Source organism: Tetrao urogallus (genome assembly GCF_951394365.1).
Source record: "Tetrao urogallus genome assembly, chromosome: 1".
Classification (NCBI taxonomy): Eukaryota; Metazoa; Chordata; class Aves; order Galliformes; family Phasianidae; genus Tetrao; species Tetrao urogallus.
In genome coordinates, this window is record NC_136813.1 from 104,376,539 (window position 1) to 104,448,627 (window position 72,089).

Consider the following 72,089-nt stretch of genomic DNA (forward strand, 5'->3'; position numbering starts at 1 on the left):
AGTCTCCTCACTTCCCTCTTTCAACCTCTGAGGGTCTTCAGATCTGTATCTCCTCTGTCCTATGAAATACTTCCAGAAAGACATTGTTCTATTGTTCTGAGAAGGATCTCTCAGGTCCCAGGATGTTGAGGTTATTATTTTTTAAGTTTGGAAAGTTTTTTTTTTTTTTTTTTTTTTTTTTACAATTACCTGTATTTTTTTCCTTTTGGTGATGGCAGTTAACCCAGCTGTGTCCACAGTATGTAGCTGATGCAGATGAGATTGCATTCTGTATTTTATTTGAGGGCACCTGACAGGGTGAAGGTAAGCAAGATGCTGCTCTTTGGGTCAATGTGGTGTCTCTGGAGTACCAGGCCTCGTGGCATACCCTCAACCCAAACCTCTTCCCTGCCTGGGCAGTGCCAGAATGCCACTGTCTTTCTGGGTTGCTTTCCAAACTTTTTACTGCATGCAAAAATTGCAGTAACAAAGGAGCCTGAAAGGGTACTAATTTTTCAGCTAGCGTATTTTTCCTGTTCCCTGTTCCTTTTTGCCTTACAGGAAAGTACATTAGAATCCCAAAGTGATGGAACATTAAAAAACCATCTGGAGATCTAAAGCAATTTTAATATAAATAGTTAAGATAGCATTGATACATGACCACAAAGACAGATATGATCCATTGTAAGTCTGGCAGCTAACCTGCAGTAGTAGGAACTGTAGTAGTAGTAGTAGTAACTTAGAACTCTGATTTTAAAAAGAAATCTCTAGATAGCTAAATAAATACAGGCTAAAAATGAGATAAACTAAAGTTTAGCTGCATAGAGTAAGACTATTTAGAAAATACTTGTGTTCTATTTGAATTATCCACAAATAAACTTACCTGCATGTGCTAAATAAACGGAATGAATGTGATGGATATGATGTATGTATAGGTATGTGTACAAATATATAATATTAAGCCTATTCATGTTTTTATGTTTCTTTCCAAACCATAAACACTTCCTAGTTGTTATTTTAATAATTAACTATGTGGTAAATTTTTGGCTTTTAATACCTTAAAAATGCTACTATAAGATATAAAATGTGATATAAAGATATAAAACATCATCTCCCACAGAAACATGATGGAATTGTACAGACGCTTTCCTTTCTGTTTCTTCACAGAAGAGCAGTTGTCTGTTTAAATGGAGTTAGAAATTTTCACTCCTTTTCACGCCCAATTACTTTCTGGACTATTCAGTGTTTGGCACATGGCAGTGTGTGCTGTGCACCTGGCTTCTCTCATTCTCTGGTCCTTGTGCAAAGGGACCTTAGGAAGAGACATGGACTCTGACACCGTTCTTGTGTTCAGCCAAGCCATGAACATGGGAGACCAGACTGCACACAACTGCTGCAACTGGATTATGCTGCAAATGCAGCCAACCTCAAATCTTTGTGTGATCATTGTGTCTGCCACAGTGATGCTCTTCTGGCTTTATTCCACTAGATTACTGTGATGAGTGTTATAACAAGCAGATTTAAAATCAATAAGAAATTCTCCCACAGAGCACTTGAGGCTCCATTCCTTGGATTAAGAAGACAGTTGTACAGCATCCTTCACGATCAAGCTCTATGTGAGGACAATTCCTGCCAAAGTCAATGGAATTGACTTAGCAGAATTTTCAGCTCTGCAGTTTCCAGCATGACACCCATACAACACACCTTTTCATCACTCTGTGAACAGCTGACACAAAATGTTATTAGAGAATCTCAATTTCCCCCAGTCCTTGTATATGAGCACTCCTCTGTATCTCTACAAAAAGTCTCACATCGCACTACATCGCACTATAGAAGTTACAGTGTTTTTTTTTGTTTCATATTATACTTCAGTATTTTTACTCATGTGATTTCACTTTTATGAAAAAGTTATTTAGGCTGTACATAAACAGATATATTTATTTGGCTTCAGTATCTTTTAACAATACACTTCTCTATAGCTGTTGTGAAATGAACTAAATAATTCACCCAGAATTCATAAATCATTGAGAGTGGCAAAACTTCCTTGCTTAGCTGTATAGCAAATTTTTATTTTGGCTACTTTATTAATGTAGCTGCTATTCCAATCAGTAAGAAAAGCGAGAACCCTTTGGGACATCTAGGAGATCAGAAAGTTATAAAACTATTCATAGTAGGTGTGTGACTGCAGCATAGTTTTGCCTTCTACTCAGTCTAGTGATTATTGGACACAAGGAGTAGAACCTTGATGGAGAAAAAGACAATTAAAGTAAGGGTAGAGTTGTTCAGTTATCTACCATACAGTGAGATGGGGAAAATACTGCCATATACATATAACATATTTATGTATATGACGTTAATTATTGATGAGCAATTTAAATGTCTTTCATCTCTCCTGAAAACAAGATAAAACTGCATTCTAAAATTAAACTAATCCAATTTAAAATGTTGATAATGTTTTCTACTCAAGGTTTGTGTTTGTTAAACACACTTTTAAGATCTCTTAATGTTTAATTCTCTTTCTGAGTTACTCAGAATAAAAAAAAAAAGTTTTACAAAAAGATGGTACAACAATGTTTGTCAAAGTACTGTGTCAACATTCTTATATGTTACAAAATAGCTCTTACCAAACAGAAATTTTCTTAGAAAACAACAAAATCCAGAAATCGGGGATCTCTATTCCTTTTTTCCTTTAAATAAAAACAACAACAACAACAACAAAATATATATACATATAATATAATATAATATAATATAATATAATATAATATAATATAATATAATATAATATAATATAATATATTTATATATATATATATAATCTTTTTAAAAATGAACAAACTGAAATGTTGTGTATCAAGCCCTTGAAAATTCTTATAACTTCTGTTCCATGAATTTGTTTGTTTGCATTTTCCTTACATTTAACAGTTAAAATGAACACCTGGGCTTGCGTAATATATTTCAGGGCCAGGGGCAGTTACTTACTAAGCTGTTAGGTGGAAGGCAAGCTAGTGCAGTTGCTTACTAATAGAACAAGAAGACTTTGGGGAAGTGATGTTTTCCGTGATTACCAGGAACTTTTCTTCCTGCATTCCACCAGGATACCTTCTGAAACATTTAGAAATATTGCATAGACGTTTGTGTAAATTCAGTGCCTATTAGATTTTGAGCTCTGCAGACTAGCTCTGCAGCTCTGGTAGCCTAGAAGAGTACTGCCCAGAAAATGTTCTCTGTACAACTCCACTGACATAGTTTGTTCATGATCAGGAAGAAATGAGCCTTGGTAGCAAGTCAGTCAATCACTGAAATGTCTCTTATTTGCTGGAGTTACCTATGAATGTACCAGTTGCAGTCATATTGACTTGGGAAGACACCCAAATATATATATATTTATAAAGTTTCTGGATGACTGTAACAAGAGTGTTTATTTTGCTTCATATGCATCCTTAAGCATGCATTATATGTCAGCAACAATCTGATGCCAGTAATATATTCAGATCTTTAACCAAGGAGTGTTATTTGTTTTGTACAATGTACTGCTGGCAAACATCCCAGCCTACATAAAATATTTCTTTGGAAAATCTTGCAATAAAAATATTCCTACCTCTTTTGTTTCACCAGGAATACAGAGACAGAACTCATAAAAGTGGAGGCAAGAGAGCAGTACCTTTGGAGTTGGATTCTTTGAGGCAGATTAAATAAATGCTCAGAAGTGAGATAGAAAGAAACCAAAGGGAATGTATCCCTTTCTAAACTTTTTCAAATGGCTTCACAGTGATGGTAAGAGAAGAATTTGTTTATCTATTGCCAGTTTAAAGTACTAAACTATGCAGAAATTAAGACACAAAACTCAGAGATAAGGCTGTAATTATGTCTTTTGTCCACTTTTGTCTTTTGTGCAGAGTATGGTATATGAAATCACTTGCTGTTTGGAGACTTCTGGATCCTCACTTGTTATGTTAAGCTACAAAATAAATTTTTAACATGACCTCTGAATTTTTCAAGCCCTAGTTTGTATAGTTTGTATAAAGAAAATGCAGAGTGATTACTTCTATTGTTCCAGTGTTTCTAAATAAAAATATATGTGCACAGAGAGGGGAGAGCAAAAATGGGAAGATGTGCAAAATTATTGATAGATTTTAGAGTGCTCTTCTAGTCAATTGCTCTAAATTGGTGTGATTGAATGGAGTGGCCCATATCTAAGTGAGGTAGTCTTGATTTCAGGCTTATTTGTCCCCAGATCAGAAGAGAACTTTGAGATTATCACCATGAGTAATAGCTAAAACTTTTGCTGCCAAGGATTATTGCAGAGCCATAGGCAGAAAGCCTGGATAAGTCCAAATTTATCACATTTGGCTCTGGAAGGAAGGACAATCTGCAGAACATATCCTAGAAAGGATCTGACTAGGAAGATGACTGCCTGAAGATGTGCCCTCCAGAAACTCACAGATCATGGAAGTGTGGGAGAATGATAAGAGGAAACATGACTATGAAATGTGTTAAACATTTTAAATAAACGAGACCTAGACCTTCTTCTTCCTTGAAGAAAAGAATCAAAAGTAGAATGGGTGGGAGGTATGGGAGAATTTGTCAAACAATTTAACAAAGCTTTAAATATTTTGAAGTTCTGTTCTAAAGAAAAGCAAAATAAAAGCTATAATAAAATAACTGTAATTTCAAATGCAATAAAGTATATATTGAAAACTGGCAATACCTTATCACTTTGTACTGTGAGATTAACAAACAGAATTTGTAGACAGCTAATATCATTCCAGCAAGGTGCCACTTTAGACACTTCAAACCTTCCATCAGTTTTAAATGTGGTGGGAAAATAGACCTGCTGAAGAGATGGAATCTGGAGGAAAAGTTTTTGAAGAAAGCAAGATGTATCTTAAGCTTTTATGAGTATTTTCAAGGGCAGAAGGAGAATACTTTAAAACTCAGGCTTCAAAAAGAGAGTAAAATTAGGGGCAGCAAGATTCAAATATTACTCAAGGTTAGTCAAGATTAGCTGTATGATGAATGTTCCAGAGAATGCTTCATAAATCAAGATAACTAAGATAAATGAAAGCCTAATTTAAGGAGTTTGCTGTCTCTGGATCAGAACTGGAAGGAACCAAATGCCTGACTGCCAATTTATGAGGTACAAGAGCAATACCAGGATCAGGGGCAGATCTGTACAAAACCAAGATTCCAGTTTGGGATACTGTGAGTGAAGTGCTACCCTTCTCCAAAGAGCATAGAAAATCATCAGCTGGGAACTGAAGCTGGACAGCATCATTCGTTTTTAAAGACATCCCCTTCTGCAGAGAGGAGCTTTGGGCTTTTTAGACTAGTACTTTGCTCCCCTGTCTGTTTGCTACAACCCTGCTCATAACTGTACTTTAGTTACTAAACTTTCTTCTCATTGCACATTCATTCCTCTTTTTATGTTTTTTTCCTTTCCTCTCCTAATTATCTGTTTGAATATCAAGAGGATATGATCAGAAAGGTCTGGACTCCTTTGCCTACATGTTATGCAAAAATTGAGGAGTTCTGTTAAAGAAAGCTAAAAAAAATGACTGAAAAAAATTGCATTTTTAAAGTCCTGTGAGAGAGTTTCATGAGAACAGGGAGGGGAAAAAAATCCTGTATTCTGTGGGTAAAGTGAAAGTTCTCAGTGAAGAAAATCTGTAATGCATTGACTTTGTTCAACAGATCCAAAATTCTGCTGGAGTAGTTGAAAGTCCAATGAAAAATGGTAATACTGGCAGCGTTTGACAAATCACTCGGGTAAAGATCTTCAGACCAAGGACACTAGGTGCATGAAACTTGAGGAAGAATTTGAACCGTGGTCCAGGTACAGCAGGGGGAATAAACTCCATGTGCCTTAAAAATGGTAAACTGGAGTGCTTAAAATCTGGGGTTCCTGGGTATGGACTGCATATTGTGATTAGATGACAACTGCTGGGAGAAGGTGACAGCTAAGTGACTCTTGAGCTTCTCTCGAGTGGGGTAAGACTGATTTGGAATTATATTCAATGTAATGAAGCCCCGGGAAAATTAGTCCCCACAGTCTAACTACCTAGATTTTACAAATCAGTATTTTACTCCTTTTTTTTTCTACCTTCTCCACTGCTTTTCCACTTTCTTGTCCTGCACATTTCTATTTGTTTAAAATCACTGCCAATGAGTAGGAAAGTGTCATTCACTGAACACTTTGTAGTGTAATTTAGTTCCTCAGATTTCTTGTTAGGTGCTTCAGTCAGGATTACTTAATTTTTTCACACTTTTTATGCAGGAATCACTTGAAACTAAACTCATTCTTTTTCACTACCCAGAATGCCCAGCAATAAGATGTCATGTTAACCTAATGGAGTTAAGGCCTAGGTATGGATGCCCAGTGACATTCAAGCCATTATTCCTTCTTGCCCATTATTCACAAACATTTATAGTAAAACATTTCATTGCACTTATTAATTTGTAATAAGTAATGATAAGGTGAGTGTTGCCTTACTCAAGGTGAATATGAAGGGGAAGAAACATTGAGTAACAATTGTCATTACAATGATATTGCCTTGAATAACAAACAGAAGCTATCAGAATTCACCAAATAACTGATAGCGCACCAGGCTGCATAATTTCCTATGGCTGCTTGCTTTGTCCATAGGAGTCTTAGAAAAATGAGAATTCTCAGAGAGCAGAAATTCAGAACACACCTGTCTCCTCCAGGACATTTCCCCTTTCTTTCCTTCACCTCACCCACCATCATGTATCTCCTTCTCTAATGAATGTTAATTACAAAATCAGGAAATATTCCGACATCATCAGAACAGCATGATTAGGCATATAAATAATTTAGTTTAATTAAAATATTAATCAGAAATAAAGCTTGTTTGCAGGATGTTTTAGGGCCTATTGCCATGATATACCTTTTCTTCAGCTTAAGAATTACATTCCCTATGCATTCCTTCCATGCATTTTTTCCCCTCCTTCAGCTTCCTGACATTCCTGTTTCTCCTCCTAGAGTCTGTGGGACTGCAAGCTGAGTTAGACTGCATAAATGACTGTCATTGAAAATGAGCAAAAAGAAGACAAAGAACATTTTAAATTTCTTCTTTGACATCTGGATTTTTCCTGGGGTCCAACTTTCAGCATGAATCAATGAAAAGTTCCAACATTACAGAGAAGTTCAATGATACAAAATAGCACAGAGAATAGGAATCAAGAAAAGATGAAGAATTTTACAGGCTTGTCTTCAAGAAAACAGATTGTGGTAGTAGATTATTAAACATCAGGCACAGCTAATGCACTCTAAAAGGAACTATTTGAAAACAACATCCCAAGTTATTTTTATGTGATAACAGCTGAGGAGAGAATTCAGTAGGATGAACAATGAAAGTTATCTCAGGTATAGACAGACTTTGGCCATTTAGTGTACAGGCAAGTTATTTCAGACTACAAAATAATTAAAGTCTTCTCTTCCCCAATCCTCAAGGTTATGTCAGTGGGCAGTTCGTCCTTTATGAAAAATTAATACCTGCCTTTCTAGGATCTGAACCTGTAACACTGAATATGTCATTTGATTGCTATGACTTGGTACAGCAATTGCTATGTGCATGCTAGTTGGCAATTTGGGGATTGATTTTTATTTTGAGCTTGAAGTAGAAGAGACAAGGGGACTTACATGTCATGTAATGCACATACACTCATCCACCCATCCCCATCTCATATCCCTGTTGGATTATTCAATGGTTAATGCATTACAATTGAACTGTTTGTGTTTATTAGCTATGGAATATTGCAGATTACATTACAAAATTGCTGTACCATTTAGAAATGATTCCTTTATTTTGTTAATTTAGCTAAAAATTTGCAATTTTACATTTTACAGATGTATAAACACATTTTATTACATAAATGAAATACAGAATGTTTATCAAATTTCAGATTATCATGAAAAAGTGTAAAAATTTGATTCTGCCAGCCCGCTGGCATATCTTCCACATTTATGTTTTCTGCCTCAAGTAGTGTAATGAAAGACAACGTTAACGGGAGGAAACAGGTGAAAATACAGTACAGATTATACAAGTAGTAGAAACAGCAGATGTTGCTAAGATGAGGAAGCCTCTCTGACACTGCAGGGAACCTCCCACAAAAAATGTTATTTAAAAATTAATAACCTAAAAATGATTAAGTGCTGTTCGAGTTGCCCTTTCAGAGGGAGGCAGTGTCTGAAGTACATCATAATCTCTGCTGGATCGGGAAAATACAATAGCTTTCTTGTTTGAATACACACTTTAAGGTAGAGGATTAACCAACAATCATGCAACATATTTAAAACTGAACAACTCTGCTAAATATATTTTGTATAAGTTATAAATATCAACTGCCTGCACGTGGTACTAATGTTCCACTTTGCAAAACCTCTGCCAACAGTGTCACTCTGAAGAGAAAATAGCTGTGAAGCATACAAAAAATAAGCAGTACTGCCAGATCCTGTTACCTGGGCATTTACAGAGATCAGAATTCTAGTGACTTTTTTTGCTTACTTTTGTTGAATCATATGATTTTAACTGAAGGCTAACAACATCTGTACTATTACTCCTTCCTAGGAAAGGGTCCTGTTTGGTCACTAGCTAGGCTCCCACCAGCTACTGAAACTGCAAAGCAGGAGCAGCTACTGGGATGAAAGACTACAGGTACTGAATATCCTCATTTCCTCAGAAAAAGTAGAGAAATTAAATTTTTTGCACCTACGCTGTGGTGGCTTCTCTTAAAAAGTTTTCTTTTACACAGGTGACAGAGGAGTGACTGTATAAATTTTATCAAATTACAAAGTGATATTCTTGATGAAGACTATGAGTTCTGTGAAAAGATGTAAAAGTTCTCTATGGTACAGTAGCAGAGAATGATAGAAATGAAAGCTAAACACGTTTCCACACTTTTTTAGATCATGCAAAAGATTCAAACTCATAAGGAAGACATTTGTAGTCTATTCAGGTTGGCTATGTAGCCTTTTCCTACTCCACTAGATGCATTCTCTTCATTCTGGTGTCATCTGTAAGATGAAAGAGAAGCAAGAGCTAAGAAATTGAATGTTGTAATTATTAATTGATTATGTTTTATAGCTGTTCTTCTAAGAAAGGAACTTCCAGGGAATGGAATGGGGAGGGACAGTATGGTTCCATACAAGTTTATGCCGTCTGTACACAGCTGTGAATATAGCAGTCTGAAGTATTCATTTTGGAATGTTTATAATGTTGCTCAGCACCAACATGAATACTGAGTCATGGAAAAGACCTTGGCAGTTGATTCAGTTGAAAATGCAAAGGAGGAGAGGTGACTATCCCACAAAGTAGAAAAACCTCATAATTTCTGGTGAGAACATTAGTACATCATGGTCCAATATGCATTCATATTGAGACTTTTCTTCCATCTGTAGTCCACACAAACATTTACAAAGTGAGATCATAAGAAATGATGCAGGCTTCTGTTATGCCACGGGCCAGAATTTAACTGAGATTTATGTGAGAAAATTTTGTTACTTCTTAACCAGAAAACTGCTGCTCTCTGAGGTTGTTTGCCAGGTGACATCAGGTCTAGATCAAATTCAGAAGTATTTATAGCAGATTTTATCAGCCACAACTGCTGTGTGGGTAAGCAGTTAAGAGAAATCGGATGTGTAAAATGAGATTACTAATTTTTTTAATAGTGGAAATAACGGCAAGAAAAATGTTCTGAGAACACACAACTCACTAAAAATGTCAAATTTCCAGTTTCATTTTTTTTTTTCATATGTTAGTTGACATTAGCACAGAAATATCTATGAAAAATGAAAAGAAAGGAATTTTGCTACCTTTATCTGAAATATGTATGTCCTGAGTGAGACTGCTTTATAGGTTATGGTGTACTAAGGCTATATCTCAGTCTGTACTAAGGCTATATCTCAGTCTCGTGAAACACATCTCTGTCAAAACATCTTATGATTAGTTGGGTAAGGAATTGAGAGTATTTTGTATACATCGCAGCTGGAGTAAACTCTTCATTAGGAGAAAGACCATAATTTTAGCAAATGTGTCTACTGCCAGAATGTAGCATCAAAATATAATGAGCATCATATTCAAATTCTAACAAACACATACATTTAAAATATGTATAATCACAGATTGGAGTCTATGATTATTAGAATGGGAGTAATATTTGAAAAAAATGTTGCATTAATAAAGTTTTCCTTTTTCTTCTTTTTTTTTTTTCCCTATTTTCTCTAAAAGCCTTTAGAAAAATAGCAACTACAGCATTATAGCTTAATCTTGCAGATCAGGAAGTTCCTAGTAGCTGACAGTGAAAACAATGCAATCTTCTTTACCACCATCTCAGGAAATAAATATATTTATGTATTATACAGAGGAATTCAAAACTGATGTTCATGGCTTTATTTCACTTTAAAATGTTAGATAAAGGGAATCAAGGACAGAATTTACAAATACAGAAGTGAGTGGTGTTGACAGCAGTTTATTCATGTCCCACATGAGTCAGTTCTGTGCTCTTTTTCAGTAAAATGCAAGTAGACACCTACTTTTAGCTTCATTTCTCTGCTGCTGTGGCAGTACAGCTAGCTGTTAGAGTAGGAACTGTCAGGCAGAAAGTCCAGGTTCAGCTCCTGGATCTGGAACAGTTTTAGAATGCAGCCTTGAAGGACTTATTATAATTTCAGGGGTAGAGGCAATCTGGAGATAATATTTTATTTTCTATCCTGCAAAAGTAATGCAAAAATTAATTAGAGTTTGCAAAACAGTGGGAGATCCTGAGGCTGAATATCCTACAGAACTGCTAATTTATCTTTTATTTCCTTATTCTGCTCTGAAAAATTGAAAGCCCAGAAAGTTCAGTTGACACAAGACATTAAGAAAAACTGCAGAATTATATTGTGGACACTTCTGTTCTCCTGCCATCTAAGCTCTCCGGTAGCAACATCTTCCTTCTATTCACTTCTGCTTCCTGTCACTGGGGAGGTGTCTGGTATGTGGATGGGGAATCGTGTCATTTGAAGCTCTGCTCCCAATAAACACTGCAGCTGCATTTCTGAACCAAAACATGGCCATTTCTGATTTCTCACTGCAACAGAGTCTACGGGTTTATGCTTTCCACTGTGGATGATGGAAAAGTACACTGTTTTCTTGAAATTTTGTCACCAAAAAATGGTTTAACAGTTCTTATTACATAGATTACTTCTGTTTTATTTTTATATATAAAAAGGTAGAAAGCAGGCTTGATGATTCTTCCAATGGATTTTGAAGTTGCTGTGTGACAGATAGCAGTAGAGGGACACACTGACACAATGGTGAGTGATAAGGAAGTGTGCATGAAGCAAAGGTGTGTCACTGAATTCTTCCATGCAGAAAAAACTGACATTCACTGATGCTTGAATGTTTATTGGTACCAAAGAGTGGATGTAAGCACAGTGATGCAGTGGGTGGTGTATTTCAGCAGTGGTGACAGCGATGTTAAAGACAAGCCACTTTCCAGATGGCCATGCAGATTTTTATGAGCATGGTATACAGGCTTTTGTTCATTATGGGTGAAAATGCATAGCTAGTGGTGGGGTGTATGTTGAAAAATAGTGCTGCATAGCTGAGAATTTTCTCTATCAAATTCTGTTATTTTGCTCTTTGTATCTGTTGTAGTTTCATAGAAATAAATAGGAGGCATTACTTTTGCAACAATCTACTTATATCTAAAGCAAAATACAGTTTAAAACAGTCAGCTTCTGGATGTACATTTACCTTATACAGACGAATGGAAAAATATTTTTACATAAAGTAGTATTGCCAGCTTTGTGGACTCAGTAATTAATTAAGAAGAGTGTGATTTAGCAGAGACCTAGGAGGTGAAACTATACGTGCAGAAAGAGCTGTTCCTCATACAACCTTCCTTTTCTGGATTTACCATTTTAAATAATAGCGAGTTACAATGCCTGGGAAAGAGAATACTCAATACTTTAAAAGTTGCTCACTTCTACCATAATAGCTTTTTCTGAGATCACACACTAAGTGGGTAGATCCTGCATTTGGTTATGTAGCTCTGTCATATTATCAATGATAGAGTGAGAAAGAGAAATGCAGGTGACTGATAGTGGTAGTAATAAGGCCTGTATGCATTTAGCCATTACTTAGATATGTGTCATTTTCTGAAACAATTTTTTGCTCACTGGAGACCAGCTACTATAATTCCAGCTATTGTGTCAGAAGCTTCCAGTAAGAAATGGACTCTAGAAGTTCATATGGGTGTAGGTGACCAGACGTTCATTTGCAACACCCATACTTAAGAGAGGCTTCAAAGGAGTAGAAGCACTTTTGCTAGGAGTGACCTAGTATTCTTCAAGTGTTCTGGAACTGAATTGATCTTTCTTTCTGTAAACAGATGCATGAAAAATAAAACCAGAATGTTTTTGCCATTTCATTTCTCTGACTGATTTCCTTTTTGGCTGGCAAATCTAGCAGTTTCTCAGAAAAAAAAATCCTCTGTACTCTACCTTACTGTTCTTGGCTGGGAGATTGCAAAACTGATCTCTAAAATTGAATTATCATCAGAAGTGATCAGAGTCCTTGCTAATGCCTAGAATGTTTTCTGAAATTCTAGAACTGTTCAGATTTGATTTAAAAAGCCTGTCATATTACAGACAGATCAAGCCAATGAATGGGCTTTTAGGCCTTTTTTCCAATCATATAAACTCAGGGTGGCAGGGACTCTCGTTACTTGTTTTGTGCGTATTCCATTCTCAAGGCTCTTATAGTAGGACAGCCACGTCAAAGATACATGTTAGAGAATAGAAAAAAAATACCATCAGGGAATTAGGAAATAAATAACGTTCTTGCTAATCTAAGATGACAGTGTTTTACAAAAGAATCTGGCATCAAAAGGAGGGAACAAGCACTGCTGGGAGCTCACTGTTTTTAGAACTCATAGATTACAGCCCAGAATAGCACACAAGAAACTTGTGAGTAATACCCACTGTATGCTTACTGACATCTGGAAGGCTGCCAACATCTTCATTTCAATAATTGCATGCTCTCAGTGATTGTGGTACTACACAAGAAACAGATCCTCAGAACAGTGAATGGTTTTATTTATTTATGTATTTATTTGAGGGGGAAGGGATTGGGTGAGGGAGGGGTAGATATAAATGACTAAGTATTATAGCAAAAAAGATAACACAATTGAAAACGTAATTCCAGGAATCCTAGTGGGATCTGGACTACTATTAAAAAAAAAAACAAAAAACAATAATTAGCTGTAAATGTAAGCAATCTGAACTGCTTACTCAAATATTTAAATTTGCTTGCTTAAATTTTTTATTAATTTATGGCTTTTTTGAACATTCAGAAAATAAGAATTTACTGGAAAACTCTGCCTCCAGAATATGGTAATGTATGTTGGTTTTGGTGTTATTAAGTTTCTGTAGTAAACTTTTGCTTAGGTAAATTACTGATGTGCAAGGCACCCCTTCTCTCATTTATCACATCCTTTATTTTTCTTCTCACTGGATATATATTTGTATGCAACAAAGCCTGTTACCCTTGGAAATCAATTTTTAAATACCTGTGAATGTCTGTTCTAAGAAGTAGGTTGTGTTTGTTCATACAGTTAAGAAACAAAAAACCACTGCATTATCTTTATTTTAACACAGCTCAGCAAATGTCTGAATTATTTGCTGCTGAGCTCTACATCAGGAAAAGCTGAAAAGAGATTTGGGTATGTTTAAATAATGCAATTTCACTCAGAGTATTCTATGAACATGATGAAAAGAGAGAGGCTAAGTTTGTCAAACATATTATTCCTGACAAATTATTCATTCAAATTTAACAAGCATGCAACAGATGGTTTATTTTGCATGCCTCTGAACCAGTTCTTCAGCCACTTCTAAGAAATGACATGTACTGGGGAGTCTCCATCCCTACTCGTCATGCGAGTTAGATCACTGGGAATGTTTTCCCATAGCTGCAGGCTATATCACCATTCCCTATCTCAGTTCAATTAAGATGTTACACTTTTCTTCCTCCCTGCTTTCCTTTTATCTCTCCTTCCTCTTATGTTTCTACAGTACTGTTTTTCTCCACTGCACTATAATGGTCTTGAATACGAATAAGGTTAAAGTTGAGGTAAATTACTGGAGGAATAGGCTCACTCTGCAGTGTCTGGTGTCATGTGAACATCAACATTTTTGTGTTCTGTTGGTTCCAAGAATTAGCTATGTTTTCAGTGTTTACTATTGCTGAAGTTTAAATCCACATGCTTTTCATTTGCAAAGTGAAGACCCAATATAAAAATGAAATGAAATCATATTAGTACTCACAAGGCCTCTATTGACATTAAAGATTAGAAACATCTAGAAATTAGGCTCGCCCAATACAAAAGTTCCTGTTTTATTGTAGTAGTACAGTTGGTTTGATTATTATTATTATTTTTGCTTTGTCCCTCTGCTTTTTTTTGTCATTCAGCCCACATGGAGGCATTCCTGCTCAAGTTCTTATCTTTCACATTTCCTAGGTTTTTGTTGTTGTCTTTTTTTTTTTTTTTTAAGTCTTGATTGAAATTGAGTGAATTTGAAAGAATTTCCAGGTGTTTCAGCATTTAAAAGAATAATTGTGGTGCACCTCCACTGTAAAAAACCTGCATATTTAATAATAATAAATTAATTCAGGACACTTAGCTAAGTCTCAAGGCCTTACAGGCCAGATTATGTAGCTGAAACAGTCTGCCTACTGTTATGCCCAGTTGTTCAGTGCACACTTATCATTTTGAGAAGTTCCCATGCACTTTTTCAGACTTAATTTAGTTTCAGGGCTTAGTTAGAAAAAATATAAATTAAAAATGTATGTACATATATATATACACACACATATATATGTACACATACACAATTTGTACTCGATATAAATTGGACTAGCAAAAATGTATATATATATACATATATAATTTGTACTTGAGATATAATTTGGACAATGCACAGAAAGAATCTTAGGGAATCTTTTGGAGGTCATGGTCATGTATTTTTCATTTCTTACTTCTAATTATTGCTTTATTGCATTACCTACAGTTTTCGCTTGGGGCCATTTTTTCTGTGCATCATCTGCAGAGTAATATTCCTGACTGAGAATGAACTCCATTGCTTGTTACTAGAGTGACTACACAGTGTAATTGCAAGAAGGCTATGGAAAACAAAACAAAACAAAACAAAACTTTGTTTTAATAGAGTACTTGCAGAATCACCTACAAGGTGTTGGATTATTGAGTTTGTCAGAGGGTATATGGCAGAGGAAACTTGTTTATGTGATTGTATTTTAGATCTAGTTATACTATTTCCAAAATTTAAAATATTTCATATTATTTTTAAAACTAAATAAAAAAATAGTAACAACAACCCATTTTTTTTTAAATAAGACATCAACATAATATATAAAAATTCATTTAAAAATATTTATATTTGAAATCTCATAAAGAAGTGAAGGGATTATGCTGCAGGTTGAAGAGTTAACCACTCAACACCTCTCCCTCCACTGGGGAGAAGGGAGGGAAGGAAGAGGAAAAAAAACAATTGAGACAGGAGAAATGAATTTATTAAAAGGAAGGTGAGATAATACAGAATCATTAAGAATAATAAATCAAATGAACCAAAAATAAATTGGAGGAGAGAGTCAGCCCGAGTCTTTATTGGTAGGCCCTCACCAGCTGGCCTCCTTGAAAAGACAGGAGAACTTTCCCCTCACCTGAAATCAAAAGATCATGCCTCTCAGAGCCAGAACTCGTATGAAATAGTTGACTCTGCTTGAAGCACAGGAAGTGCATCCAACAGTGGTTTCACATTGTTTTGTTGTACTTTTTGTTTTGTTTTTTTTTTAATTCAAGAACATTTTATGACTGAGATGAATGTGTTATACTTCAGGAACAAGAGAAGTGTTCAGTGTACCTGTTTATTTGATTGTTTTATTTGGTTTGGATTTTTGACTTGATAAAAACAAAAGAATGACAACAGAAGTAACTCTTTCAAAATCAGGACAGCATTCATCTTTCCCCATGGTAGCACTTTATGTTGTTGTTGTTGTTATTATTATTATTATTATTATTATTATTATTATTATTATTATTAGTAGTAGTAGTAGTAGTAGTAGTAGTAGTAGTAGTAGTAGTAGTACTTCAGCGCTTGAATATTTCTTTCCAGAAAACACTCTTTTATCTCCCGTGGCTTTTGATGCCATTAAAGTTCATTTGTACCCATGCACATGTAAAAGGAAAAAATGCTAGAATTAACTTACTGATTTGTCAGGTCTAATCTTTCTGTAATCCATATGCTTAAGCTTATCACAATATATCAAATGTGAACATGCACTGTAGTTTAGTTAGATATATTTGAAACAGTATAACCTGTAATATTGGAAATCAGGGAAGTAAAAGAAATACTGCATCTTGAAGTTTACTAAGTAGCAACAAACATTTGTGACAATAATATTGTTTTAAAGTGCTTATAGACATAGTGCCTGATGTCTGCCTTATTGATCTCCCAGTCTGAAACCTTTGTCATTCCATTTTCCATGCGGAGTTCCATTCTCCATGTTGCTTTTGCTGGTCTAATTTGGAAAATAAATTTATGCATTGAGTACTGAAGAGATGGGATATATTTCCCTAGTGTAGCCTCCAGCACCCTGTTATCCTAGCTACCCCAGTTTAAGTGGATACTGCAGATAAAACTGAGAACGTGTCTAAGGGGTGCAATGCAGTCTAAAGAAGGGTCACTTAGTGGCATGATGGGGGTCCACTGCTTCACCGCTTACTCTTCTAGGGAGAAACTACTTGGGTGACAAGTTGGGGTGTGAAATTGAAGCACTGATGGAAGATGGAGACAACTAAAAGAATCTAGGAGAAACCACTAGATTAAAAATTGAATTTCTCGTATTGTGGGTTGTATAAATAAAAACAGTTCCTCTGAGTTTAGTAGTATGCAATGTTCTGTGTGGAACTATATCTCTATGTCCTCTTCCAACGCTAATAAATACATCAGCCTGGGAGATCAATACTTTTTAAATAGGTGTGTTTTTCAGTTTTTGCATTAAGACAAAACGCTGCTACAGTTTCAAATCTTTCCATGTCAATTTGTCTAAGTCAGAAGTGCATCTAGGCCAACATTTGTAAAGGTAAGTGATCAGGCTGGCAAACTAAAATATCTTTCAGGAACACTAGCCTTTTTTTTCTTTTCTTTTTTCTTTTCTTTTTCTTTTTTTTTTTTTTTTTGTCTGTTCCATACAATTCATTCTATCCAATAAATTTCTATTTCCTGAAAAAAAAAAAAAAGTTTGCTTCCATTAGATTTATGTTCAGAACTTCACTGCTACAGTAAAGAAGTAATATGGGAATTTACCACAGTGGAAAAGTCTAAATAGTTGGTATTACAAGGACATTATCAAATTCACTTAATTGCTATTGAAAATTCCCAATTGCTTGCAATGACGATATGTACTCAGGGATAAAGAAGAGGTAACTAAAATTTAATTCAGTATAAATATCAAATTCTAAGGTATTCATTAGGAGATGATTAGTATTCCTTACACAGAAGCACATTTTAGCACATCTGACAGTGCAATGTTTCAAACTTTTTTCAGGAAAAGAAATGAATGTCTCATTTGAGGCACATTAAAAAATTCCCTGAGTTAAACTTTTCTTTTTTAACCAGTATGAGTTAACTCATACTAGTGCAGAGATTTGAATATGTGTTTACATTTAAATTGAGAGTTCTACATATTGATGATTTTTTAAAAATTAAAATTTAGACACTACCATTTTCTTTTGAAGATGAAATCTTGCCATAGGTAGAGACTGTACAAAGTAACCCTTGTAACATGTCAGACTGCTCTTCTGCCATCTCTTTTCCGTGACTTGCTGCATGGAATCTGGGCTGATGCTAATCTAGAAGGACAGTCACACCTCATGAAAGAATTATCACTGCTAATCAAATCAGAATGAAACCCACCGCTGTGCATCACTGGAGACATTTCACGTGCTGAATATTTCATGCACTGGGGGCTGTGGCTGAAGATGAAATTCTCTCAACAGCTCCTTGTTGCGTGCAAATATTTACTCAGACACTCTGGTGTGGTTGAACTGGTGTGCAGCAACACCAGGAAGCCTTGAGTGATCCTTATAAGTAATGGTAATTACATGTGACTCCACACATGCTAGGTCAGAGTGACTTGCAGACAGACTCTTGTTCTGTCAACCCTCCCCTTGCCTGCATGATTAAGTGGGCAGTGTGCCACGGGAAATTTGATGCATACAGGATGACAAATGTCTGTTTTGGCTGCTGAGAATTGAACTCAATTGTAGATCTGCAGAAACATCAAAATACAATCAAGGGCTGACATCAAACCCGTGAGCCAGGAGAATTCCTGAGGCAAAAAGGGTTGAACTTGAAAGTACAAGGAAAGTGTGTTTTACTTTATACAGTGGTACACAAGTTTGTTTCTGTTGACTTGTTACGAGGAGGGATAGAAGTAGTAACACTTAGAAAAATATGTCTCTGTCTTTTCAGTTATTCTTTACATTTAATTTGTAACAGAGGTGTGGCAAAAGAGCAGAACAACACAGAACAGTAAGTTCACTTTGTGTTTCTATATTTAACACATATGTATTTTTTCCCTAAGTATATATGGTTTTGTATATGTAAAAGTGTGCTGAATTCTTCTTTACCCTGACAGTATCTCCCTGTGACATCAGACTGAACTCTGTTATAAATTGTAGCCCAAATGCTCTGCTAACCTGCTGCTATTGTCAGTGTTTAGTCTTATTTGATGACTTTTACAAAAAATAGCTTCTATGTTGTTACTTGCCTGTTGCTTGTATTTTGGTACCATGACAAATGATGGCAGCAGGGGTAAGGCTGTGTCACGGGGTTATCCTTAGATATAAGTCCGTGACGGGGGGGCACAGGCCCCGGGAAGAAGAGAAGACAAAAAGGGGTACGAACGGTTTTGCCGCGACTCAGCCGGCCCCGGGCCACGTGCGCACCGAGAGAGGGGGAAGGGCAGAGAGCTGGCCGATAGTTTTAACTAAGAGAAAACACAACGGCAACGACCTGAGGTGGGAGGGTAATATAGTGAATTTACTAAGTCGAACAAAACGAGAGAGACAAGAGTATCAAAAAATGAGAGTCAAACCACGATAGTGCGAGGGAAAGCACGTGCTGTCTCTGCGGCGAGCTGAGACGGCCGAGCCGGGCTGGACGGAGAGAGGCTGACGCTCCGAGTCCTCACCGCAGCTTCTCCCCACTGCCTCTGCCCGCCAGGTCCTCCAGGGATGCTGCCCCCTCGCCTCCCATCAGGATACTCAGAGTCCACAACGGTAAACGGAACTAGAACATTAACTAACTCCCACTGGTCCACATGATGTTCTGATGTGGCATACTGACAACAAAAAAAATCACGAAACCACAACAGGCTGTGAAATGGTATTCGTTATACATCTCCCAGTGGAGGTAAGGTCTGTGTTCACTTTATTTTAAAGCCCTAGGACTAGTTGTACGCAACCTGAATTGTGTTGTATGTTGTTGCGTGCGCCTGAGTCCACTTCCAGGTTGAAAGCATGCCATAACTTTACAACACAAACACATTTTTGAGTAGAGCGTATGTTCCTTTATGCTCTGTGTGAGTGATGGTAGAGATTGTGTTTGTCTAGTGGATTCTAGATTAAGCTTATCTTGTGGTCTTCATTTTACCTAGAGCACTTCTGCTGTGGTATTTCTGGTGCTTGCTTACAGCCTTGCAAAGTTTGTTGCTCTTAAGGAGTACAAGTGATGGAAAATGTGCTGCAGAGCTGCACTGATATTCTTCTGGAGCCAGTACAGCTCTGGGAGCTTGACCCTGCAGAAGAGTGAAGCTAAAAGATAGGAAGGCAGCTATCCATAAGGTGAAGAACTGTAGGTACAGATTTGCTAATACTGGCCAACTGTTGAGAAGCATAGTAAATTTAGTTTCTGTAGTTTCCATTTCTTGTGCTGAGGTAACCACAAAGAAATTTCCTGTATTTCACAAGCAATCACTTTTCATGTGAAGCGGAGGATGTCTTGAGAAAATTGTAGTTGGTCTTGCACTAAAGTACAATCAGAGTTGACTTTCTGCTGTGCTAAATTCTTGTAAAGCACAAATGTCTCCTTAAGAAGCCTATCACTGCTTTTGTCATCCTACTACACTGAAGGTGGGGACAAAATACTTGCATGACCACTTTTCAAATTACAAAAATTATTCCTAAGCAGGAGTTCAGGAGTTGTGAACAGAATGTGTTGATAGATTTATTATTTGCTGAATTTGTTCAGTTTATGGAGCTGACCAAAATAATGGATCATTGAAAGCAATTTGAAGCAGATGTGAATACTTGTCAGATAAATTACTTTCATTAAATAATATTACCAGGCTCTAGTCATCCATCAGGAGACTGATGTCTCTAAAACAAAGGCTTCATAAAGAGCTCCAAAGCATGGTGCAAAGGGATACTTCCATAGATAGTCTCCAAGCAGAATTTCTCAGAATGCAACCTCTGCTCTGTCTCAATTGTACACTCTGTCATATAGTTCTGATCTTATGAGTTAGTGAAAACTCTAATTGCTTCAATCCCAGAACAATTGAGTATACATAGACTCTTCTGGGTACTGAGGATTAAAGCTAAAACAGCTCTTCCCTCTGTGTACTTGTTTCATCTGCACTAGCCAGATAAGTGATAAACAGAAGCATCTGTAAGTAGTGATAGTGGCCATAACTGCTTCAGTAAATGCTAGAGATACACGATTAACCCCTTGCAAATAAAACTTTCACGTCCTAAAAAAGAACATCAAACTAGAAGCAAACAAAACCCCCAAAATATCTCTGCAAATATACCAAGCGAGCTCTGAAAACAACTTAGCTTTCTTCCAAGAATGACAGATTTATTTTCTGGATTAAAATTAACAAGTTTGTCATATTCCCAACTGTTGCCTTTCAGTGTACAAACTGCTTTTGCATGCAGCAGCATAAACTCTGCTTGCCTCAGGCATAGTCTTAGGGTCATAGGGTCTTAGTCATAGGGTCTTGAGATCTTCCTGTCAGTACGTGGATCTGTAGTGGTAGATGGAAAATCTGTTGGTTTCAGGCATGCCGTTCCTCAGGCATGAGGTCTCTCTTGGGGTTTATGATTTCACAGATAGTCTACCTCTGGAAATATAAATTGCTCATTGCAAACTGGAGATTGGTAGCATTTTTTTCTTTAAGGTGTTGCTGATTTTTGAACAGCAGAACTCCCAATGGGACAATGGGACTCACAAAATATATACATTTGTCTCTCCATAAATGCTAGCTGTGGTAAGCAGAATGCTTCAAGATGTGGGCATGATTGTTTGACATTATAGGCAAATCAGCATTTGTAAAGAAAGACTTTTTTTTAAGTGCAGTATGTGTATACATGTACATCATCTTACCACAAAATCTTGGTGTTGCGTGATGTGGCTTTACTATTTCTTCTTCTGAGTAGATAGTCAGCCTCTTTAAATTGGATTGAATCTGAAAGAACTGCTGATTGTCCTTTTTGGTTTTGTTTTTCTTTTTTCTTTTTACTTTCTTTTAAATGATATTTCTGAAGAGCATTTCAAATCTTGCATGTTTCATCATTTTAGAAACCATTTAAACTACTGCTGTGTAAGAAATACAAGATTTTTTTTTTGAGAATTCTTGGCTTTTTGAGAGTTTTTTGCATCGTGATCTTTCTCAGGAGCCACTCTTTCTTTTCTGATCTGTAATGGTGTAATACGAATTCATTCCATTCATATCCTGACCTAGGCAAGGCTGGATAAGGCTGTGGGCAACCTGATCTAGCTGTGGTGTATCTGTTCAGTACAGTTATCTAGATGGCCTTCAGAGGTCCCTTCCAACTCTAAGAATTCCATGATATCAAGAAGTGTTGAAAAAGTTGTGATGTGTTGTATCAAGTTTCTGTGGAAATGAACTTCACTATTCTGTATTTATTAAAAGAAAATCCTGACACTGATTGCAAGCATTCATAGCATTTTGTTGTATATAAGAAATAAATGTGTCATTACTCGAATGTTGAGCAGCTGCATGGAATTCCTTCATGCAGCTGTTTTTAGAGTTTGTTTTTTTGCCATTTGCTTAGTACCTGGGAAGCACTGAGTGGTGGTTCTGGTAAGAATGTGATTTCTACAGATGGTATAACACACAACTAGTTTCTGTTACCTCATGCTTGCATTCAGGTTTTGCTGCTGCATAATGGGTCACAAGGTTATCTTAGCCTGCAGGTTTCTGCTGAGCTCATCAGGACTGTTGCTTGAGTATGATAATAAGGATAAGAGTAAGAACTGTAAAATGTTACCAAGTACACAGAGAAGATAAATTGTCTTTTTTATTAAAGAGAGTTTTGTTTATGTTTTTGTTTTTTGACTTATTGTAAAAAGGAACATTCTGTAGACTATTTCATTGCAGTCTTCCAAGGGAAAATGTGTAAGGCTCAAGTTTTCCAACCATTTTCTGGCTGTCTAAGACAGAATGACATAGCTGCAATCAGTTCTCTGAAATACAGTTTCTTGGAAAAAGTGTACTGAGGAAATCTTACTCATGACTAAAATCTTATAATCAGTAAAAGAAACATTGACGGATGTACATTGTATGTGCTTGACCTGATGTTTAGAGCAAGGTCACTGAGATTCATACTAGCAGCTACATTTCAAAATTGGTACATCTTTAGTAATAGCTTGTGTACATGCTCAATCTAAGCTGTTTTATGTACTAAATATTCTCTACTGTTGAAAATTGGGAATTACAGTCTCTGTCAAATTCATTCACAAAGAAATGGAGGAAAACTGGAAACACCTTTTTTTTCCCCCTTCTTCATTAACTTCTGTAAAACTACTTTTACCTGTTCTGATCTTGGAAAAACAAAGAACATTATTTGCTGGAAATCTGGGGAACAATGTTTGGCCAGTTCTGATAGCATCTACCTGCTTTAAAGCATGAGTGTTGCCTGGGCTGCACTGAGTGAAGAAGAATAGTCTTGAGCTGTATATAAAATATATAATGTAGTTAGTGTCTGTAAGCAATAAAACTTTATTTTTTTATTATTTTAATTAAAACATTAAAAGGCAGCAACAGAAACACGAAACTAGTGGGATATTCAGTCTTTTTTTTGTTAAACCCATGCATCATTCAGGTTTGATGTAAGAGGCTGCAATTCTCCGTGAGTTCTCAAGGTGTTCATCAGACATTCTTGACCTGTTTTCTCTTCTTATGCTACATCCTTGATGTTGCTCACAAATACACGTACTGCCAGAAAGCGATGACATGAATAAGGTGTGAATGTGAAGCAAGGTATATCTTTCTCTCTTATAAAAGTCTAGTAAGTACATATCATATATTTTTGAGTTCAGTGTCTGATCACTGTACGCATTCCATTTGAAAATTTTCATGTAATGTATTTATGTCAACTGAAAATGGAGTTGAAAATTAACACACGCAAAAAAAGATTATTTTTTTAAAAAAACCTTGAAATCTATTCTCAAATTTATGTATCAAAATGGAAAGCATAGCTGTATAGTTTTGGTGTTGACAGGACATGTATAGGACAGGACAGCATATAAAAATGAATAAAAATATTTGCCAAAACTTGAGCTTGCCCCAATTTAGGTATTGTTTTGAATATTGTTACAGTTTGAAACATAGCACAGGTAAGTTTCACTGTGAAGATTCACATTCAACTCACTTAAATAAGCAGTAAAATCCACCAAAAACACTAAATGTTAAATCAGTGAGCCATTTTTCATCTTCGTGTTCTGACATAAATTTTCCATTTGATTCCATAAACAGCTAAAAATCACATAATAATGGTAAAAGTTAAATATCTTGTGGGACACATGACTGGCTGTTTTGAGCTGCACGTAGCCTGCAGACAGTGGACTGGACATGCTTGTTTTAAAGAGTGAATAAATAAATGAGAATGTATTGTGCTCCTCTTGTTTTCTAATGTTATATCTCAGAATATCTTATTTCCTTTTTCTGGGAGGAACACAAGGATTCTTCAGGCAGAATCAGAAATAAACTTGAAGTAATTGAAGTCCTGCTTTATCTGCTTTTCATTCCCTAATGGACCTTCGTCCCCCAAAAGACTGAGATGAGATGAGTATGTCCTGATTAATGCGGACTGTTTACCATTTCTGCTGATAAGCTGGGGGGATGCATTAAATCTGCCTCAGCAAGTGGCAGTGAAGTTTCAAATACTAACGAGGACAGCTGCATCTTCATTGACTCCTGAATGTCAAGTGTTTTTAAGCCTCTTCTCAGCTTATGAGACTATGTTGTGATTCAGTTAGTTGTGATACTCTAACATCAAGGGTTTTTTCTGTCTTTTGTGTTGGTGGAAGTACTACTAGCTGTAGTTATGATTATATTCCAGATATTACTTTCTATGGTTTTAAATAGTAGTTTTTGTCAAGCTAGAGACATGTTTTGAATGAACAGTGAAACAGCCCACATCCTACATTGGAATTTGAAATTACAGAGGTAGACAAGTAGTTGACAATTACATGAGAAAATGATGGTTCTGAGTGCTCAGCCTCCTCTGTGCATCACAGATTTTGTGGATCAGTATTGCATATGCTTGTTGTCCGAGAAAGAAATAGCAGTGATTACTTGGAATATTACAAGCCCTTGGTGTGCTTGTCAAGGTGAAGGTTTTAGACTGTTTTTTGTTGTTGTTGTTTTCCTGTAGTACTGAAGAACTGCATGAAATTTAGATTTCAAGTGCACCTGAACATAATCTCAATTTGACAACAGAGGGTAAGGAAATAGCTACTATGGCCATTTCTGCTTCAAAATAGAGTAAAAGCAGGTTCAGAAATGTGTGTAGTCCTCTGGTGGTAGACTGCCAGTATTGTCTTTGCCAGCACCACAACTCAGAGTGTCAGTCTCCCTTCCAATTCCTCTGCTGCTAAATGACCAGTGGAGCAGTAGCCACCACTCCCTTTATTTTTTCCATACCTCCAGCAGCAGTCTTGTACTTTGCAGCTCTTTCCTGACCTTTTTTTGACCTTCATCACAACTACATTCATTTCCTTAGTGGTCAGTGAACTTTGCCAGCCCTCTCTGACTACTTCCTTGTTTCTGCTACTTTGACCATGTTGAATTTTACTCTCAAGGAAGAGAACAGTTTCCTTCGGAAGACTTCCACTTTTTCTACAGCACTGAGAGGCCTTGAACTGATGCCAAGTAGAGGTTTGTTTATTCCTCCCATGGATGATGGCTCTGTTCATATTAGCGAAACTGCAATGTAATTACTATTGCAATTTCAGTGGTGCAAACTACCTTACTTGTAAAATACCAATGTACCTGCTTTATTATATATTTATTCTAATAATTCAGATAATCTGATTAGTAAAAATTTTACTTTTAGTAGTGCAGCTACTTTCTTTTGAAATCCACCTCAGTGCTATGTTCCTCAAAGAAAAGGCAAAGTACACTCCTGATCAAAGATGGTGAGTGCTACTGGATGACCAATCTCTTGCACAACTTTTATGTGAGATACATCTTTTTATCATTTGCATATTGTAAGTACTTGGAGTATGGCAAGGAACTTCGAATCACAATGAATACAGGGCTCCATTTCAAGTACATTTAATTCTCTATTCTCTATCTTTGGTAGAGGCTAGTACTACAGTTATGAAGAAAGGTAAAAAAAAAAATCACAAGGATGTAAGAAAAAACTACCTTATTGGTTATGTCTAACTAGGATGTCTGATAATTAAACATGGATCTGTAACCTCAAAGTATGTTAAGCATTAGTTATAATTCTGGATAATTTTTGTGTGTGTGTGTGTTGATCACTTTTAAATAATTTAATTTCTTATTTTCGTATAAGGAAGCTCAAACTACTTGTTGAGTGAAAACACATTTCCTTTTGTTGTGAATAAAATGTGTATCTCATGCAAATACTTTTCTGTATAGAGAAAGCAAAGCTGTTTAAAGGTTCTTCAAATTTATAAGAGTAAGGTGTGGACACATAATTGTGGGATTGAAATCACATGGAGTTAGAATAGAAGTTCAGTTACCTCCTGGAACTTTGAACTTTGTTCTTGCTGTGGGATCAAGAGCAACCAAAACCACCATAGCTCTTCCTATTGAAATTTTGTCATGATAGAGTTACAAAATTTACAGTAGTATGTTTTAGTTTCAGCCAGATACTTCAATCTCTAATTTGGGTGGGTATGAAACAGGAACACAAAGGGAGGAAGAAGTCCAAAGTCAAATAGATTTTCAACTGTCTCATCAAAATCACGTAAGATGTGCAATTCCTGTTGTCTTTTATTTAGTAAATTGTTGATTTTTGAAAGCTTTCACAAGGAAATACATAAAATTAAAAAAAAAAAGGAAAAAAAAAAAAAAGGAAGCTATTACTTTTCTGAGATCTACAAAAAAGGGATGCTTTCATCTTGTAGCAAAAATTCCTGACATACTGATATATGACCAAAGTGATGTGCATCCAGCTGCTGTGAAGCAGAGAGTTTTATGGAAAAGCCATTCAGTGCACACTAAAAAGACACCTGCTGGTCAGTGCTCAGATTTAATCAATTGGCCGACTCATTGCTGCTGAGTTCCTGCTGTGTGCACATTCCATACAGCATGCCAGCCAAAATTGGGATTGTCTTTGCTCAGCAGGCATTTTACCAGCTGAACTGAATGGCAAATATCCCCCCAGGCAAACCACTAGATAGATAGTAAATGTCAATGACATATAGTATGTGGATACTCTTAATTAATAATTTGATGCTGATAACAGAATAGCCCTTGAACTGAGTTACTGAAAATGTGATTCTGTAAGACTGGCTATGTGCTTTTATATATGTTGATTGGGGGTCAGTATGAGATCTGTGTCGTTTAGAGTACATGTGGACTCATACAAAGCCTTTCTTTTGGCCCAAGGAATTCACTTAGAAATTAAATTCAGAACCTGGGCTACAAAGATCACCTATGTATTCTGGTTTACAGAGAATCTGAGCGAGTCTAGAGTGAATTCCTGCTGGCATACCATATTATGCTGTAGAAGAAAATGTTTCATAGATGATAAAAGTTTACTGATGACTGCTGGAGGGTTGAGGAGACTACTGTTCATATAAATAATTTGCTCTGAATTATATGTAAAGAGACCAGTGCCCGTGTCCTCCATGAATTTATAAGGAAGACAGCATGATTTAGCAATGGGTATCTTTTATTTTAAGGACTTAAGTTTTTAACAACGAAATCTGCAATATGCCTGTGGTCCACCAAGAAAATGCAAAACAAATCATATAGAAATACTAAGTGAAAGACACGTAGAAAAAAAGATGCTCTAGCTCATAGCACTGGGGGACAAAACAAAGTTAATTTCCTTAATTTTAGTGACAGATGTCTTGACTTTTTTATACTGTGATTGATTCTTCTAGATTGTCAGTGCTGGGTTACAGTGTAGTTAGGTTTATGATGTAACATTTACTCGAGATGAATGGGCACTTGAATTATGGTATTTGTTTGTATTAAGTATTACTTTTGTATCTATTTAAAGACAGCAACATCATTCTGAATTGGTTCCTCACAGTTTTTATCTCACTGATTGGACTACTTCAGGTAGGAAGAGGCAGATGAGGGTTATAGTGAGGGGCGGAACACAGTACTCAAGATGCAGCCACATCAGAGCCGAGTACAGAGGGACAACCTCCCTGCTCCTGATAGCTGCACTGTTTCTGATACAAGCCAGAATGCTATTGGCCTTCTTGGCCACCTGGGCACACTGCTGGCTCATGTTTAGCTGAACATCCACCTCTGGTCCTTTTCCTCTGAACAGTCTTCCAACCACTCTACCCCAAGCCTGTAGTGTTGCTTGGGGCTGTTGTGACCAAAGTGCAGGACCTGGCACTTGGTCTTGTTGAACTTCGTCTCACTGGTCCAGCAATCCAGCCTGTCCAGATCCCTCTGTAGGGCCTTCCTACACCCAGACAAATTAACACTTCCTTTCAATTTGATGCCATCTGCAAACTTTCTGAAAGTTCACTCCAAGCCCTCATGCATCATCAATAAAGATATTTTCATTATGATTATTAACTGGAGTTAGCTCCTGTCAGAACTGCCATGCAATTATGTTTTATGTCTATGACAAAGACTGATAAATGTTGAGATGTACAATTGTTTTGGGCTCTTTATCTTTCCATTTACTATCTTCCAATGATCTAAGCTCTATAAATTTTGGGCATTAAGTGTTCAATAAGGCTAGGTAGTACAACACAGTAGTTGTTATATTTTCATACAGTTTTTTCTACAAACTAATGCTTTCTTGCAAGCCAGACATTGCACGTACATAGCTAATCTGTTGCACTTTCCAAACTCAAGTGAAGGCTCCACATGGTTTCTTATTGCCAATTCTAACTTATTACACCACTATGTCTTTTTCACAGGTGGAATATGTAATCATGGACAAATGCAGGCATATGGGTGAAGTTAACATATCCTGGTCTGGGAAACTTACCTCTCAGCAGTAATTAGACTACTGAGATTGCCTCTTAGCCTTTAAATTGTACATTAAAGAAATAATGTCAGTGTCATGCCTCAGAAATGTTCAGAATAGCACAAAGGAGTAATATCTGTTCCTTCAACTGTGAGTTTCCTGATGGCAGTAGTGCAGATTGAACAATAATATTAATGACTTTTTGTCTTTATTTTTGCAATGTAATGAATTTTGGATTTGATACTCTATTTATAACATTAGCACAAGGTTAATTGTGGTTATCACTCCTCATTTGTTACATGTTTTACCCATAGATGGAGAGTTAAGAATCTTTTTCTTATTGATTCCTAAGCTGAGCAATTTCAATTTTTGTTTTCATACTTTGACCTCTAACCCTGGGATCCATTAGGACACCGAGACAGCAAGGTGTAGACACATCAACTTAAGAGGGAAAGAATTAAAATGACACAGTCTCCAGCAAGGGATGCATTAATAGATCTGAATTCAAACATAGAAAAGGCAATTTTTTTCCTGCTGGGAAGCAGAGTCCTCAAGAGAGTCATCTCAGACTGAAGAACATGATATGAAAATCAATAAAGGCCGTATTGTGCTAGTGATGTGTCCGGGAAGTGTCATTTTATATCTTGTTAGTGGATATCTAAAGGAAGTTAAGGCTACTTTGCTCATAATAATTGGATAAATCCTCTTTCATCAGTGGTCTATTTTGCTGTTCAAAGTAAAAGTGAAAAATGGTGGAGAGCCCAGTTTGATATTGGATATGATGAGACTGAATGAAGACAATGGCTGTTAAGGGTGGGGTTTTTTTTCATTAGATTAGCACTGTTTCCAGAACTGGTTTTCAGTTCTGTTTTTTCAATCAGAGATATAAAAGAGTAATTAAAACTAGAAGGCTTTTTTCTGTGTGTTTAATTGGAATAAAACTCTGCTCTTGACATTTTTACTATACTGCTTAATGCTCCAGACAAAGAAACTGTAAATGCATCATTTACTTTATTGCAGTGAATGAAGGAATTATGGATCTTGGTTAAGTGTATCTGCATTATTAATATTATAGGCTGGATAAGCTCAAATAATGAAAATGACAAGAGCACACAGAGCCCTGGCTATACTTATGGCATTGCACAATTAGCAACACATATTATAATATTATTATAGCAGTTTTAATTAAGTTTTTGTTTGACAAGCAGATACAGTTGATAGAAGAATACAAGGTAGGGAAGGAAAAAATAAGAGTACTTTCTTGTATTACAACTGAGTTCCTCAGTTTTTCTTTTCTTTAGGCAGCAGACATTCTGTATTTGATATTTCATATTATTATTTGAGATCACATATGTGAAACTTAGAATTGTAACTTTTTCCTTCTGTGACTTTCAGATCAGGTTATTGTTCATTTACACATTAGTAATTATGGGAATAGGAGTTGTGGGAGTTTACTGAATGTTGAAAGAGACCAAGTAATTCCGTCCTTAAATTTTGCTTTTGCTGGTGACAGACTTTGTAAAGGTGTTGCTCTCTGCTGCTTCCTGTAACCACAGGGGAAAAAATGAGCTGGTTTTTTTTTTTTTTGTTTGTTTGTTTTTTTTTTTTTTAAATTATTGTTTTTTAAACTATAGGCCTTTTCCTTTGCCCAGTAATGTTTCACTTAATTTCTTTATGAAACAGAAGTTTTCCCAATTGGTTTGCTTTTTTTTTTTGGCCCCTCTTCTCCGTGTAAGATTCAATAACTGACTTCATCCTTTTAATTAATTTTTTAGGTAATTCTTGTCTTCACAGTGATTGTGTGGACATACTTATTTATTTATTTATTTATTTTGTTTCTTTAAAATTGTACGAAGAAAGATTGAAGGCCAGAAGGCTCTTCTTTTAAAGCTGAGAATTGCATCAAATTGGAAAGATTCTGTTCTACCTTCTGGGCTGTTGAGTGGATTAGTAATGCTAGAAGGAAGGTAGAAAAGCTGACCTTTCCCCTTGCAGTGTCAGTTTTGATTTTTCCTAAAAGGTGTGATAGGTAGTTTATTATGTAAGTATAACAGGTGGCAAAATCAATGCTAAGAAACTGTTGAGTTTCCTTTTCTACTTACTCCTTCCAACACATATGAACTTTCTTTCAATGAAAATAAATATTCATCAATAGCTGAGGGTTAATTTGTCCCAGCACCCCCTCGTATTCCTCATTTTATTCTTATCAAAATAGTCTTCATCATTTGAATGAAAATCTTACTGAAGAAAAGGAAGCTACTCATTTTCATACTACCAAAAAATGAAGTTGCTACTGATTTTTTCTTTAATATTATTTGACCTTATCTTACTGATCGTTGATACAGTGACAATTTGGTCCACTTTTTTTGTTTCCAGGATTTTTACAGAGGTATATTGGACCAGAAGGCTTGATAGATTGATGTAGTATATATGTATAGCACAGTTAAAAGGATAAACCTCCAGAAGCCTTTAAATGAATTTTGTCATTCCTTGAAAGTAGTAGAATCAATGCAGCATGGATGGCTTTTCCACCTACTTCCAACTGACCTTGCTGGACTATAACAGTAACAGCAGTGGTAACAGCAGTGATTACATGACTACCACTGACAATTTAAAACTACTGTATCCACTAGGTGTAACCTCTCAAAATGTATATTTACCAATTACTAACTCTTGCTATTTTTGCTATCCCTGTGAATACCTTCTCTCTTTCAGAGATCCGTTAGATTCTTGACCTTTTGTAAAAAGATATTTTCTTGCATGTTTCTCTTCATTAGAGTTGTGGGAATGTATATACGTATTTCTTTCACTAATGTCTGTGTACGTGCAGTTTCTTATTCCAGCTGTATAGAATAGGTCAGAGGTTATTTCTTTGCCTCAAAATGCTGTTCTCACTTTACTATTGACTTCTTTTGTAACTGATATTTTTCACACAAATTCAGTTGAACTATTGTGCTCAGTTAACATCTACTAAATTTCTGTTCTTGAGCTTAAATGACTGTCTTAAATGGACAATATGCATTAATTTGAATAATGCATTTTACTAAAATCAGTTCAAAAACTCTCAGTGCCATGTTAGCTTCCTGTTCTGCCTTTCCTTGCTCACTGGAAGAAAATAGTTGGAATAGTACTTTGGGTAATTCTTTAAAGATTACTTTCCCTAAAAGTCTAATTAGTACATTGACCCCAGCCAGTCATTGTCCTCTAGTAGCATGGAGGAGAGAATTGGGCAAAACTGATAAAACTTATAGGTTCGTGTAAAGCAAGTTTAATAAGGGAAGGAAAGAGTAAGGGAAAGATAAACAAAACAAAAAAGGCAATGACTCACCACCTACCAAAATTAAAGCAATGCCCAGCCAGCAGTAGCTACCTCCCCAAAACACCTCTTTCCTCAGATGAGCATTTACTTACATGGCATATAATATCCCTAGTTCCATCTAAGATAGACCCAGTGCAGCAACACAATTTAAAAATTGTACATTTTAACTTTTTGAGACTCCAACAGAGTTAAGAAGCATTTATCATGAAGATACTGGAAAGTCGGAGATTGTAAATTCAGGTAAATTTATTCTGATAAGAAGATGAAGCTCCTTTCTTCTCATTCCTTTCCTCTGGGTCTGTGGAAGGTAGAAGGTAGAACCTCGTTAAAATCCTGCTCAGATCCTGAGTTCTGTCTGCAGACAGAAGGGAGTTTCAGCCAGTCCTTGACTACTGTTTCACTCCTAACCTCTCTCCTCACAAGCAAATATTATCTTCCACTGCTCTTGAAACTAGTGAATAGATAATAGGGGTTAAACCAAATACTGAGAACAGAGCTACATATTTTACTCCCTTTCCTAAGCCTGTCATCCCATGAGTGCTTCCAGAAATGTTTCATTGCATTCATGTTCATGATGAACTCCCTTAGAGGAGGAGATAAGTCACTGCAAGTCAAATCACCAGCAGTTCAGCATGAAACCTGGTCTACAGCTTTTGTAGAGCATCTTATGATTGCATTCGAACCCTGTTCTGTGCAGACCTATGCAGGTTAAAAGCGATTTCTATGGTGTTCTTAAGGAAAATATATTTTTTGTTAGGATAATATATGTGTCAAACCATCTACATCTCACAGTTCCAAAAGATACTTTCCTGTGCCAGGAGACAGATTTCTTCATGGATCTAGAGATCTTTTATAGTGTTTGCCTACCAAAAAACCATTCCACCACCAAAAAGCAAAATGAAACAGGAGAAAAAACCCTAAGCAAACAAAACCTCCAATGAATCCAGTGAGTATACTGTATTTTCCTTTACATTCATTATCAGACATTAGCCTGTCTTCCTTAGTTGTTTTGAAACCGTATCTTCATTTCAGATCTTAAAAAATGGTCAGTTAATGATAAGAACAGGCTGAGCAGGGCCAACCTGATGCCTTGGAAAAATGGAAGTGCTTTTGGGTGGTTCAATGCACCAGGTGGCTGCATCAAAAATAAATTAGTTTGAAATGCAGTTATCTGTTAGCATTTTTTCTGTTTATGTCACACACTTACTTAAAAGGAAAAAGTAATTGTTTCCTGCCTATGATAACAGCAATTTTTTAGCTTAGTATACAGGTTGTTTCAATTGTAGGATGTTTCCTATACTAGCAGACTATAAAGTCTTGAAATAGACACTGGAGACAAAGGAATTGTTTGTAGTTACTGGAGCATTTCAGATGCAGTTATTGTGTTTTGTATGTATTTTCATTTGTCATTTCTTGTATGACTTCTCTGGTTAGTATGAGCAAAAGTAAAGATTTAACTGCATTTTTGCAAGCTGTATAAAGCATTGCCTTTTAGTCATCACTTAAGTATAGTTTTAGTACTAGAAAAACAGAGAATGAAGTTGGCCATTAATATATTTTCAAGCCATGCCTCTGAACTGTGATATCTTTGCTCTATTGTATGAGAAAGGATTTCAATCAAATCAAATCAAATGTAAAACATAGCTATAAACTATCAAGAAAACTATAAACTATCAAGAAAAGTATAAACTATCAAGTAAAGTATTGGGTAACTTTTCTTGGGCCTTTAAGTTCATCAGTGTCATCTTCGCTTTTGGAACCTGCTCCAAAGGCATAACAAATTATGGAAGGAATCCAGGGTTTTTGTTTTATCTCGCCACAAGTTGAGGTCTAGGTAGAAGCTCTTTGGTATACAGCTGAACAGAGACAACATTTCTGGATTACAGCGGTAATCTAATCTATCTGTCTCCTGATGAGCATTGAAGGGCTCCAGGTGAATCCTTTAAAAATACATGGTGCTAATCCTACCCTTTTTCAACTGCTGACATTTTGGTGAGCTCTATCCTGATCCTAAGCTGCATTTAGGGGTATCCTGCTGAGAGTTTTCTTCCATAGAAGATGAACATGTCTTGATCTTAGTAGTGATCAGTGCAGCATTACTGATTACTACGCATTTCTCTTCTACTTGCCTGTGTCTAATTATTCATGCATCTATGACTCTTTTGTCACCTAAATAGTATTGTTTTATATTAAAGTCTATTGTTGGGTTTTTTGTTACTGTTTTTTGTTTTGTTTTTTCAAAAAAAAAAAAAAAGGAATTAGTTCTTATTTAATTCTTATTTAATTACTATAAATTAAGTAGTAATAACAATGAGTATTGTAAATTGTGGTTACTTCAGGCTGAGGTTTTTGGCCATGAAAATGAAAGTCTGGGATTTGATTTGAATAATTATTGGGAGTAAAGTCATGCTCTTAGAAACAAGTGGGAATGTGAAGTATATGAGGAATTTTCTACAACAGACTTTAAAAACTGGAAAAGAGAGTTTGTCTGTGGTTCAAGTTTTTGCAACCAAGCTTTTCACAATTTTACTTTTCACTTCAGTTTTATTGGAGGCACTTGAGAAATGTTCTTTGGCTTTCTATGGGCAGTTTACAGTTTTTTAAAAAATATATTTAATAGAAAATTAATGTTGAAATGGCTGTTTTTGCCTTGCTATTAGTATTGTTTGAATGAGTGATTAGAATCTGAGATGTTTCTGCAACTCACCAGCATCTGAAGAGAGGCATAATTAAAAAACAAAGACTGTACAAATCTAGATATCTATATGGAAGTGCTTATAAAGGCCTCTGAAGTTGGCTGTATTTTTTTCTTATGTACAAATAAAATTGAAATAAAATTGTTCACTGCATGTGAAATAGCAGGGAGGTGTTTTCAAAATAAACAATTAGTTCTCTAATCCTCAAATTGAATCTCCTACATGAAGAGGAGGTGGTGACAGGTAGTGCAAGCTGTACAATGTATAATGGTTTGTATAATGTATAAAGTCAGTTTAGGAGTTGCAGAGACTTCTATTTCTGTAAACCCCTTTTGTCTTTTAAGTTGGTGAAGCAGACAGATTCATGTTAGATTTTTACCAAATTACATCATGAATTATGAAAAAGCAACTGTTTTCTCATTTGACATTTTAAAGATATCAGGGTGAGATTTCTATTTTAGAGTAAAAGTAATCTGCAAGAATTGTGAACACCTAGAAGTTGGGATGGAAAAGAGAGAAAGTAGCCTGAAAACTTAATAAGCTGCCATTTAATAGGTACAATAAATAGAACTATTATAGTTTCGTTGTTTTTTTCTCTCTGATAAGATGTGTTAACTGTGATGAGGAGAGTTTTTGTTTATTTTTTCCTGTTCTTTTCTAGTATGTGCTGCAAGTATTTCTGTGTTATTATCTTTGACGGGAAATGAAGGGATCCGTCTTCTATTATGGTTCAGAAATTCAGGTGGAAGCATGTTCCAATGTCCTAATTTTTGTTTTGTTATGATTTCTCTAACTGGAAGGAAATAATATGGAACTGTATCAAAAACATTATACCTGGTCTTGAGTTTTTAGCTAACATTAATAAATGAATAAATAAGCTATACTGTAAGTTCTGTATCAGCTATACTTGTTGGAGTCAGTGCATCCTGAACAGGTGTTCAGACAGAAAGGAATCTGATGGTATATTTCTATCTTTGATTTCAGAATCTTTCCTTAATCCTAAAACTTTGTTAATGACTACTAATTGTCTCCCACCCCCTTAATAGTGCAGATAAGGTCTCTTCTGAAGTTTTTTATCCAATGAGGGCCCTGACCCAATGCAAAAGGAAGATAATGCACAATTTGACAATGGATGAAGGTCCCTAGATCATTCCTATTATGTGGGACATAAAAACAAAACAAAACACAAAACTTTGGTTTTAGCTGTTTACAGTTTTGATGGGTAGTCTTTACTCTATGTGATGGCCATATTTAAGATGGTGTTAATCTATGGAAAGGACAGAAAAAATCTTTGAAGCTGGCAGAATTATACTTCAGGAAGAGATCATTCTAGGTACTTTTTTTTGTTGCTGTTTTTGTTTTTCTTTCATTTAATTGTTAATATTTATTTATTTTAAATAAGTCCTGTGAACCACTGGAAAGATGGGAAAGTACTTTTCACTCTTGTAGATTGCATTTACATTTTTCATAAACTCTGCCAAGAGTCTTAGCTTTAAAATCTAGAGAATTATGCTTAGACATATTTTGTATCCTTGCATTATTCCAAAGTATTTTATCTGAGAATTAGTTTCAGTTTATGGCACAAACGAAGAGGCCTAAGTGCATCCTTAGATGCTCTAGTTAGGTTTGATTTAAGAGAATTCTTCTTGTCATGAGCTTCCAGTAATAGGAAGAGGAGAACTTCTGCTAGGAATAAATTAAGATTTTCAGGCTCAGATTGTTGCAGTAATAGTGCTGTGGCTTCATATGGTTTAAATACATTGTAGTATGTTTTTTTCATCAGGCTCCATCTTTTTTATTCAAGGGTGTAAGAATCACTGCTTTTATCAGAAAAAAACAAAAACAAAACCTTCTTAATTGTTTGTAGGTAAAATCTTGTACTATGCATGAAAAAGAGAAAGAAGAAGAAAAAGTGGCATTATTTATTTTTAATCATAATTCCAGTATATGGTTAACAGATTTGCTCTGTTAACAAGTTATTGTGAAAAAGTATATTTTATATATATATATTGGGCTTTTTTGTGTGTGTTTTTTAAGGGAAGTGCTAACCTTTGAAGAACCAGAATATGTGATGGAGTCAAATTGATAAATATTTTGACTGTGGAACAAGTTTGGGACTGATGGTGCATTGACATGAGGCAGAGCCTATCAGCAGCCCCAAAGATCTGGATGAGCTGTTGTGGTATACAAATCATGTAAGCCTCTCCTAACAGAGGCAGCCAGAACTCTTGTGAAGACAGGAGTTTTGTTGTAAATTAGCTGTGCTGTGGTCTTGTTGTAATGCATCTGGAAAATCTTGATCTTTTTCAGAGAGGAAGTAAAAAACAATTTATCTTATAACTTCCTTACTAGCTCAAAATAGATAAGGTAAAGAAATGGTATTTAGTCAAGAATTATGTTTCTTTTTTATATAATTTGCAAAGACAAAGGTAGTTTCCGGAATCTGTATCACTTAACTCTTGAACGTCACTTGAAATTTAATATTTAACAGTCAAATTAATTTGAAATTAGTAGTGTAGAAGGTAAAGAATAGAATTTCAATACTCCTCTCCAGTTTTGTTTTAAATTAAAGTGGAATTATTTTTCTGATCATTTCTCAAAGCCAGTAAATGTAATGCATCAAAAGCAAGCACAATGACCAGACGTGAAAAGAAAGAAGAAGCTGATGAGAACAAATCTAAGAGCCTCATGCTGAGATTACAGACTGTGCCAAGTATTGCCCATGTGGAGGACTATTTTCGTATCTGGGTACAGTGTTGAGAAAAAAAAAAAGTGAAAAGGATTATAGCATTATAGCAATAACAGATACATCAGTACAGGTAAGGTCAGCATCCTGATTCTGGTATTAAAGAGGTTATAATAGTAGAAAAGAGAACTTTATCCATAGAGTTTAAGAAACAGCAGCTTAAGAATCTATCTGTTGTGAATTGCCTTGTTTGCTAAAGAAAAAAATCAGACGTAATTCAGTAGGCGTAATTCTCCTTTGTCTCTTTATTAGATATGTCATTAAATAAGAGGATATGTAGTAAATTAATGGAAGAGAGGTGTTCATATATGCAGAAATGCACATCTGTCCTTATTTTCTCCCCTTACTTCCTCTATGATTGAAAGTAGTACATCTATAAACATTTTTGAGCTGTTGGAGTTGAGGAATGATTTTGAAGAAAAAATCAAGCATTTCTGCGCTGTGAAGAAAATAGCAAGAAAAGACTCTAAATGATCCAGTGTCCGTGGACCAAATGAAATCATCCCCTCTTCAGTGTTTCAAATTTATAATGTTTGTGCTTTGCAAAATGCATCACAACTGTGTCAGTGCTTGGAAAAGAAATCACTTCAGGGTTGTTTTGATTCTTGAGAATGTTGTTGAGGTAATTGCCTATTTCCTGCATGTGCCTCTACCAGCTTAGTAATGCAAACAGCTTCAACCCAGGCTGGTAGAGAAGTACTGAGTAGTCTCAGTATTAGAATCCAGGTGCTATTCCAGTGGGAGGATCACTGGCAGCATATAGAAAACCTGCAGAGTGACCCCAAGAGTTGTGTGACACCTCAGGATTTGCGTTAAAGTTGTTATGAATAACCCACACTGCAGAGAGGAGTTCTAGTTGGTGTATGGACATTACTAAGCTTCAGAAAACCCTCTTGCAGAACCTATTTCAGAAACAGAAGGGTGAGTAGAGGGACCTGACGCCCTGAACATCTCTTAAAACTCCAACTGATTCTGCAGTTAATCTTAGTGTTAATCTTAGAAGGTTGAGGGCATGGTGAATAGTTTGGTTTTATTCTTCTACATTGTATTACATATTATTTTATTTATTCTGCTACAGTATGCAAAGGAAAAAGTACAGAAAGACTGCTTTCTTCGTCTGGTCTGAAAGTAATCCGAAGAGTTGATCAAGATTTAAGCATGTTTGTAGTGTTCCTGGGAAATGAAGCACCAAGCCACTACATTTTTTTAACTTCATAAAAATCAGTGGATGGTATCTGCTTGTGGAGTTTCACAATACTTCTTTTTTTTTTTTTTTTTTTTTTTTTTTTTTAAAGAATAGGTCTACACGTTTCAGATGCCAAAATGCAGTTAATTACACTTCAGTTGAACAAATTGCTATACTAATCCCTCTCCTAATGTAAGTTGAAATACTTTGGATTCCAAAAAACAACTTGAACATCCTTGTTTGAACAAAAGCTTCAACTGCAATTTTGCGTTGCCAGATATAATCTTGTCCCGGTATTTCAGAGGGCTTCAAACAACAGCACTGTTGGAGATATTTACAGGAGGTTAGATTTTTCTTTTTGTGGAGTGCAGTAAATGAGAATCTCTTTTGAACATAATGATTAATAAGTAATCTGGCTTGATTTAAATCCACAGACTTATAATGCTCTATCTTTTCACATTATTTATATTTGTCTGTACTGCAGTACAAGAATAGTAGTAATGGCAGTTCTTCCGTTAAAATTTGGGTTGAATTCAGCCTTCTGTCAAAGGCAGTTTCCAATTGTAAGAAGAATAAATACTCTTATAAATGCATGTTTGTGCTATTTGCACATTTGTGATACGAGAAATTTGGAAATATTTGTATTGTGTAATAATACCTAATAGAGATCTTACAGCCTTGGGTAGGAAGCATTAATCTAGCAGATTTTCCTGGCACTGAAACTGCAAATGCATTATGTATGATGTGTCTTACAGCATTAATGATTGTTAGTGATTGGCAGAATACTGCCTTTGTGGACTACAACAACCAGTGATTTTACTTCAGCTCATAAATGGTAAAGTGCTACAGTATTCCTCTTAAATGTAGTATGGCATGCAGTGCTAAGACGATTTAAAAATAAAACTAATGTAAAAGCAGATCTCGTTCTTATGTCATGGTGTGGATAAAAGCTGTATAGCTTTCCTTCCTCATTACTGAATTTTAGTAGAGGTCAGAGCATGTCAAGGGACCAGCGGTGGGATGGACAGCCTTCCACTTTTACTTTTAGGATTCAAATCCAGCCAAATAATTAGTAGCTGCAAGTTGTTACCACCCGGTGGCTAAGCACTCTATGTAAAATTAATTTGGTAGTCTCAGCCCAGTTCTGAGTAAACACATTTCCACTTTACAAATATGATGAAATCTGGCGCTAATTGGCACCCTCGCTAGCAGCCTCATCAGAGGTGCCAAAATAACTGAAATGTTTCTTTGCTTCTTGTAGTGGTCTCTCCAGGTCAGCAGTGAAGTACAGGGATGGGACAGTATGGAGAAGATAGCACAGCTGTTGTCCTTGCTGTTTTGTGGACTGAATCTGCAAAGTTGTCAGTTTGGCACATTTCTCATGCCAGGCTATGTGGAATTCTTAGAGTTTTTTCCACCACTGTTGATGTACTTTCAGCAGTCTGCTGGCAGTCAACTTTGAAATCATTTTTGCCATCTGTGTAGTTGATGCAGTGATAGTATAATAGCTAAGTGGTTCAAATGTGGGATTCTTTAGGAAGTTGGAATTACAACAAGTGTAGGCAGAGCAAATTGCTGACAGGTAGCTATTAATCATTTTTAGCCATTCCTTGCACTGCCAGCTGCTTCGTAAATGAAGATTGGCATGCAATAGATGAATAACTCCTCATTGTTCAAAACGAAAGGAGGTTGTAGTTTGTTTTCAGTGGTAGTAACCATGTAGATGTCAGCAACTGCAAATGGACATCATAGATTTCATTGTAAGACTGTGTTTTAATGTGTGTAATGCCTGGAGGGATGCAGGTTTGGGGGAAATAGTTATAAAGAGGGAGTAGAAAAATTCTTTCATGTATCCTTTTTGAAAATGCATTTCTTTGATAATTTATTTTTTTCAATTGAACAAGAAAGTCAGTTTGCGAAGTGTGGGATTTGACTGTATTGATAAAGCAGGGCTGCCAGTGATGCTTAGGAAATCCTCACTTGCTGTCTGTGGGGCATTACAATAATCCATGTGGTATTCTCATTATACAATATCACGCTGAAATATCAATGTCAAGATTGCTCCAAGAAGTTGTACTGGTATTTTGAAAAGAGGTGGCTTCCTCTGGAAACTTCTCAGATTCTTACAGAGTGACTGCTCCTCTGACAGTACTTTTGTGAGATTATGCATCAATTTCTCCAGGGATGGTATGTAAAATAAAGCTCCTGTTTATTTTTGGAAATACAAGATTCCATTTATATCAATCTCCAGTCGTGAAGTTCTCAACTCAGGCATGCATGTAGTATCAGGTGACACTGGAAAGCTTCACCTCAGGTTTGAGCAACACATGTTTAGATAGAAACTGTGCATTGCGCAGTTATGAGAGTCACAATTGAGTTATTACTTTTGCTTTTCCCTATGCTGAAATGGAATTTTTAGGTTTTATTTATTTACTTATTTATTTTGCGTGGGATTGATTATGATATAATATTATGATATTTTATTTATTGAAACTTTTAGTTGTGTAATTTTGTTTCTTTGAAATATAATATTGAAAATATGTTAGATTTCTCTTTCCAGAAGCTCTAGAATTTGTGACAAAATGATGCACTTCTACTGCTTCTGCATTGTATTTTCCGGAGGCTTAATATACTGCCTCATTTATCAAAACTCTCTTAAACTTCTAGCATGAAGCCAGAAAGCTTTATAGATCTATAAATGTATATCAATAAATCGATAGAGAGTATATTTGTTCAGAAAGGAATGAGGAATATAGAACATCCTTTGTGTTTTGTCTTAAGACAGAGCTCCACATGCTTGTTGTCTTTGAATCACTGTAGTTCTATGGTTTCGATAGAAGTATTGTACTTCTATCAAAGCTTGTACTATGTAATCAGAAAGATCAAACTATCTGTGTCTATTCTGATTTATTTCGTTAGTACAATAAATGTTCTTAGGTCTGTGTTGGGGTACAGTGCCTCAACTTCTTGGGCTTTTCTGATGGAGGTTGTAAAAGTGTATATATGTTAGAAAGATCAATAAAGTTCATTCAGAATCTGCACACGCCTGAGAGAGACTACTTGAGACACAATTAATTCACTTATTGGGAGAAATTACTCTGGGGATCAAAACTTCTCTGTGCAAAGTAGCAAACTATTGAACCTAAAGAACTGAAATCTAGCAGGGCTGTTGTATTTTACCCTTGAGATGAAGATTTATAAGCATATATACAATAGTATCCTAATGTGAGTAATGTGCGTGCATTATTAAAAACTTGATTTTTGTTTAACTGACTATATTCGTGCCCTTCTAGTATAAGAAAGGGTGAATTTGAATTGCCTGTCCTCTGTTAACCACAGTGGTATTTTATCTGTTTTAAATAAGCTAACACACGTTGTTTTCTTCTTGAAAGTAAATAAAGCTTATCCTTTCAATCTGCTTTTACAGGGAAGTTAGGCTATGCCTTATAAGCATTCTTTTATAGGCTGTTTTTGAATTTCCTGTGTTTCTGCTTTGTTAGCAACTAGCTAATCCCCTAACACTAGCTGAAGGATGGTAGGTGAAATGGTAGGATCCTCTAAGTGCCACAAAGTGCCGTCTCTCTCAGTTCAGAACAAGAAAAAACTGTGTAATAGCAGTCATGTATATACTGACAGCAGTAGCAGCTGATTTACTTTGAAGTTAGCTTGTTTGTAACCAGGTAGATTTGCACTGTAAGTTTTTGGTATGTGTATGTTCTTAATCTATACTTTACAATAAAAGTTGTTAACGAGTTCCAGAAGTTCAGAGAATTATAACATTTTTGGCTAAAGAGTTTTTGAAGCCTGCAATATTGGTGTCCTGTGGTACCAAAATTGTACAGTAGACATTTTAAAATATAGCTCATGATATAACAAAAAAATGCAAAGATGAAAAAGCAAAGTCATTCCTTTTCAGTCACTTCTTAAGCTTTTGTCATGAATGCTAGTTTCCCTTAGGTATAGTAGACTGGAAATGTTTAACACAACAATTGCTTCTTTCTGTAGATGTTTTTGATCATAGTCTATCAAAACTTTGAGTACTACAGAGCTCTGGAATAAGCTGCCCAGAGAAGTTGTGGAGTTTCTTTGTTGGAAACACTCAAGACCCATCTGGATGCTTCCCCGTGTGATCTACTATAGAGAACTGCTTTAGCAGGGAGATTTGACTCCAGAGGTCTTTTCCAACTCCTACAATTCTGTGATTCTGTGAAAACAGATTAGTACAGCATTTAGGCTATTCAGTTTACCGGGAGAACACTGGAGACATATTAAAAATTATATGTTATGACTTAATTTACATTATTAGCTGTGAGGCATCTGACTAATATGGCAAATGCTTAAACATAGTTGAGCTATCCATGCTATATCAGCGTATCCAGATGTAGTTAAATTTTGAAATGCACTTTGGAGTTACAGTAATGTAGAAATAAGAAAATGTTTTGTGTTTTTATTTGAGAATCTATTACAAAATACTGTCTTGCTCTTACATGAATTTGGTGGCTATTTCAAGTCTCATTTTCTGCTTCCATAGGGATGCACAAAACTGACTGGAAGAATAACATGATCATATAACTACATTCACTAAACTGGTAACATCAATTAAATGCAAGGTTATAAAAACATTTTTAAAAATCAAGCCTCAATTTCAGTACATGATAGAAAGAAAAATATGGGTACTGGTAGAAATGAAACAATTAATTTAATCACTCTCTGTAGTTACTTGTTTAACTACTTCAAAAATTTATTCATTAAAAGACATTTACTCAATATAATTCATTTAACCAGTACTATAATTCAATTGCTACTTTATTCATTTACTCAGCATAATTAAGTCTCCTTGAATGATTGTATTTGTATGATTCTCTATCCTTTTTTTGGAGCATTGAGATGTTTTAGTTAAATTGAAAGAAAAATAAAAGACTTGTCATAAAGATTAGCTTCTTCACAAACAACTTATTGTTTATAGCTCATTATCTGTCTGAATTGATACTGATGCTGACTAGAAAGTTCCTGCCCCCAGTTTAAGTATAACTGAATAATTAGTGGGTCACACAAGAATTACAGTGGCATTGTTTCTGTTCTGAAGATGTTTCTGGATTTGCTTCTTGGTTGCATTTTATTTCTGTTTTGGTTTCTTTTCCCCTCCTCCATGGAAGCAAAGAATCTCTCATTAATCTTCAGAACATTAATTCTAAAATAAAACTGCATAGCCAGTGCTGTCTGGGGACCTATGCCAATGGGAGGTTTCAGGAAGACTGGGGTAAGCTGGCAGTGAATGATGCAGAGAGAACATGCTATAGTACTAAGGTGATCAAGGTACCTACGTCAACTAAATATAAATTCTGTTCCTTTCATGAAGATAGGACAAAGGAGTGATATGGTCATTAATCTTGGAGGTAGCCATTTGAATGAATACAAAGAACTAAAGTTGCAAAAGTAATATTACACTCATCTGTCTGTCCTTTGCCTTATCTGAAAGAACAACACAGTAACTAAAGTAATTTCTGATTATTTTCCTACTCTTCACAAGCCAGCAAAGCAGGGTTTATCATTCAGAGTAGTAAGAGACTCCTTATGCATATACAGAACATGTAGTATAGCTCAATATTTGTGGGAGACGGCGTTCTGGCTTGTATCATGGTCTTGGTTCTGCCTCTGTGTTCCTCCATGCATTTTAATTTAAGATCTGTAAGGCAAGCAAAATCTTGAAGTAAAATAGCATTCAGTAGTCTCCTCCATGATCACACAACTTTATCATGGACTTCCACCTGTTTCCAGATCACTGGAATATTGTACAGTATTTCCTGAAATTGTTCAATTGTCTGCTGTTCTTTCCAGTGTGCTAGGCCTTTTCAGTTTTCCTAGCTATTTACCTACTTGCCTTCTTGTTTGCAGTGCTTTGTTTTTCATGTACTGTGGTTCAAAAGGTCTTTGAGTTACTAAGGAAAAAAAGTGGAGTCTGGATAAATGGCTAGCATGGAGTAAAGTATCTTCAAACTACAACCTCCTGTTAAGATGGTATGGCATGTTCCCATTCCTTCCGAAGAGTATGATTAAATCATTTAGAGATCTCGCACACAAAGTGCACACAAAATCCCTCTTAAAAATGAAGTAGAAAATTGATAATCATGTGGTGCAAAATACAAAGCTAATTTTGAGATAAAGTCATCAAAAATCATATTCACATCAAAATATTTATTAATTTATATGTGAAATGGAGATTAGCGGCACTTTCACTTCATATAAAATGTATTTAAAGAGAAAATACGTTTCAGATATCTGATAACTAATATCTTTATTTTACATCTCTTTGACCCCAGGCCTTTAATCATTGATTTGGTCAGTCACAAAAATGTAGATGCACACACATTGAATAATTTATATAATCATGTAAGATTATTAGAATTCTTTCTTGAGATAAGAGGTATTATATCAACAAAGATAGAACGTGTAGTACTAAAAACTGTTTGGTGTTGATAGGTCACAAGGTTTTTTTGTAATACTTTTTGTGCATGCATTATTTTGGACTCTCCTTGAGATAAGGTAAGAGGCAGAAAAATTAAGTAGTCTGTTTTACTATGGAGTGAATCACAGTGAGTTATACATTGCAAGATTTTGATTGCCAAAACATCAACAGAAGAGTAAGGGTGGTGTTAATAGTAGTACCATTGGTGACAATGTTCTACTAACAAACACAAATGCTTTTAAAATGGTAGTGAGAAAAGAGGTGGCATTGGAATAGAAAAAATGATAGACTTTACTTTTGTAGTATATCACTTGGATGATACTTGTAGAAAATGGTGGTGCAACACTGTCTTAAATTTAAGCTACGTTCTAATAAGTACCCTGTGAAATCATGAAATGTCCTAACATATTTTTATGTATTTCTGTTTCTTAGTGTTATATTGTGATGATTTTTTTCCTGTTTTTAGAAAGTGCTACAATTGTACTTGGTTGAAATTCAGTTTTTGCGTTGAGTCTTTAAATTCTGACTTACAGTCACAATAATCACTGAGAAGATTATTGCAGTCAGGAATCAACCAATTTTGATTGTTGTTATCATGATGCCATGAGCCTGTGGGTGAAAATCTACTCTTATTTCACAGATGAGGGACATCTCTTTTTATCTGAAAGCTCAAGAAAACCATATTGTAAATCTGTGTATCCCATGGCAAAAATGGTTTGGCCGTGCTTATTTTCCCTTTCCCAGGATACTGCTGCAAATAAGTTTGAAATATTAAAACAAAATTAGTATGTTTATTTTAGTTTTAAATAGTCACTTCCTTGTCAAGTGTTTTGTGTTTGTTTAATAACTTAGAATAAGAAATAATGTGTTGTTCTGAGATTTCTTAGCTATGTAACTCAGAAGTTGTTGCAAGAACATTTTCTGAGTCTATACTCTCAGTTCTGAAAATATAAATTGGTGTCAGATATATATAGAACTATAATGTCCTTAGTTTTATTTTGCATTTCACTCATTTTTTTGATATCTAAAACTGCTACAATTCATTATCTTGGCAGAAGGAGTATTGTAGAGATGAAACAAATTGTGATTTGAGGTAGGCTAAATCAGAATGGATGTATCTTACTGAAGGAAAGCCTTCAAGATGCAAATAAAGAGTAATTCTGCTATTAAAAAGTTATTAACAAAAACAATAACTTTTATGGAGCCATCATGCCTTTGATTTAGCAAAGCAAAGAACTGAGGTTTTGAGTCCGTGACATTAACACAATATTTAACAAAGATAAATAATTATTTGGATGAGAAGAAGCATTTCTTTCTACTTCCCAGATCGACAACTTAAACTTTTTCAGTGTACTTTAGTTTATGAATTTTAAAGATGATAATGCTTAGGGGCCACATTTTTCACAACTCTAGATACATTTGCTGAATTCTATAGACCTGGAAAATTTCAAACAAAAAGAATTTTTTTTTTTTTTTTGTGTGTGTGTATATATATTTATATATATATAAATACAACAACAGAACTGTTTTGAGTATGGTGGGTGAATAGTGCCAGTTCTTTGCCCTTACGTTCTTAGTATAAAATGCAAACGAAATCTTTGAAATGTTTGTGATACATACAGCTAACAGAATTAGCATTGCAATGCTAGATCATTTTTTCTTGAATACAGGAAAAGGTCAAAATAATTCTTTTTTTTTGTACTACTTGGTCTTTAATGAATAGATATTTCATTCCTTTGAGGATCTAGACCTATGGTTTGACAAGAATTGAAACAGGATGCGCCATTTACTGTCTGAGATAAATGTGAAATATTTAACATTTAATTTGTATTAATTGATACTATGCCAACAGTAAGAATAAAGTCACATTCTTCCTTGAGAGAATTGAGAATGCTCTGTGCGCTTTGATGAATTTGAGCTGTATCTTTATAAGTGGAAAAGGCTTATGACTGTGACAGCCAATATACCATTTTTTTGGCAATTCTGAGACACTGTTGGCTTTTCATTGCTGCTTGTAACATTACAAAGAAAACAAGTTTGGAAGTTATGTGACGACTTTCTCCATGCTAATAAATCTGCCCCACTGAATTGTTTTTAACTATATTTCTCTTTGGCAGTGGACTACTCTTGAATGAGATTTAATGCTTTTTGGGAACTCTTATTTTTGCATACAGGAGCAGTATAACCTGAAGTTACTGAGCTTTCTGTTTTCAAGACACATTTGTTTGGAATGGTAGTAACTCAGTAGATACTGGCCAGATTGTCAGAAGACCAACAAGAAAAGGGACAAGGTGGTAAGAATTTTGCTATGGAGATGGGTTTTTACTGCAGAAAGTGAGGAGACTGAGCAGCACAGAGGAAGTTACCCAAGTTTATTCATTTTCTTATTTTAGTGTTGAAACCTACAGTTTCCTTCTTTCATTTTCATTTCCAAGAACAATAAAGCATTTTGCTGAAATTATTCAGGGAGGAAAAATCTGCTCCTATTTTCACCTAGGAAGATGGTAGCCCAAATGTTTGTTGTGACAAAGATGTTACTGACAGAAAATAGTGTCTTACAAAGAGATAATAAAGAGGTCATTTCAATGAAGAATATAATGGGAACTGTGTAGAGGAATAAACTGTAGTGTTGGCATATAGAAATTGTTATCTAGAGTTTTAGAGAGCTTCTAAGCATCTGTAGATTTTAACTAGAATAATGGCAAGAATCTATGTAGTACTCCACAATTAGCTATAAATCAGTAATTTTCATAACTTTTCCTCTAAAGAAAATTGTTCAACCACTGGATAGCATTTCTTAAGAACAGTCTTTATAATGAATCGAAGCTGCCAGGCATGAAACAAGCAACACACATTTTTTTCCCTGAGTTGTTTTGTTTCAATGAGAACTGAAGAGCTTATTTGTCACTCATTTTCTTATGTAAGCAGAGACTCATGTTTTTGCCTACGTTTTCTTTTCTGTATAGCATTAAGACTGTGTTCTAGAGGAATTTGTTAGTTATTTGGTAAATGGAAAAGGAGCTAGGAACATTTTCAGAAAAGATTTCCCCTCTAGAGGAGCTCAGGTGTCACCCTTATACACATTAATGACAATGTTATAGCATAAATACCCATGCTGACTGTGACAGAACCCTTTCAAGAACAGACACCTGGCTGCAAGAGCATGCAGCTTGCTCGCATGAAAATGTGCATGTTTTCTGTATATCAGCACAGAGTGGATGGGTGAAAAAATGGTGTCAAATGGTTGGGTTAAAACAAAACAAAACAGAAAAGCAGATGTCACTGAGTTAACTCAATCAATCTATGCCTGTGACAGGGGGCAGTAGGCCACTGTCCCCTCCCCCCCCGGCCCCACAAAATGGGAAGGGAAAGGGAAAAGGAATAGAGAGATAGAAGCTGGTCTCATGGAAGGAAAACAAAAAGCAGCAGCAACATTCTATGGAGGAAAACTTATTTTACTAACTATGATATTGGAATGCAAGATAACACAATATAATACAATCTAATTGAAATTGAGACTAATAAATCAAACAAAATAGGTGAGAGAGTTCCTGAGACCGAGTTAAACCGGAAAAGCTTGGAATGGCTAGGAAAGAACCCTCCAGCACCCACTGCAAGGCAGTAAGAGACCGGTCCACCCGGAAGGGCCAGATCCCATGACTTCCGTAATGTACAGGATAGGTACCTGGAATTGGAGCATTAACACTTTAACTCCCAGTACGCTACATGATGTTGTGATGTGGAATACTGAAAACCAAATAACACAAAACTGTGACATTCCACCCCTTATTCTACATCATTACATCATCATTAACATACATATACATATATAAAAATAAACAATGATTAAAATGCATTACACACACATGTCTATATACATATATATATATACACAGAATTATTGACTGCACTCCCCCAACATCAAATTTCCTTGTGGTACACATTGAACATCCCCATTTTTCTGCATTACCCACCAAATGGACCCTGGTCCCTGGCAAAAACACTACCACAGAGAGGTTTGCCCTTTCCAGAAGCTGGAAGAACCCAAACTGCTTTTCCCGACGTGCTCTTTACATGTACAACAGGGACTTTATCTCCCTCTACGATATGTACGAAGATGGATTGGGTAGGACCATCACAATTGATAGATCCTCTGGTATTGACTAACCAGGTGGCTTCTGCCAAATGCTTCTCCCAGTGCTTAAATGTTCCTCCACCCATTGCTTTCAGCATAGTTTTTAACAATCCATTGTAGCGTTCAATTTTACCAGAAGCTGGTGCATGATAGGGAATATGGTAAACCCACTCAATGCCATGATCTTTGGCCCAAGTATTTACAAGATAATTTTTGAAATGAGTCCCATTATCTGACTCAATCCTTTCTGGAGTGCCATGTTGCCATAGGACTTGTTTCTTGAGACCCAGTATGGTGCTTTGGATGGTAGCATGGGGTATGGCATGTGTTTCAAGCCACCCAGTGGTTGCCTCCACTATGGTAAGCACATAATGCTTACCATTGCGAGATCGTGGCAATGTGGTATAATCAACCTGCGATGTCTCCCCATATTTATACTTTTGCCATTGCCCTTCCCCCCAGAGAGGTTTCATCCTCTTCCTTGTTTATCTGCAGTCTGTCAAAATAGAAATGTTCTAGAAATCAAACTGGATTTTAAACTTCCTTTGTGCGCCCTCCTGGTGATTTGTCTACTTGGATCTATGATGCTGAATCGTGCAACTTCTAGGCTTTTGTGTAAGAGCAGATTATGCACAATGTAGGAAACTCAGGCTTTTTTTGTATTTTGTTGTTGTTGTTGTTGTTCTTCTGACTAGAACAAAAACTTGTTGCAAACTGGCAAAACCGCAAAGCAGAAAGAAGAACCCTGTATATCTTTGCTAGTATTCTCTGGGAGACTGACTTGTTTCCCTTTCTGATACTTTATGCATTGTCACTGATTGCTGGTTGCACTGTCTTTATGACTTTCTTTCCACTGGTGCTGGGAGGCTGCATCTGGCTACTTAGCCAAGAGTGTGCTGTGTCTGTGCCCAAGGACATTGTCACTGTCATGTACTGATCAGAGGTGGTTGGGAACTTCATGACTCAAAGAGTAAACTGTTTTTCAGAAACTTCAAAACCTCATCTCTCCACTGACAGTCCTGCATAGGAATTTGAAGAAATTCAAGTATTGATGGGAAGAAGCTTGCCCAGTTTCTCAGACAAGGAGGAGGATGGAAAGGACAAAATTCTTCCCAAAGGAATCTATTGTTTTGTGTCTCAAATGGGAGGAAGGAATGAACTAAGTCAGCTTTCCAAACTAGTTCTTGTTAGAACTGCTACTCAGTAAGTATCCAATCTTGAGAAACTCTTCAAAAATCTTTACCCCTTATGAAAAGACGGTATAATCTGTCACTAAGTCAAGAATACCTTTGCCGTAGAATAAATTGTTTGGATCCTGCTAATGTTTTGAATGAAAATGTGTTTCTATCTGAAAGACTCATTGAAGCAGATAACACTTTGCTAGTTTAGACCTTGACCCCAAATGAAATGACTAAGTCCTAATAAAATCAATTCCTCATTTCAACTGTTGTTGAAATTTATTTATAGGCTTTATTCTTAGGCTCGTTTGTTTAGTAATAGGGATCAATACATTAGTTTAAGGACCGATATATTTAGAAAACGGAATCAGTGAGTGCTAGTTCAAAAACTTTCCGTTTCAGCTTTGCTTGGTGTGTGAACAGCTTTGTTCTTCTCAAAGATTTTGCTTCGTAAGAAACACTGGGGTCACAATAGACTACTTTTATCTTTGCATCCACCAGGTGCAAGGACTTTTTCCTCTAATTTCATATATATTGTTTTGGAAATTGCTTATTATGGCCTAACAAGCAATGGAAGTTTGCCAAATTGGGGAAAAACAGCTAGAGGTGAGCCAACAGTCTGTGATTAAGCTGATGATGCAAAAATGGTGAGAAGTAAGCAGTTGTATGACTATCTTAGATGCAAATACTCATGCCCAGCGGGACATTAGCATGTATTAATGAGTTTTTGAAAAAGAATGAATATATGTGCTAGTGTACTGAATACATTTGTCTTCACTGTTTAAATGTAGAACTTGAGTTCTGAGAGAGTGCACTTGATTTCTCAAGTTGCCCAGTACATATTAAGAGAAATAAAGGAATTCTAACACCACACTGGAATTAGAGAGTTTTCTTCCTGGGTTTCAGATGATGATGGCATGTTATATTTCTTGGATTGTAGTGAAAAAGGATAAAGAGACCCTTTCAATGATTCTGTATGAATATGTATTTATTTCCTTTTGAAAACAGAATTTTGGGACTTGCTTCTTTTACTTGATCTCTGGGAATGGTGAGGTAAGATTTGGGGTATGAGCTGCTTAAGAGCATTCATCCAGTTTGCCAGATGCTAATTTCTCCGAGGTGAACTTTGCAAATTCTTTAAAATGAAAAAAAATCCTGTTTATTAATCAAACTGAATATGCAATGTCCATTCATGGATATTTCTGTAATAGGTGAAATGGGGTGACCTTTACTGACAAAAATGTGAAGTAAAACATAACTAAGGGAGAAGAAAAATGTATCTGGAAGCAATAAGAAAATATGTAAATTGTAGTTTGAGCAGAATGATTCCCTGAACAGAGAATAACTAAGTCATATGATGACATTGTGTTACAGTTTAGGATTATCAAAAAGCTATGTCTGTATTTCTTCATGATTGTAAATGAATATACTGGTAGTAGATTCAGCAGCTCAAATCTGCTGTATAAAAACAGTACTGGAAGTGCAAAGAGCTGTGGTGCTGGTTTTGAACAAATGCTGCAAGCTTTCTTGGTTTTCCAAGTGTCTGTTTAAATGGGCGCAGTCTGTAGTTTTGATTTGTTTTAACATTCATGTGCTTCAACTTATGTCAAGTTTTGTCTGAAGAATTTCTCTTAAAAATTCCAACAGTGTAAGTATTAAGTATATTTTGCAAAATTCTTTCTTGTGGAAGTGTAAAGAAGATTTGAAAGATTTGATACAGAATAGTTTGCTGACTTGAAATAATTTCCTTTACAAATGTTTTTTGAATTTTGTTTTAAAGGTAATGTCTAAGAGGGCTTATAAATAAATGATGTCTGCCATTTGCTGAGCCATACCAGATAACAGGTAATTCAGATGAGATGTGAAGTGTTTTTTGTAAGAGAGCTTTCGAAACTGTTAGTGAAAAGAAAAATGTATTTTCTCAAAATCACTAATTAAATTATCTTTAGAAAGAACAGTGCCATGCTATTGTGCTTTCATTTGCTACCTTGGTGGTTGTAAGTTAAAGTTTTGTACTCATACAACATATGCTAAGAAAAAAAGAGAAGGAAAACTTAAGCAGTACAATTCATGTTCAGGCTATCACCTCTGAACTTTTACCTGATCACTGAACCCAGATTTTGACCAGGATTTAGTTGTCTTTAGAAAAATTGAAGTTAGATTCAGTGAGTCAGGCTACAGATATCAGACAATTGGGCCTAAAAAAAATAAAAAATTAAAAGAAATGGAGATCAAGAAATAGTTAAGGCATTGCACCTCACAATAATAAAAGCCACTACCATTTCGGGAAAAAGTATAGCAAGGTTATTTTTGTCTTTGCTTTGCCATTTTGAGCAGGGGTGGTAGGTATTCAGAGGCAGGCTAAGCAGTGACCTTCCGTACTTGAAAGTAGTAGTTCCGTACTTAAAAGCAGACATTGAACGGAAGAGTTCCTTTTCTGCCAAGGTCTTGTTCAGAGAGGCTTAAAAAGCATCTGCCTTCAATTTGAATGTTTCAGATCCTTTCAGGAAGTCCACTGGTACCTGTGCTGAGCTGCAGACTTGTCTGTGTTTGAGGGAGCTGGGTAGTGCTAGAGGGGATTCGAGTGCTACTTATCCACAGGTTACTATTCCTTCAATTGCATGTTGAATGGCATTGAACATTTTATAAAAGGCATGCTGCTTGAACAGGCCTCTTAGGAAGTGCTTCTTTGTCAACAAATATTTTCTGTTTTGATGCTATAGCCAGTCAAGATCTGCAGAATCCCTATTTGGTTTACCATATGGATTTACCCCAGGGAAGCTAATGGGCCTTTAACCTCCCGTTTAGCTCTGCCTAGCATGTCTTAAGCACTCTAGTTTTCTCTCTTTCGCTCCTGTTGCCAGTAACATGGAAGCACAGTCATTTTTCATGTTGTAAGTTAATTGGTGGAAGAGACAGTACTTTGTTTCTCTCCAACACCTAACACTCCAGCCTGCTTTTTCTGACATCATTGGCCCTGATTCTGCATAACCAAAACACAGCTTTCTCTTTCTTCTCCTTTTTATATCACAGTGGACATTGTGCCCATCTTCTCCTGCTTAATTATTTTTAACTCAGGCTGGACTCAATCTGTCAGGTCATTGTAGCATCAATAGAAATTTTGTGTACACAGGAATTTCTATATCAGTTCCTTTTTATTTTTCCCCACTTATCCAAAATTTTTGTTGAGACTTATTTCCCCCATATCTGTGTAATGCAAGGAAACACTCTTCAACTGATGTCAGAATTAACCTTTTTCTTTATCTGCCAGGTCATCTCTCTTCATCTCTCTCCATTTCTTTGTGAGATGATCTGTAGACTGATGTTTGCTGAACACAGTTCAGAAAGCTACAAATTTGAAACTTCTCGTGTTTGTGGAAATTTCACAAACAGAAAATGCAGAATTTTTGTCTGTGTTTCAGGTCTCTACTGTATTTACTCTGCCTGTGGCTTTGGAGTCTAAACCCTTTTGGAGAAAGCTCATTAGGTGGATCCTGAGTCTTGTTTCCTCTAGAGCTCTTACTAGGTCCTATGTTGTGTATATTTACTATGATGACCAACCAGAAAGTCACTCTTCTGCCATTCAGCAGATATTCTGTTGGATTTATTTTGGTTAGCAGCATGCTGATGAATATTACCTCAGGTATTTATTATTCAGTGTCTTTGAGTTGGATTCTTTGTCCCACAGGCATGTTTCTCTTCTTAGCATGGATGGTGGTTTTTCCATCAATTGTAGTGCTGTACATTTCATATTTAAACACATCTTAGGGATTTGTGCTTTCCATTAATTTTCAAAGAACTGAAACTCAATCCTCACCATGATCACAAAGTATCAGAAGCATGGATAAGTAGACTTAATTAAAATTTTACTGCAATGTTTGTATCTGACTTTCACAATTAACAGTGTTTATGCACAGAACAAATGGAACATCTGTCTAAATTGAAGCAAGTATATGACAAATCAGAATTCTAGCTGTATGAAAGTTGTTACAATGTGCCAAATAGAGTGAAATCAGTAACTGTTTGAGGTGTGATTGTTTAGAAAGATAACTCCTAACTCCAAGTTCAGTATTTCACATGGAGTATGAACTGTCCCATGTATGCGCTTTTCCCAAACTAGAGCAGACCTACTGGTAGGAAAATTTTCCAGGTTTCAAAAGTGACCTGTATTTTTCAATCTACCAACTTCAGTAGGAGCACCCTCCTCAACAAACTTAAGCTGCAAGGTATGTTCTCAGAACTACTGGAGAACTGATAAAAAGATCAGGTAGAAATAACAAACGCAGTGTAAAACAGCACTTCTCTAACTCAGTATTGTGTAAAATGTCTTTGATTTACATATTTATTGTTAAATAAAAAGATCCCTGTAAGCTGAGTTACAGCATATTATCAGTGCACCACAGGCTATTGCTATGTTCTATTTAACTTGTTTGTCTACCTGATGGGTAAGAGGAATGCTGACTTCATGAGTGTGTACACATTAAATGAAGAATTTCTTGTTTTAAAAAATAAAACAGGTAAAGCTACTCTCCATCCCAAAACCAAGCAACCAAACAAAAAACAGAGCCCAGATTTTATGCATGGGTTTCAATAGTAACTGTGTGGTTAAACTACTTAAAGAGATCAACCCTTTCATGTAAAACAGAGTAGCTAAAACTTGGGTGAACTTTTTGGGTTCATCTTTCAGCATGATGTGATTAATAGTTCCGTAGCACTTTTAGCACAAAGTAATCCACTCAGAGAAAACAATAAGCTCTATCACAAATCTGTTTAATATAATACTGGGATTTAGTCCATTTCTCCAATTCTTGTATTTTACCTTTTTAGAAGCATAAGTAATTTACTCACAGCTACTTATTTTGTTCTTTCCTAAGGGCTTTCTTGTGGACTGTGAGGATCTGTTTCAAGGAGGTAACAAGGATGATTTCGTCTGGAAAAACATTTATAAGCCTGATTAATCTTTCAGGCTTTCAGAGTATTGCTGAGATGATGCATTCATCTCATCAAAGCCATTGAAGGACATCTGCCTCTCCAATGGTTAAACAGCTTTTACATCAATTTATCTGAACCACCTCTAGATAATCACCCTGTAAAAACGCTATCTATAATCTGTGCTCTCTTGGAGGCTATGAGGTTTCCTGTCGTAACACCAAATTTAAGATAAGTTGTCTGACAGAAGGAATCAAGACTTTCAAATAAACTTGTTAGATCTCTGAGAGTGATTGGTAAATGTGTACAAGGATACTGTCTTGTCTTGATTTAAAACAGAGAAATCACAGTGAACCTGAAAACAGTCACATATGGTTTTTCCTTCCCCTTTGGTGTCAAGTTCATATGGAATGACAAAACTGAGGCAAAGTTGTAAATTATAAAATTCCTTTTGAATCTATTTTTCCTGATTTTTAGAGCACAACCTCTAATGAGTTTAAGAATACCTACCAAACTTTCTTTATCTGAGTATCATAAAATTCTCTTCCTTTAATGTAAGTTAATTTAGGTTCTTGCAAAGAACAGACCTGCCTAATCTTATCTATCATAATAGTTAAATCTTAACACATTTAACATGGCAAATTATTAGTTTATTCAAAACTTCTTAGTGCCATTAACTTTAATCTCAGAGCCAAGAATCTCTCCCTAGTGTACAGTTTCACGTTTTTAGTTTCAGTGCATTAATAATACCAATAAAACTAGTTAAAGCCAGAGCCAAATGTGTATTTTATAGACACATTCAAGAATACAGAAAGTATTTATATTGTGTTTGTCCTTGTTTGAGATAAAAGTTGTGAACAGTAAACTGTCCACATCCAACAAGAAATTATATCTTGGCAGATGATCAATTTTATGCACATATAAATGCCTATAAATTCATGCCTAGGAAACTTTCAAATAGAAAGGAATGTTTGTAGCTACATTTCTAGAATTCTTCTTAGATTTTATTTTTGTAGCCGCTTGGTAATAAATATGTGCCAATATTGTTGTGCTCATATAACTGAGCAGCTGATATCTCATGAGTTCGTATTACTTTTTAATGCTTCTTTGAAGCCCATTTCATTCTGTATCTTTTCTAACAATACTTCATATTATGTATTTTGTACAACTGATAGTTTTCTGTTATAATGTACAACTGCAGTCTTCTCAGATGTTAAAGCTCTAGTTGAACAAGATTTGGAGGTAGAAATTTTTTTTGTTGTTTGGTTTGTTTTTCTTCTTTATAAAGATGTAGGAATCTGTGAGCATTTCATAAATTAGGGGGAAAATGATATAGGTTCATATTTTGGCAACTTGAGACACTACTGACCTTATTATTCTGGGACTGCAGATGGATGTATTTCTTTTGCCTGAATCATTTATGATGTTCTGGATACTCTGTATTCATCCTTCTGCAAAATATAAAAGTGTCTATTTATTTCAACCAGTAGGCAGTATAAAAGAAACACAGAAGGAATATTAGTTATTTTATAATTATAAAAAGCAATATATAGCTCTTAAGATAATTTGGCAGAATTGCTTGGAAATTGAGTGCAATCATTCATCTCTAAAAGCAATAAAATTCAGAACTCTTTGGCTATTCTGATACTTACATAAAGAAAAGTTAGTTCTGAAACTGAATCTTGTGTGGGACTTCAGTTATTCCTTTAAATTCTTAGTTGATTAATTTGAAAAATCAAATCTTAGGCTTTGACAGCAGCATATAAAATTTGGCTCAGCTTTTTCAGTTGAAGTTTTCAGATTATGATCTGCTTCATAGCTTGAATTTTTGCAATTTAAACTGGTTTTCAGTTTAAACAGGTAGGGTTTGTGAGGCTGAACAAAGGTTTGCAAAGATAGAAATGAAATTAGAATCACTGATAAATTTGCCATCAGATAAGTATGAGAGCACATTCACTGTATATATTGGAGATCTTAGTTTTATTGAACTTGGTTGTTAATACTTTATTCTGATTATTTCCTTATTAAAAACAAATCTTTACTTCCCTGATACTTTTAAATTACTGTTATGTTATTGTTTATGATCTATTGGAACCAGAGTTTTTTAAACCAGCAAAATCATTTTGCTATCTTACTGTATTACTAGTGTGGTAAAATGTCTAAACTAGTAACATTTCTGTAACATTCTTTTAATAGACTTACACATTTTTCCCTTCAAGCTCCGATTCATTGTTAATGAAGTCTGTCAATTCAGTCCCTGGAAGTGTGGTGTAAAACTGGTTCATAACTCAAGATCTTGTCTATCAAGTTTCCTCCTTCAAAAGGGTTTCTAATAGGTGCCTACAGGTGATTGTACTGAGACTCATTGCTTTTACAGAATTAGGTGTTCAATAGAAATACTTACATTTCTTAATTTTTACTATCTGTTAAAATGAGATTAGCATTACCTCTACAGGACTTGTAGACTTGCAGGTTGGCAAACCTGAATGCAAATTTAGATTTCCCTGTGTTAAGTATTTCTAATCTATCACAGTTTAACAGTGAATTTTCAGAACCTGAAATTGGAGTTGATCTTTGTTCCTCCTTTGCAGGTTCTGTGTTGTTGTATATACAGGGTGAAATAATGCACTTTTCTTCTGTTTTAGTAGACATAATAATAGACTTCTTATGTGATACTTTGAAAAGAGAAAAGAAGCGCACTGAGAAAAGTATCCTTGGATCCCTAGATTGGATATATATCTAAAACTTAAAATGGTTAAAATTATGCATTTTTAAAATAATGTCACTAGATCTTGCAGTTTAATTCTCTTTTCATTGCTAGTGTCTCAAATGACTGGTAATGAATTGTGTTGATACTGTTGATAACATAACATAACATAACATAAAAACATTAATGTTTCTTCTGTTTGCAATTTGTTTGTGATGGCGTTGTTTATCATTAGGTACCTGCTAATGAACCATTGCAAGCACATTCCAGTGAAAGAAGTAAATGTTAATATTTCTTGAGAATTCTCATATCTTCCTCTATGAGAGGAAAACAAAATGCATTTTTAGCTTCTGTGAAATCTCTATTGTCTACAAGGGATCCTCTTGCAATCATTCTGAATGTACCATTAAGCTGCATTCAGGGGCAGAACTGAAAGAAGTGATATTGCAAGCTGTGGTGAAAGTAGCTTTAATATTTCAACACCTGCCTAACTACCAGAGTAGCTGTGTCTCTCCACAGATGGGTCCCTTACCTTGTCATAGACCTTAGAATTTTAAAGAATAAAAGTATTCTCCCAAGTGTCAAAGATGTCAATTCCAGGTAGCATAATTGTGTGGAAAATGCAGAGTGGCCCAGTGATCATCTGCCTTAATTTCATTAACATCTGGTTCCTGAAAATAAAATAGTTTCCTCAAAGTAATGCACTAATCAATCTTCAACTAATAGCTCAATTGCATTAATGTTTCAGCAGTCAGTGAGTTCATACTGTGTGGCACTACGTTACATTCATATCTGGATAAAAAAAACTTAAAAAAAAAAAAAAAAGGACTTCTAAGAAATTCTGCTGCACATATATTTTTCGTTGTCTGATTTTAACTCTTAAGAATATCCAGGTACTTTTGTATTGTGCTCCCAGGTATAGCATTTGTTAATTAGTTTTCAAGCACTTATGATGACTTGTTCAGTGGGAAATACTCAGCAGGACTGTTTTTGTGTTATACAAAGATATTTGCCAAAATCTCTTAAAGTGATTTCCAATCATTTTGTGCCAAAGAAAGCCTTAGTTTCATTAGAGCTACAAAACATGCAACAAATTAAATGATGTGGTCCTTGTCTTTGTGCTTAATTGCTAAAAGAGCAGTTATGCTGGGTTATGGTGGGCAGATATGTTATTTAGTATATACCTGAAGAAGACCCATTCAGATTTTCTATAAAATATAAAGTGAGACGTGGTGAATAGTAAAAATTTATTCATAGAATAAAGTAACTCAATATTTTAAATGTAATGATGAGAAATTTTCCATGATAATATCTATAATGGGTTCAGTTCTACCAGAGGAAGGGGTCACAGAATCCGTTCAGAACACTAGTATGGGTGAAACCCTGAGAAAATCATACTGATTCTGGGAGAGGGTCTAAAGGGCAAACAACCAATCCTGTTCTGTATCAAGTAAGTTATGATCTTTAGCCACTGTGGAAAATTGAGTTCTAATATACTTCTACCCTTATCTGTCAATTTCTTCTAAGCACTTTCAGGTATCACCATTCTCCCCCGTGTCACTGAATTGAATTTGACCTTGGCATATAAATTGTGTATAATTCACTGAGGCAACACAAGGCTGTAATTTTCAACTCTGTATTGGTGAAATAAAAATTTATATTAAACTTTCTGGCTTTCAGAGAGAAGAAAAGTTACTGTGTCCAAATAGTCCAAAACTACTGTCATGATGTTGAAACCATGTAAGTGGAATGACTAAGACAGAAATAAATCAGATGAGCCTAGGATGAAAAAATAAATGGTGCTGTAATAAAAACATGAATTCTGTATTTTTGAGAAATCAGTCATGCCTCATGCATTCAGAGAAATTTCAGTATTACAATTTATCATGAACCTACTCTAGTTTTCTTAACAGTACTTAGAAAAAAACTTCTACTAGTTCCTTGATTTCATTTAGAAGTCTGTAGCAAGTGATAATCATTCAATATATTTTCAAGTTCCACCTATAGAATTGCAAAGAAACCTATTTGCTTCTGAATTTCTAAGTGCTTGAAGAATGATTTATAGGAAACTTTTTGTCTTGTCTCCTCTTCAAGATAGAATATGTAAGACTTTCTTTGTGAATGATTATACTCTCCTAAGGCAAATACAGAGTTCCCCATGTAGCTTCAGAATACCTCTTAGAAAATGAGAGACTGCATTACTGCTCTAACGGCTATATTGTGCGGCTCATCTGATTTTATAGGAGTTTCACCTGCAGGAGCAATAAGTGGATCGTCTGGATCAGGATTGGAGTGACAACAACACATGCAAGAATAGAGGGTTCCTGGTTGATGAAAACCTTGACATGCGCTTGCAGCCCAAAAGGCCAGTGATATCCTGAGTTCCATCAGAAAAGAAGTGGCCAGCAGGGAGGTGAAAGTGATTGTCCCCACCTACTCTGCCCTTGTGAGGCCCCACTTGGACAGCTACATCCAAGTCTGGGGCCCTCAACACAGGAAAGATGTGGAGCATTTGGAGAAAGTCCAGAGAAGGACCACAAAGAAGATCAGAGCTGGAGAACCTCTTCTATGAAGATAGGCTGAAGGAGATTGGCTTGTTCAGCCTGGAAAAAAGAAGGCTGAGGGGAGACATATTGTGGCCTTCCAGTATTTAAAGAGAGTTTATAAACATGAGGAAAATCAACTTTTACAAGGGTAGATAGTGATAGGACAAATGAGAATGGTTTTAAACTGAAGGAAGGGATATTTAGATATTTAGATGTTAGGGGGAAGACTTTTACTGAGAGAGTGGTGATGTGCTGTAACAGGTTGCCCAGAGAAGATATGGATGCTTTGTCCCTGGAAGTGTTTAAGAACAGGTTGCATGGGGCCCAATCTGATCTAGTGTGTGATCTAGTGGCTGACAACTCTGCCTGTGGCAGGGGGTGTAGTAACTTGATGATCCTTGAGATCCCTTCCAAACCAAGCCATTCTATGATTCATTCTATTCAAGTGCCTAGGGATCTTAGATTTTGGAGCTGTTTGACACAGCTCTTTTTAGCACATTAGTGCATCTAGCTTTAAGGTCTGATCCAAAGCCCATTGAAAGGGAAGATTTTGCATTAACTTTAGAGTATTTGGGGTTAGGATCCAAAGCACCCTTTTCAGTCTTCCTTATATAGAGCTCAGATTTTTTTGTTCCCTTCGACGATTCTGTTTTGTGAAAGGCCTGTGATTGGTGCTTTCTGATTAGTGTTACTGAGGCAGTTCAAGAAGTTACTGCTTCTTTGCTTCTGTTGGAATTTGCCTCTGATATAGATGCTTAACAAGATGGACCTTTGATCTATCTCAGTATGGCAAATTTATTTGTCTTGATACCTGTGCTTGTTACTTTCTTAGCCCAAATTCATGCATTCCTTGATTCCTTGGCATGTCTCGTCTCTCACAGTACAGGGGCAAAGAATATAAATCTTCAATCCAGAAGTTCTTTTTTTTTGTTGTTGTTGTTTTTTTGCACAAAGCTTTGATTAATAGAATGAACTTTCAGAATAAGTTTTTATGTTCAATTCCCAATCATGGTTAAATGCAGTGTCCTGGGAAAATGACATGCAAATGCTCTCTAACTTGATATTTTACTGATAAGAGGTCAGAAGATAGAAACAACTGTTGCATAGATTCTTATCTCTGCTCCTGTGTGTCAGGCCATTAGGTATGAAAACAAGAAGCAAATGTGTTTGGTTGACATGGATACTCCATCACTGCAAGTGGAGGTAAAATCTGCTGCATGACAGTTCATTTGTACTGCTGTTTCATTTCAAAATGCAGAAAGGATTGGTATACGAATTAGACGATTTGTTTTTCCAGAGCAAAAATTCAATCCTTACTTGTGCTTCTTTTTTTGTGGTCTGTTTCCTAAGAAAGAATATATATTTGGAATTAGTATTACCAACATTAAGAAATGCTTTTTTTTTTTTTTTTTTTTTTTGTTTGTTTGTTTGTTTCTTTGTGTTTTTTGTTTTGCTTTGTTTGTTTTTATGACAAGGCTGTCATTACTGGAACTATAAGATCAATAGATGGTATGGATGTGTCAGTTACAACAAACGCAGAAACTAAAGTATGCAACAGAAATGGAATATATTTGTTCTCACTTAGTCTGCTTCAGGTATGTCATTAAACTGCGAAGAGAGAAGAAATTGCCAAATATCTAGACCATATTATATTATAATATTATATTCCTTCATAACAAGAAGTCAGGATTGTCAAATAGCTTTGAAAAGGATCATGCTTAATGGAACCTGGTTAAATTAGGTAAATAAAGATCTGATGAATTATCTTTTTATGTCACTATAACTGTATACATTTTTTCATGCTGTCTCTTTGTCAGTAAAAAGTAGCCTTCGAATATTTATACCTAAGTATGTAAGGCATTGATTTTAGAGCAGTTCTTTCTGATTTTAGTTCTGTTGAATTTAAATAAGTGGAAATTGTTTGCCAATAGTGCCAACGGCACTTATTCAAAGACTGCATATTTCAAGGACCATTGCTGTTAAAAGTTTGAGCACTGCTATTGTGGTTTTGAGGATGAGGAGAGAAAAATTTTAGCAAAGAAGGTGGCAAAGATAAGTTTGAATATAAGAGAGCTTTCTGATATACAACTCCATGAAAGCTAGTCTTTAAGAAGTCATAGTTTGCTCTTAATGTTTGCCTATAAATTTTAATGCTATTTTGAGCCAGTGCAAAATTTCTGGGTTTGTTTTCTTTCTCTTGGAATTTCTTCATGTATTCACATTTGGCTAAACCAGTTTAGCCATCTATATTGGGAAGCTATGGCTGCAACAGTTTCTTTTTACAGAGGAGCACTGTTGTCCCAAGAAGTGCACTAGAACACCGTATTTCTGTTGTGGTAAAAAGTAATCGTTTACTACACCACTTCTTGGATTTTATTCACAATGGTGATATGTTTTAATCTGTTTGTTTGTCTGTGAGCATTTGTACGTTGGAAGTTACACTGAGAGAAGCACCTGTACTGTGTCGCTGGTTTTGTTTGAGGACAGACTGAGCCACCACTCATCTGAATTTACATGTTGTTACAAATTTTTGAACACAAGTACATATTCAGACAAAGGTTAGACCATATATTAGAACATTGCTGGAGAAGTTTGTGATATGGATATATAACTGTACGTAGGACATGCTACTTAGTACATTATTGGACCTATGCTTGATTGAGTAGTAGAAAAAAAACCATGTGACTGCAGTAACTTTTAACCTCTTTTTAGTCTGCTTCTTTATAGAGGAGGATATATGATTGCTCAAGGTTTGCTTTTTTAATGTAAATTTCTAAATTCTTCGGTTGAAATGCCCCTTGTAGCCAAATTATGCTTGCTTTTATTTTTTTTTAAACAACACTAAAGCATGCTATTTGAGATTGGATAAATTTAAAGTTGAATTTGGCAAATAGTATATAAAAAGCCCTGTCAGAGCTGACATGATTCTGTGACAAGAAAAATTAATTCTCAGGTACTAAGTTATTTTGAGTACTCCTAGACTGATCCACACTATTGCACCTCCATAGTTTTCATCTTCCTGTGATTATGGTTATAAATTTGGAAGTCCACATCATCTATTCTCTGTTTTCCATGTTTTTCCACCACACAGTAATAGATATTTTGCTTGAAAAAGGTAGCACAATCTTTTATTTTTGCTTTCATTGAATATGATATGTTCTTATAGGTTAATCCTTGTAGAAATCTATGCCTCTGACAGACTTTCACTTACTTCCCTGCAATGTGATGCTCCCTCAATATTTTCTTTTTATGAATTCTTCTTCTATTTCTTAATGGTAGTGATGTTGGAGCTAACCTGGAAGACTTGATGGAGGGATGGAGAAGGAAGAGCAGATGAACCAAGCAGCTGCAATTTCACAATTTTGTGAAGATGTTTTGTAAGCTGTTAATTGTTAAGCCCGGGTCAGTCATATTTGTAGTGACTGATTCTTCTCTCATAATGCTTTGCAGTATGCTAGCATTGTGTTTCTTAACAGAGAGCTCTTCTAACAGCAATCAGGCCAAGGTGAACCCAGTAAGGATGGAAAGAAGGCAATGAGGTGAAGATTAATTCACAGTGTAGTGTGTCAGACATGGGGATGAAATATTAAAATTACCTCATAGATTGTGTGTGTTTCCTATTAATGTCATCTCTTACTATGGTTTCAGAAAATGTAGAATTTTTTTTTCTCTGAAGCATATATTGCAATTGAGAAGTGTATCAAAGCTGCTTGTAGTGGCTGGCACTATCATTAGGTTTGAAATAAAGCTTACAACCAGCCTTATTTTAAACTCAACCATCTTATTGTTTCATTGTCATCTTCGGATACATTTGTTTCTACCAATCTTCAGTCCTTTGGCATATCAAGTTATCTTTGTCTTTGACAAACAAGCAGAGTGATCAGGGCATGACCAGGGCCACCTTCAGTTCACTGAGCTTTAAGATGACAGTCCCATGAGTGATAGACTAAAGTGATTAGCTTTGAAGGACTGTTCGCTGACAGTACACAACGGTAATTTATTTCTAAGCATAGTGTACCCTAGGAATCAATGTGAGCAGAATTAATGCCAGGATATACAAAAGTGGTTACAGAAAGACAAATAAATAAATAAACAAAAAAAAGAATAGTCATCCTATAAAATATAGAAATTTGGATCTCAGGAGGGCTTGTTCTTTGATTAAAGTTTTTCAAAATGCTGATAGTATTGCAAAGTCTAATTGATATTTTAATTAGACAAAAACAAATGAGCTACAGATGTTATTCTATATGTGAGAAGTTTTGAAATTTTCTTTTATTCTTTATCTTTTATAGATTTCAGGGATACGTGAAATCTATCAGTTGTCCCTAGGGAAATTTTCTAATTTTCAAGCAGTTTTTTCTTCTCTAGTCACTCTGCTTATTTTTTCTTGACTGTTAAACAAGTGCCTCTCAGGGAATATTACTCAGAAGCAACGGCTTGATCAAAACTGTCTAGACCATGGTGATGTACTGTATCTATCTTTGCAGAATTTGTCTGGTTAATGCATTGCTTTTTCTGCTTTGATTTTGTTGTTGCAGATTTAACTCAATACGTCTTTAATTGGGTAGATTGCTAATGAACGCTGAAAAGTAATGCAGTGTTCTCACAGAATTTCCCAGTTGTTTATTTTTCTCTCTGTGTTATCAAACCCAGAGATGTGGCATCAGTCATATCCTTTGACAAAAGACATCTTGAAAAACAACAAAATGCTATCCACAATGGGACTTCTTTCTGCTCTTTATTCTGCCTCATCATTCTAGTGATGTACTACATAAAGGCAAGAGTTACTGCCCTATAGATTAATCAGGCTGAGAAATAATTGGACTAGTACAAAACTCAGAACGGGATTTCTCTAAACATTCTTACTTTACTGACTGCTGTCCTGGTTTGTGTAATTCAAGCTGGTCTTAAATTCAGAAGAGCTGACTAGTTCATAAATGTAGGTCTGAATGCATTAGTCTATGTTTCAAATTAGACCATTGTGTTTCAACAGAATGTTTATTTGCCACCAGAGAAGTTGTATAAGTGGATAAGTATGAAGATATGCTAGTATCACGTGGATTAATCTGCTCTAAAATGAGATGAAATATACATTTAATTTTGTGCCCATTGCCTCTTGTCCTGCCTGGGCATTACTAAGAAGTTTGTTTTTTCATTCTCTCCTTATGAATGCTTATACACATTGTTAAGATCCCTCCTGAACCTTCTGTTTGCCAGCCTGAACCCAAGCTTGTTCAGCCTCTCCTGCTTTACAGATACTTCAGCCCTTCCATCATCTTAGTAGCTCTGCACTGGGCTTGCTCTAGTAAGTCCATATCTGTCTTGCTCTGGAGAGCTCAATATTGAGTCCAGAATTTGAGATATGGCCTCAGCAGCAATGAGTAGAAAGGAAGGATCATATCCCTCCATCTGCTGACAGTGTGCTTCCTAACAGAAGATCATATGTTGTTAGTCTTTTTTTTCCTTTCTCCTGCAAGGGAACATGGCTGTCTAATAGGTGGCTTGCAGTCTACCAGGGTTCCAAGGTCATTTTCCACACAGCTGTTTTCTAGCTGATCAGTGCTTAGCATGTAATGATACCTGCAATTATTTCTCTCTACGTGCAGGATTTCTCATTTCCTGTTTTTGAGCTTCATGTAGTTCTATCTACCTTAGTTCTCCAAATCCCTTTGAAAGACAGTACAACCCTCTGGTATACCAGCCACTCCTTCAATTTCATATAATCTGTGAATTTACTGCAGGGACACTGTTCTATTTTCCAGGTTGTTAATGAAAATGTTGAATGGTGTTAGCCTCGATGTTGACCCATAGTTGAGATCAGCGCTAATGGCTTGACTCATCTGGACTGCATATTTCTTATTGCAACTCTGGCAGTTTTCTGTCCAGCTCACTGTCCTCATATGCAATATCTATTTTGTCAGCTTGTCTGTAAAGATGTTATAAGATGTGGCATCAAAAACCACATTAAGGTCTAGATAAACAAAATCATCTGCTTTCTCCTTATCCACCAGGCTAGTTACTTCACTGTAGAAGACTGTTGACAACGATGAAACATGATTTCCTCATCACAAATCTGCATTCAATATTTCCAGTCACCACCTTATATGTGTGTTCAGAAGTATTTTTTGAGGAGGATTTTGTCCATCATTTTCCCTGGGATGAGGTGCTGAAAGTCCTGTAGTACTTATAATCTTACTTCTTGCTCTTCTAGAAAGGATATTAGCTTTTTCCTTCAAGAATCTTCCCCAGTCACCATGGCCTTTCAAAAATTCTTGACAGTGGTCTTACAATGACATCAGCTACCTTTTCTTGGCACAAATGTAATCTTTCTTGCGCAGTTGCTTTAAGTACATCCAGTACATTTAAGTGCTCTGTAATGTAGTTCTCTTCCAAAAAGAGTAAACTATACTTGCTTCAGAATTTCCCTCTGATCTAAAGGGTCTGGAATTCATTAAGGAGAGTTTCACTTGTAAAGGCTGAGTCAAAGAAGGCATAGAGTTTCCTCAGATTTTTTGTGTAATTTGTCACCGCTTCTTCTGCTCCACTCAGCAGTGGGCCCAAAATTTCCAGTTTTCCTTTTGCTGTTAGAATACTTGTAAAAACCTTGTTGCTCTGCACATTACTTCCTAGATTCAACTCCAGGCTAGCACTGGCTTTCCTAACATTATCTCTGCAAGAGTGAACTTCAATTTCTCCTCAGTCACCTTAGGGTCCTGAACTCTACCATCACATGAAGATGCAAAGTGAAGTGAAGGCTGCTCTGATAGTAATTTCTCAGATCAGTTGTTCCTTGTTTGTAAGTGTCAAGCCCAGCTGAGCATCTTTCCTTGTTGGCTCTGTGGCCACCCATGTCAGAAATTTATCATCAGTGCACTTTAGTCATTCATGAGTCAACGAGTAGAATTTTTTACACGTGGATGAATTCATTGATACGCTTTTGCTTCATACACACTTCCATGTTGGACAGCAATTTGTCAGTCTGCACCTCTGCTGCTATTTGTCACACAGCAACCAAATGTAATGGAATACTTGCAGGAAGGTTCAACCTGTACTGTCATACTATCAACATCTGCCTCTGAAATTGTGGGCCAATCTATGAAAATAGAAAGTGTTCCTTTTGAAGCAGCCCTTGTATATGTGTAGTGCTATAGACACATATGTAGAAAGGCAGAGCATATTGATCTTTCCTGATTACAAGATTACAAGCAGTCTCTCTGCAGAACTGTGGTATGCCTGAGGTTCTGCTGCCTGTTTTTTTGTTTGTTTGTTTGTTTTTTGGTTTTTTTTTGGTGATGGTAAAATGGAAAGTCAGACATAAAGAGCTTGTCGTTTTTCTACCTAAAGTGAATACAAATCTCACTCTTTCATGATCATGAAACTGAAAGCTTTATGTCTTTCTCCGATTCCTTTTAGCAGATTATGATATAAATGTGGGAAAATGGCATTCATTAGTAGCTAAACAATCCTGTGAATCACAGTTGTGTGAGGAAAGGTTGGCTAGCTTCCTCACTTTGAAAGGTAAGATCAACACCATTTCTGTTTAGAGTATTTAAAAATACTATCTTCTGGGATCTGAATTCTGTCTGTGAGTGACTTTATTTCCTTTAGTTTCTGTGTGCCTGTGTGAGTTTTTTATTCACTTCATTTTATTCTCTCTGTGATTGTACGTTATCTATTGTTACATTATCTGTTGTTACAGCATAATATTTATGTATTTGTTCAATTTTCTAAATAGCATGACAAATACTAGATACAAATGTATTCATAAATAGTTGTCTTCAGTCTATTCTCTGTTTATCTGCTTGTGTGATTATCTTCTTGTTCAAGTAATACTGTCTCTGCTAGCTAATTTCATGTTTAAGATTCACGTAAATGATTAAAAAAAAAAAAAAAAAAAAAGAATTTAAAATAGCTTTCAGAATTTCCTTAACTGATCATTTTTCCACGACTCCTCCCAAAACATACAAGTATTTATATCAACAGAAAGTATGATCACATTTGAGAAAAAGGAAAGTGGATCAATATGCCATCAGAGTTCATGCAGGTTTATCATTATAGTGTTTTTCTCATCCAAATCTGATTTTTTTTTTTTTTAAGCTGACGTGAAGATCTAATTAAGTACTAAGAATAGATGTGAACAGAGAGTGAGTTTCTTTTCCACAATCCTTTATTTTCAAAGAATTGATTTGATTTGTGTGGGGGAGAAAAATTGTTAGCTATCTTTAGAAATTCATATGTTTGCTCTGTATCCCAGTGACTACAGTGCCCTTCCAAACGGAATTAAAGACCATTATCAAAAGTGCCACCCAACAAAATCTCCTTTTCTCCTTTGCCTTTGACAGGAAAATAATACATATTTCATCTCCCCAAAGGAAACTGTTGTTCCATTTGTCCAATTATCTTATTAATATATATATATATATTTACAGCCTCTTTCTGGAGAAATTTGTACTAAGATTTAGTCTTGAGGGCACCTAATATTTCTGAAAGAATGGTGATTATTATTATTTGTGTGTTGGTGTGTGTCTCACTAAGTACTCAGAATGAGATCCCTTGAAATGATTATATTTCCACAAAGAGCTAAGTGCCTATTGTCTGGTAAATGGGCCCCTTTTTATATCTAACAATGGGCAAAAAAAAAACATTTGTTTATAGAGCTTTCAAATGGATAATTGAATGCCAGCAAAGAGTTGGTACAGTAATAACAAAATCTTGATTATTAGGGACACTATGAGATTTTACATTATTGCATACTGTTCAAAACCCTTCAGCCTTAGTCTTCAGCACAGAATGGTTTTATCAAGTAATGTCATTGTGGTTTCTTACCAGGAAAACATATATATGTCATTTTATGGGATTTAATGGTGCTTTTCATAATAGAAGAAAGTGTCTGTAATGCTAAGGATGCCAAACAGGCTCTTTTCAAAGAGGAAAACTTTAAGAAGGGATCACCTTGGAAACTGCATATAGTAACATTGGGATGTACCTGCAAAAGTAGTCTTACTGAAACTGTGCATGTAAATGCTAGTTATGTCAAAGTGATCTCAGTGGTAGAGGCATGTTCTGTGAACTTGCCTGCACTCTGGAACATACTAAACTGGAGACTTTGGAGTATGCTGTTTGTGTGGCACAGCTAACCTCTCTCAGCACGTCTAATTAGTGAGGCTGAACCCATTCATGCAGCCATTCATGCATGGAAGTTTCAGTTCTGAGGCTTCTTGTTCAGAAGTGTTTAGCAGTGCACTGTACAGATATAGGTACAAGAGAAAGGAGTTACAGTGTATCTGCACGTATGCTGCTAATTCATTGAATGAAAAATAATACTATTCCTTGACATTCATATTTCAGTGCATTCTATATTCATATATTTTATATGTTCGATTTTTCTGCTTTAGTGTCTCTTCCATAGGTGATCATTACATAACCATGAAGCTATCTGAGCAGTTATTGACATAGGAAATTATTAACTGTTCTTTTGTTGGTTTTAATCAGCTTGATTGCAATTGATGTGGCATAACTGTATGAAGGGAAGCAGTTCAGTAAGTGCTTATTCATTACCTTTGAACTGAATACCTTAAAGAACAGTACTTACAGATCAAGAGGACCTTTTAATTTTCATTAGTGATTTGTAACAACAGTAGTTTACGTAGTAATACAGAGTAGAATGCACAATAATAATATAACATAGAATTATATAGTATATAATAAAGTAGATAATGACAGGCAATTTAATGTTAAGAAGCCATGCGTAACTGAAGTACGAGTAATAGAACTTAATTCTTAATGTTTCCATGATTTAGTTAAGCAAAAATATATGATATATTAAAAAAAGAGGAAACACGTATGACATAGGATTATAAAATTATTATTATTTATTTTCCCAGTGGTAATAAACTATTTAATTATTATTTTATGTACAGATTTGATTTCCAAGTTGACTTATTAAAAACTGGTACATCAGACAGGTTAAGATATGTTCTGCCAGTACACTGTTCTATCTAGACATTGAATTATATTACAGCTTCACAGAATTTGATGAGAAAAAGTCCATTTTGATATCTAAACATCTGACTCCGTATTCTTAAACTACATGTTATAAATGAACCGTTATGATAATATTCTATAAGCTAGACCTTTATTACAAACGAATTCGTTTAAAAAGCACTTCTAAATTTAGATTTTACTAATATCAAATTTAATGTTTTGCCATTCAGTCACTTACATGCTTGCTGGTATTTGAAGAGAGCTCTTATATCCTTATTGTGATTATAGAGTGGTGTACCCAAATGTTTATCCATTTTTTTTTCTAAAACTTTAACACAATCTTTACAATTATTGAGGGTGGCATTATTACCACTAACTATAGTCAAAGCTATTCAGTATCTGCCATGGTAAAAGTCTGTTTTCAGTTATTTGGGACTTTGCCAGGCTCTACCTATTTCCAGTTCAATATTGCTTGCCAGGCATATGTCTCAGCTAGTTTTTGTGCCAGGAAGAAAAATCGGGGAAGAATAAAGGGATGGAAAAATGCTACTCTCCTGCTGCTTTTGTTGGATTTAAAAAGAAAATCCTGTCCTAAATCAAATATATATTTATCTATCCAAGTGTATTAGTGGATATGTATGTGTGTTTGTGCATAAATACATATTTCCATTGCACAGAAGTCTGCTCTAGATGGGCAGATCTGAATGGCTGTGCAAATCTGCTCTATAAATAAATAGTAATAATTCTTAAGCTTCATAATAAAGTTTTCTAATGATTTTGTCACCATTGAGATATGTTATCTATGGGAACTAGAGATCTCTGTTCTCACTGTTCCCCTGTTTTCTACTGCAGGAATATATTAGAAATAAACCAGTGAAGCTCTATTGGAAAGCTTTGAATGTAAGACTTAATCTGCCTTAACAACTTTCATGTATATTACCCAACAAATATGTCTAGTCCAAAGAGCTGTGTATGTATTTTAACCATGAGAATTGTGCTAGCTTACATTATATTATCTAGTGACAATTGTGTATTTGTGTTAGTGATCATTATTCTCCTTGCAGCAGCTAAACTTTTTAAGTCCTATTTAAGGTCTGCTAGTCATGGAAATTATGTGCACAGATTGTTATAGTCTTGTACCTGTCCATTGGACTAGATCATCTTTTCAGGTCCCTTTCACCCTTTCATTCCTTGACATTCTGTGATTCTGTGGTCATCAAGGGTAAATCACAAAATTGGAAGAGAAGAAGAAACAGCTTCAGGGGGCTTTCTTGAGGTGAATAGACCAAATAGAACACCAAATCTTTCAAGAAGAAAAATGTGGTAGGGAGATAAATTAGCTATCAAGATGTTCCTGGCACGTTGGTGAAGATTTTCAAATATCTACAGTTAAAGAAAACATGGCCTACTCTGAAGTACCAATAAATAATGAAAGATCAAGTTGTTAAGGAGCAGCGACGGAGAATCATGGTAGGACAGGAAAAGGATTGGACATTTGGTCTAAGAAAGTAAGCAGTCATTATAGGCTGAGATGGATTTCATTGTTTGCTGATTTTCAGATAGTTACTCTCTTGCAGTCAGTGAAGAAGATTACCGATCACAAAGGAAGGCATCTGCTCTCCTAACTTGGACTATGACAGTGGAGAGAATGTTTAATGTATGTGGTGGAAAGATAGCAAGCGGAAGGG